Source organism: Malus sylvestris, chromosome 17 (assembly GCF_916048215.2).
Source record: "Malus sylvestris chromosome 17, drMalSylv7.2, whole genome shotgun sequence".
NCBI classification, from domain to species: Eukaryota; Viridiplantae; Streptophyta; class Magnoliopsida; order Rosales; family Rosaceae; genus Malus; species Malus sylvestris.
Window position 1 is genome coordinate 15,986,469 of NC_062276.1, and position 71,359 is coordinate 16,057,827.

Consider the following 71,359-nt stretch of genomic DNA (forward strand, 5'->3'; position numbering starts at 1 on the left):
CCATCGCACCAAGTGCGACCTCTTATGATTCTAATTCATGTGTGTCAAAAAAAAAATGAAAAACAAAAGTGGATCCAAATTGTTTCTGGTATCCATGGTATTGTTTATCCCATATCCAATCCTTCGTATCTTCATTCCTTCTCATGATGAGTAAACATGCCTCAATTCCTAACTGTTCATGTGTTTATTGACACATACAATTAGGAAAAGTGTGAGTTTCTCCTTAAACATCGTATTCCAATACCTGATAATCATGATCATCTAAGTTCTGGGAGATCAGTCGATCTGATTCCCTTTTCTTACTTTTCTATTCCAATATTTCTTGAGTCTTTACATTCACATTCCTGTTAAGTAAACATGAACAATACAAAATTAGTCAATGCCCAAAGTAACAAGTACAAACGAGAAGACCTAGTAAGAAAAGTAAACCAGCTTACTAAATTGGCATGTGATTATGTGCATGAAACAAGGAATGAGCAGCTGAGGAGTGCCCATGACAGTTAGGTTATACCTAAGATTCAAACAAAAATAAAACTCCCGGGAAAGTCATGACTTTGCCTCAGAGGGACATATTGTCCTAATTACATACTTCCAAGGCCAAGAAAGAGAGAGGGAGAGAGAACATTGATAAGTGAATTTTATATTATATATTATTCCCTATTTTTAGTATATTTTGGATATTATTTTGGAAGAATTTTGATACTTTGAATTGTATTTTCAATATAGGACTTTCGACGTCTTCTGGAGCAAAACGTGGTCAAACGGATGAATTTTGGAGTAAATCTAGTTGGAGGACGTTCGTGAGTCACTTGGCTTGATCATATCAAAATATCAGATTTTTATACCAAGCGATGATTTTCTGGCGATAGAATAAAGGAGCAGCGTGCAGTGCTGTTAAACTGACGTATTGGGTTTCTTTGGGCTTTTTGGCGTCTAAGATGATGTCTTTTGAGTTCAAAGCCTTCTGCAATTATGTTCAGGACATCTCAAGCTTTATTTCTAGCCTTTTTGGACCTGTTTCGGAGCCCTGAAGATCCAGAAACGTGGCTGTTTTGAGGCTGTGCAGATTTTGGGCGAATTTATGTAGTTAATTTAGAATTATGTTTCCTATTTTATTTCAATTTATTTGATTTCCTAGTTTTATTCTAAGACCTTTTAGGGTTTTATTTTGCAGTAGTATAAATAAGACTTTTAGCCATTAGGGTTGAGGAAGAGAGGCAACATAGGAGAGAACGCACGCACTAATTTAGAGAGACTTTGAAGTTTATTTTCAAGGTGTTCTCTATCCTTATTTTTAATAATATTTCGTTGTATGATTGTTAGTAACTAATTTTCGTTTGCTAGGGCGAAGCCTTGAGCCTTAGCATGAATATGTAGTCTTTATTCAATTGCTTATGATATTATGCATGTATACTTTGAATTATTAATCATTGTGCTTGAACTATCTCTATGTCTTAATGCTTAGCTACCATTAGGATGTTTAGATAAGTAATCGGATGCAATTTGGTCGGAATATCACTGGAGGATTGAGTATTGCTTCTTGTGGTTAATAATTGTAATTTCACCTAAGGCGAATATCACGCTCTTAGGGGTAGCATGGTTTTTCAAAAGGTTTTCATAAAACTTAATGAGTCTTGCATGTTTATATTTGATCTAAATATCACAGGCAGATTGCGTGTTAGATTTACGTTCTTGCTTGAATATCACGAGGAGAATATGCATAAGGAAAACCTAACCTTCAAAGTTGCATGTGTAATTCATAAGTAATTGGTAAAACTACATAGGATTGTTAAGGGGACGGCGCAACCCTAGGTTTTTAGCTTTATTTTCAAAACTATTTTCTTTAGTTTTTCTTTGTTAACTTCTTTAATTGTTTTATTTTAAAATTCGTTTTTATTATTTTAAATTCCCAAATCAACCTTATAGAAATTTTGTTCTAAATAATTAGCTAAGGATTAGTTTAAATATAAATTATTCAATCAATTTCTGTGGAAAACGACCTTGCTTGAGCTGCTACACTACGACAACCTTATGCTCTTGCAAGTATTTGTGTATATATCTTTTTTCTTTACTGGTTGATTTTATCTTTATTTTTGTAGGTTTTAGTTTGTTGATTTTAAGAGCTGTGCAAAGATGAGATTCATGCATCCTAGATTTGCACCACCACAAGGACTGCCTTTGCGAGAGTCATTAACATCAAGGGAATTTGAGCAGAATTATATCACTACAAGGAACTCTCAAAGGCCTAGGTGGGATTCCTCTGCAGAATTTTACAAACCAAGATGGGCAGAGCAGCCTACTTCTATGTGGATGGGTAATCAAACATTAATCTGCATGTTGTGCAAAATATTTCAATGGAGGACGATGATGAGAAAAAAGCCTACGCTTCTCCAACATCATCTCCTCCAACACCATCTCCTCCAACACCTCCCTCTCCACTTCCAATTAGTGTAGGACCCGGCAACCAAAGGTACACATTCTCGCCGTCTCCCTCCCCTTCGCTGCCTTTCTCTCAGCCTCCCTCGAGCCACGCGTCCGCGGAGAACCTCCCTCTTCTGCCTCATGGTCAGAAGCTCCCTAGTAGTCCTGCAGCACCATCACCATTCTCGTTGGATTATCGGAGACCACCCGAGGATTCGGATTCCAAAAGCTCATGCCTTGTAGACTTGTAAGTGCTTTCTATCTCATTACAAACTTAGATAACAACAGCATTAATTAGCATTTAGGGGAACCGTTCTTAGTCAAATTTTTGCTTACCATATTGGATGAAATATAGATTAGTTAGTTAATCAAAACATGTATTTTTGCATTAGAATTTCAGAGTTTTGAATCGGTGTAGTTTTTGCAGTAGTGATCAATTACAGAAACATAATTAGTTTTTAAACACTGATTTTTCCAACATTTAAATGGGAAATGATTTATACTTCCTTATTTGAGAATCATGGCAATGCAATTCAAGCTACTGTATGCAGCAGATGATCCTGGTTGAGGATTTTGACTGGTATAGGCTTTTACTTTTTTACTTCCTTTTATTTGAGAACCATGGTAAATCCACACTGATGTACTTTCTTTGATCCAATCATCCAAAAGCCTAGACCTACCAATCAGAGCTGAGCAAACGTAGAAACACACAGGTAAAAAACAACCACTGCAGACAGTTAACAGTGAAAAATGTAGATTGTTAAAAACAGTTTGAAGACCCTCAGAAGGAAATTAACCTATCTATGAGTTGACTGGTAGTTAAGAAAGTCAACCCATTCAAGTGTTTCACTTGCGAGGGTAAACGCTCTTTTATAATGAGTTACAAGCACCTTGCAACTATTGCGCAAAGTTAACCATATAGCATTTTGCGTTCAATTTATTCAGTTAATTTGAGTAATACTGCTATCTATTTCCTTTTGTGAAAACAGGTTAGCGTGGTTCATAGAAAAATGCTGCAACTGTGGTGCTAAGTCTCAGTAGATTTTTCTCATTACAAATACAAAATGGAAACGCGAAAAACAAAGAGAAAATCAGGAGCAGTCAAACTGTAAAGCTGTAATATATGTTTGCTTGCATTTGGGTTTTACTTTTACCTCCAGGGATTTGGATTTACCAGAGATTTGAAGCTGCAAGTGATTACTTCTAACACATCCTTGATTTCTGCTAACTGACCATTACGATTCATCTCTCATCACATGGGTTTTTTTTTACCCCTCAACTAGTTGAAGACCTGCATGCAGTGAAAGTGAATGAGTATGTTGATCTTATTTTGTAACAATTTATATTCTTTGTGACAATTAATTTTCTGATTGAAAATCGGAGAGATGAGATTCTTGTCACTGTAAATATTTGCTTTGTCATTATTGAGAACGCAGAAAAAATTTGAATTACTTCACGCTGTTTGGTTAATTTGTTTTAACTTTTAATACAGCCCATGTACTTTCTAATATTACTCTCACTCACCACGCTCTATATGTAGACCTCACACTCACCACTTAAATCCCATATCAAACTCTTCGTTCGTTAAAAAAAAAAAAAAAACCTTGTGCATTCGTCTTCTCGACCATGAACCAAAATTAGTTACGAAACGACAATTTCTTCATATTATTAAGACATTGAAAAGCTTGACCCAATTTTGATAACAAAGAGTGAATACATCTATCACTTTGTTTATCATGGATTGAAGTTTTTGCATTTTTTGAATGTGTTATGATCTCGGGTGCATTCAGAAAAAATATATTTTTCAAAAAATCTTATACGGCCTAAATGGTCATTCAATAGTAAAAAAATAATAATTGTGGTATGTATTAAATAATACGTGGGTTGCCAATAAAAAAACACTTAGAATAATTACATTAAATTCATCTAAACTACGTAGAATGAGATTCAGACTAAGGTGGAAATGGTTAGTTAACTTGACTTAACCCGTGTTTGCTTTCCAAGTGCATTTTAACAAAACTTCATGGAGATTTATTTTTGGACAAACATTATATAGATGGGTTAGTTTGTGGTCTATAATTTAATTTCCGCATGTATTAATAGTATTCATATGGTTTGGCCTGGCTGGCATCATGTGGTTTGGTTTTCCAGCGTATAATTTATTTCCTTATGCTGATTACTCTATGATGCAAAGTTATATTAAAAAAAAAAAGAAAAAATATGTTAGATAAGGCTGGCCCATAAACACATTATTGGTGAATGAGTGTTTTTTCTTTTCACCATGCTCACGTAATAGTAATGTGCACTATTTTATTTATTATTGTTGAATGTATTTAAATTTTAAGATTGATTTGATTTATTATATAAATTTCGAAATTAATCTCATCTAATTATGATGAAAAAGATGATAAGTATCACCATCACTTAAAAGTGATGAATAAAAATATTTTTCTTAATAACGAACACACAAAAATAACAATAAAAAAAAGGGAGATATTTATTATAATATGATATGAGCGGCCTCTATGTGCAACAAAAACATGAACACGCGTCCTACATATATGATATCGTTTCACCTATTTTATTTGTCATTACATGGCAAAAAGATAAAAACTTTGGAATCGTTTTCCAAATTGAGTACATCTATATCTACCTCTATCGATCCATAAAGTCAATACCACAGAATGGTGAAGCTTTTGAAATACTTAAAATTGCCATTCTCCTTTTTTTTTTCTTTTTTTTTTTTTTTTGACAAACAATTATCTAAGGAATACCAGTAGCTACTAAGTGGCGCCATTTTCTAGTTTAAAGTACATATTAATATAATCTTATTTGTCAATTAAAATAAGATGAAAAAATTATTTAGTGTTGTATTATAATAAAAAAGTTAAAGGTAGTAACGTAATTTTACAAAATAACATTTTATAGTTTTTTGTATAAGCATCTCCTATACATAATTTTAACATCTCTAATTTCAAAATTTTAAATAAATAAATGAATAAATTAAACCTCTCTCCCTCCCTCCTCACCAAGGTATTAAATATCGGTAATATCGGAAATATCGGTAATCCGAAATCATGGAAATATCGATGGAAATATCGGGATAATATCGATATCGATAAAAATTACATGGAAACTACGGAAATTGCAAGAAAAACTTGGAAATTTTTATTGAAACTTTGCAGGATGTTTATTTAGTCAATTATCTATTAGTTTATCACAAAAAATTGAAAGGAAATGCATTGCATGATGGATTTAACATTATCAAGTTGATTATATAGCGAGCTGACAAACATTGTGAGTGTAGAAAATATGTAGTAATTAATAAAAGAAATTTAAACACACCGTAATCATTTATATATAATGAATTAATACAATATGTAGACAACAAAATCCTTTTATATAGTAAAAAATTTAAGTGTCGTTCGTAATGTATTAATACAAACAAGTTACAATGTTCATAATGTATTAATAAAAACAAGTCTACACGTGATGTCACACCCCACTCCTAATTAAAAATAGTTTTTGGGTCTTGTACTCCCTCTCTCATCTCTCTTCCTTTCTCCCTTCACTCCCTCTTCTGCTCTTCGAAGCTCCCCGAGCTCTCTTTCCCTCAAGTCGCCCTCACCCTCTCCCTCTCTACCCGTGAGCAACATCCATACCCTCTCCCTCTCCGACGACACACGCAGACCACACAGACCACACACACACACGAAGACACGAAGCCCTCGCCGGAGCCACCGGCATCGATCCCCTCCATCAGATCCGACCTCCAGGGCTACACCGAACAGATCCAGGCCTCCGACGAGGACGATCTGTACAGCCGCCTCAAGAATCTGAAGCCGACGTTCTGCCTCCGGAAGCCCTCGTCGACGTTCTGCCTCCGGAAGCCGACTTCTCCTTGTTTCTTCTTCGGTTCTCCCCCCCCCCCATTTCTTCTTCGGCTGTTGTTGCGACGACGACGACGGAGGATCCTCGACGATATTATGGCTAATATCGCGATAATATCGCTAATATCGCGATATTATCGATATTAGCAATATTTGGCCGAAAACCACTCGGATACCACTTAGAATATCCATACCCCGAAAAACCGATAATATCGGCGATATTTCGCCGATATTATCGGCATTTTCTTCCATGCTCCTCACTCCCACTCCCATGTTATCTCTCCCTCTTTTCATCTCTCTTCAATTTAAAAATATATATATATATATATATATTCACACACACTTTGTGTGTAGACATGTACTAATCTCTACTAATTAATGAAACCCTCTTTGTCAACCAAAAGAGGATGAAAAGACAATTTAGTCTTCTATCACACAAAAAAAAAATGATGGGCAATAATGTGATTTCACAAGTCCAAATTTTATTATTTTTTATTGAACCCTCACCTGCAGGCAAGGTATTAAATATCGATGATATCGGAAATATTGGTAGTCCAAAAACACGGAAATATCGATGGAAATATCGGGATATTATCGATATCGATAAAAATAGTATGGAAACCACGGAAATTGTAAGAAAAACTTGGAAATTTTTATTGAAACTTTGCAGGATGTTTATTTAGTCAATTATCTATTAGTTTATCACAAAAAATTGGAAGGAAATGCATTGCATGATGGATTTAACTGATTTAAGTTGATTATATAGCGAGCTGGCAAACATTGTGAGTGTAGAAAATATGTAGTAATTAATGAAAAAAGTTTAAATACACCATAATCATTTTTATATAATGAATTAGTACAATATTTTACACTTTATACATTGCATGGTAAGATACATGAGTGACTTAGTACCACATAGAGTTCCTATGAGGTTCAAAATTTTCACTATCTTCGTCATCTCTATGTGTAGAGTAAGTGTATTTTAGCATATTTTCACAAAAACATAAGTGATATGGTGGTCAAGGTGTTGAAGGAGTAAAATGGGAGGGGTTCAAATCCCCTTGTTGTTGTTTTAAATATAGAAAATTTTCCTAGATAATAAATATTAGCTTGCAAGCTTTGCAGACATCTTAACAACTATATAAATATTACAGGCTGAATATGTAATTACAAACACATGTATAGCGAGTTGGATAAGGTCTAGGTGTGTGGTTGACAAATGGAGGGATTTAAATCCCCTTGGTGTTTTTTTTTCTTTCTTATTTTCTTTTCCTTTTCCTTTTTTTCTTTTGTTTTCTCCTGCCTTTCAACTAAATAATTCATAATTTATATTTATATAACCTTTATATATATATATATATATATATATATATATAATATATCTCAAACTTTTAAAATTATAAAACACCCACGTAGTGTGGGTGGATCTCAAACTTGGACAACTTTTTAAAATACAAAGAACCCACTACGTGGGTCTCTCCCCTACCCCGAGACCCCATTTCCTTCTCACTCACTTCGACTCTCTCTCTCTCTTCTCTGCACTGTCTCTCTCTCTCGAAACCCTCTTACCTCTCTCCCTCTCTTGCCGTGACCACACACACACACACAGCAGCACCATCTGCTCGACTCGAGCAGATCGAGGAACACATCATCAGTCTTCTCTCTCCCGCCTCTACGAGAATGGCGGAGCCCATAACTTTTCGACGAGTATTCTTTGATTTTCCGGTTAGGTAAGTCTCAGATCTCTCTCTCCGTGTTAGTGTGAAGCTCAAATTAGTTCGATCTGCTGCACTGCCCTTCGTTCACCACCGCAGAAAGAACAGACAGGGAGCGAGCGAGCTGGGGGAGACACACCACACCCACCCCACCGTGATCTCCACCACAGTGGCGCACACTTCGGCGAGCACCATCACTACCTGTGAGAGGCGCAGATCTTGGCAGAGAGAGGCGCAGATCTTGGCAGCTGCAACGATGAAGCTCGGCTGCCGTTCTGACGACGGAGAAAGAGCGATATTATCGATAATATTGATAATATCGCGATATTTTGACGAAAACTAATTAGATACCTATTAAAATATTAGTAACACGAAAAACCGATAATATCGACGATATTTTGCCGATATTATCGGCATTTAAGACCTTGCCTGCAGGTAATGTTAAAATATCTCTAATATTTAAAATTTAAAAAAAAAAAAACCAAAAACCTACCACTTCCCTCCCCCACCCCAAGTTCTCTCTCTCTCTCTCTCTCTCTCTCTTCTGTTCTCATTCTCATTTTCTAAAGAAACGTGTTCATACACATAAAGTGTGTAGGTAAATGCTAGTTAAGACATTAAGGTCTCGTTTGGCAGCTCGGACTGTACTGATTATTTCTGTTGGGTAGGATAAATAGTCATCTGATAGTACTGATTAAATTAGTCGAACGTTTGGTACAGTATCAGACTAATGATCATATTATTTATACTATATTTGATATTATACCAATAGAAGAATCAAACTTAAAATAAAATTAAACTGAAATCATCTCTTTTGTTCCCTAGATCTCTCCGCCGCACCCTCTGTTTGGGTTAAAACTTGAACTTTGGGCTCAAGAAGGAGTTGGCCCAAAAGGAGATCTAGAAGGGGAAAAAGTCCAAAGCCCAGCCAAAGCCCAGAAGACAGGAGAGGCCCTTTTCTAACTAGGTGCAGGCCATTTGAACCACTTGCTCACCTGCCTAGAGACCAAGTGGTGTAGACCAGCCAGCTAATCAGCCCAAAAGTACTTTACAGTGGCAGTACAAGTAAAAAGTTGATGAGTCACTACCCTTCAAGCTGCATTCGGGCAAGATTAATGCTACAGGAGGCTAAGCCGAAATGTCTATAAAAGAAGAAAGAGAAATCAGAGATAAGGACACTTAATCAAACAAACAAATACAAGCACAAACTCTGCTCAAACCAGATTTGCCTTCAACGAAGCTGTAGTCAGCCCAAGCCTTCATCCCTTTCGGGATCAACCCTCACCAAAAGCCTTTGTAATAACTCTGCTACCTTGTCTAAATCTTGCTGTAGTATCGATTTCCTTTTGTAAACTCATTTCCCTACCCCTCTTTCTAAGCTTTCACACCCATTGATAAATCACAAAGATAAGAAGTTGTAAGACGATCAGCCTTACCCGATCCTCTTTGTTTTTGTCTTTTCATTCATTAGTCTAGCAATATGTTGTATACTTTCAGTTGTATCCAAGTTATTTCTAGCAAGTTGGTGATTAAAAGACTCATCAGTTCTTAAATTCAATTGAAATATGTCTTCATAGTTTAAATCAGATCTAAGTTCTAAGCTCTCGGGCATGTAAGATTGATCATTCAAAAGTTCTTGGTCTCAAGGTATAAAAAAGAACCTTATGTGGACTTAACCCATCCACGATAGTCCTTGATAAACAAGAAGTCCGAAGTTACTTGGGGCGCAAGTAATTGACCTATCCCTTAGTTTTACTTCTATTATATTATGATTATCATAGAACGTTTGAGTATAGAAGGAATTCTGATGGGAAGCCTCAAGGCCTATATCTAAGGCCCTACAAAAGCACCTATTTAGATTCATTCTGCTCTTCGGGCTCGGGTAATTAGAAGTATAATGGTTATAACACTTCTGCAATCAATGAAACAAACATTATATGTTCGAGTACTGGGTTAGTTATTGACTGAGAGCCTTAAGGCCTACACCTAAGGCCCTACAAAGGCACCTGTCATAACTAACACGGCATCTCGGGTATATATACAACTAAAACTCAACATCTGTTTTACATCTGTCATGCTAAAGATGGCAGTGGCACGCCTGAGCACCTAAAAGTTAATCTTGATTGTGAGCCTCAAGGCCTACACTTAAGGCCCTACAAAGGCACATTTCAAAGTTAACTCTGTCATTCTTTTTCAGCCTTGCCCGACAAGCCCTGCCCGACAGGTTTTGCCCGACAAGCCCGCCAATAAGCAGAAGCCCGACAGAAAGCATCAACCGGCGCCAACCTCTCGGAGAGCTGTGTGCTCGTCGGCTAGGAAACATCCCCAACGGAAATTCTAGCCACGAACACCCTCTAAATCCTTCCCTCTCTCTCCTTTCTTCTTCTTTGTCTGCTCCCCTGAACCAAACCCACCACAAAAGGCAGCAAAAAGAAACCCAGCAAAATGATGACACTGAAGCAGAAATTCCATGCTTTAGAGGGGAATCAGTGCAGCCAAAAACCCATATGAAACAAAAACCTCGATTTTGAGTTTCTAATCCATTGAAATCAAAGACCCAGATGAAATCTCGCCCAATTTTGAGCTTACCCACCACACATCAACAAAGTTAGGGAACAATTAAGCTAAAGACTCAGAAAATGTCTCTTGAATAGGACCGGCGAAACTTGGGTTTGATCTGCCACCTCTGGATTTCGTTCAAAATCTTCTTAATGTTGATCGAAGGTGGGGATGGAGAAAGAGGGAGAGAAATGAGTTCGCGATCTACAGAGTAGATGGCGAATGGGTTGAAGAAGAGCGATCGTGCTTTCGTTTTAGGTGTGAACGGTGAACCTGACTAAATAATACCAAGGTTTTGCTTGGGATAAATAAGCAGGCGTATGGGGTATTAAATAGGCGGGCTAGACTAATAATCCGATGCTTGTTTAGTACGACACTCACCAAACACCTGTTTCGTATTATATGGTACTATCTGATGTCTTATACAGTGCGTCAAACGAGGCCTAACGAAGAGAATTTTGTTTTAGAAGGGTAAAATAGTAATTTAACTTTCATGATGATAATTGAAGAATCCCTACGTTTTGTGGCGGTTTTTATTGGTTTTCTTTCACATTTTTAAAACAAAAATTTAATAAAAATGCAAAATGCCAATTGCACACACGTAATGCAATAGGCCGGTCATAAGTCTATTTAAGAACAAAGTTTCCAACTTCACACCTCTAAGTACTTTCCTTTATTTTTTACAACTTGAGCTAACTTGAGCTAAACCACACAAAGAGCTCGACGCTCGTCATAATAGTGTAGTATGAAACGTGACATTAACGAAAATCAAAATTAAGATATCTTACTTTTAAGTGAAGAGAAATAAAACATAGTACTAGTAATAACTATTTACGCCTTTACATTCTTTTGCATCTGTTTCTAACACTATAATTCAATGGTATTATTATTTTTAACTTAGGGACAACTAAAATGCAACCCCATAAATACATAATATTACAACAATCGTAGTATATGGCTTAATCAAATTTGAAGTATAGAAATACACTTAAACAATATGCATATGCAATTTTTTTCTCCTATAAAAAAAGTATTTGCATTTTGTACTTTTGAATTCATAGTGCACTACATTTCAACTATTCATAAAAATGTAATAATTACCTAAAAACATATGATGTGTTGTAGGCATAATTTATTGAACAATTATGGAGGCCATAAAGAGAGAGAAAGGTGTGGCAATGGAGAAGAAGAAAAGAGAGATGTGTAATTGTGGGTGTCTGTTATTCCACCCCATTGTGCCTTTATTTATAGTAATAGGAAATGTTAATTCCTTACCCTTAAGGATTACAACATTTAATAGGTAATCTACTCCTAATAGGAATATAAGATATATTCCCATATCTACTAGGATTTACACAATCACATTCCTAATCTAATAGGACTGCAACACTCCCCCTTGAGTGTGTAAATACTCAAGTAAATGGCACATCAGGTCTTCAGTGATAAAGCAAGTACAGTTGATGAAGTCGTCAACACAATAAGCGAATGCGAGTCTCAAATCAATGGAAAAATGCATAAAAAATAAAACTCACAAAACCTCGCTATGGTAAAACCCAAGGTGGGAGAAAAACTCATAGTCTAAGGAGAAAATTGAGAAGTTGCATTAAGTCAAAACTATACGTCTTTTGGATGTAAGTAGAATAGCTCACAAGGGTATGATCAGCCCAAGATGGGTGCCTCGTTAAAACCTAGTTAGGTAGCAAAAACTTAGTGGGAAAAATGCTTCTAATCGTAAGGAAAAATAGTACATTAAGATCAAATGAGTATACTTTTGGATACTCCCCTTAAGTTTGACACAACTTCCAAATGAGAACTACAAGCATTGCATATGAATAGTTAGGCATACCAATTCCTCGGACAAGCTTCTGGAAGGTTGACTTCGGTATTGATATCGTGTAGAGGTCGGCAAGGTTGTCTGGGATCGGCTTGCATGACTTCAATCTCCTGATTCTTTGTTAATGTAGATGTGGATGCAATATGTCTTGGTGTTAACTTCGTTGATGTATCATGGCTTGGTTGGGTTGATACATGCAGCATAATCTTCATGGATCGTCGTTGGGACTTAACGATGGATGAAAACACAATAAGTACTTTGAATATGCTCAACAAGAACTCTTAATCATGTCTCACTTGTGGCGTAGTGAAGTAAGGTGAGTCTTGGAACAGTTCGAAGATTTCGCAACTAAGGTCATATCATGGACCTCCAAGATATTACGATATCCTTAACGGTAAAGACATAACCATTTTGGGATTTTACCTTGTGCGGGTTTGATAAGTAACCTACGTCAGCATAACAAACAAGGCAAGCATCATTTCGAGGATCATAGGGGTTGAATCCGCTCGAGATGCGTTGAGATTTGCCTATGTAGTACCCTCAGGGTACGTTTTTAATACCAATTCAATGGATGCGTGTAGGCGCGGTGCTGCATCTTTACCAAGATCAACAACGAAGGAGATGTCTTGTCTAAATACAATGAGCTAAGTACAACGAAGCGCAAAGTTGAACTTAGATATGGAATTTCATATTCCATAACCTCTTCAAGGGTCTCATTTGCATATAACGAATGGACGATCATAGGTATACTAAAAGGTAACATATTCAGGATGTAGTTCTACTGATAGACCAAAATACCGTCAGAACAATGCTTCAACTTTGCGTTAAGGCATAAACGAGTTTTCCCAAGATCCTTCATCTCAAATTCCGTCTTCAGGTGCGAGGCAGTTTTCTCAAGCTCTTCCGGAGTCTTAGTGAGATTCGTGTCAACGATATAAATTGTAACTCTAGCAATTTGGAATAAAACTTCATAATTTAACACGCAAGGGCATAATTCATATCCCTGACTGATCAAATAATCACTTAGACGGGTATACCACATCAGTCGGATTGTAAGTGAACGCCTCAAACAAGTTAAGAGGGTGTTTCATGGTTTTGGAACTATTTGAACCAGTTCATGTAATTCTTTAGGAATTTACATGAAAATCTCTGCATCTATATCCCCATGGAAAAAACACTAACCACATTTCATAATGCTGCTATCAATCACATGACGTTTGAGAGAGGCCTTGCGCCGTAAGGCATGCATCATATTGCACTACTTCATTCATCTCATAACGATTCCTTTCCCATTTGTAACACAATAGGGTTACCTTGGGCAGTGTAGGAACTACAGGTCTAAAACACACTTTGGTAAGGAATTTGACCTGGATTGTAACTTTAGTTGTCCAATTAGTTCTACGTTGTCATTAATCAACGGAACACGATTTGATATCGTCGCTTTTCATTTATGTCGGTAGCTACCATATAAGTGAAAACATCATCAATGATAATCTCATTTCAATTCCATTTTCTCATCCAAACTAGTTTACTGGACTAAGAACTTCAAGTCTCGGGAGTAATTTGGATTAATCTCATAAGATGGAAATGATTTGAGACATCGATCAAGTTTAGATTCATTGTTGTGCCGTATCTTCCTCTTCTAGGGAAATGAATCCTATGAATCGAATGATCTGTCGTGCTCCAGGCTAAGACAGATTGATTTTCTATCCGCCGGTGTATCGGACTGTCCAACAAGGGCGTCCAGACCTTCCAACATAGGCGGCACACCCTCCAAGGATGTTGACTCGACACCCGTTAAGTACGTCTATCCTTGTAAGCATGTTTGCAGCTGGTATATGATCTCGTCACTTTAGCTAGATCGGAGGAATATGTCTGAAGAAACATTCTGAAAACTAGTATTCATCGCACTTGTTTATCACACTTGTGTGGTATGGGGATCGAGATGAGATATAATGGGCAACGTCCACGTAAATTCATGTCATTTTTCAGGAATGTTGACGTTCTTATCTCCCCCTAACGGCGGGAAGACTGTCTTATTAAAGTGACAACCCATAAATGAGTGGTAAAGAGATTGCGTGCAAGGGCTCAAAGAGAGCTTGTGAAGGAGAATCATGATCGACAAAAGATACACATCCTTCTTTGAGGACCCATGGTGGTATGTTGTGGCGGCGCAACTTGGCACATGGAATGCGCACCTAAATGCGTAAATACAAAAATCGTCAGGTTCGTACCCAGTAACCAAATGTAACGTCATATAGGTTGGGTGGCAATGAGCCTCAATGCGGACCAACATAGCTGCGTACAAGATTGCATAGCCCTAGGAAAAAACCAAAAAACTTGGTATGTTTACCAAAATTCGGGCAATCATTTAAATTGCGCTTTATGATCGCTAGGCGAGGCTATTTAGGGTGAACATGGGAATTTAATGTTCAATTATAAACCCAAAATACATGCAATATTTTATCGAAAACCGTCGATGTAAACTCTTCGGCATTATCCAATCTGCCGGACTTTAAGGGATAAGTAGGGTGGTGAACCCTTAATCGGCCAGGAGGTTTAGCAGCAATGTGTGTGGACAAACATGTGACCAGTTTTTCGATTCATCAACCAAAACCATAAGTATTTATATGATCCGCATTTTGGTTGGATTAGTCTACATATATTCCTTTGAATCCACTGTAAAAAAAAAGGGTGGTTTCGTATCTTTGCGAGGGATGATATAGAAAATTGATTTCTCTAATGAGCAGGCTTGGCAAAGTGTGCTTGTAGGCATAAGATCCTTACTTCGGGTAAGGAGATGCGTCATAACATCATTGTTCGACCTAAGTGTCGCAAATGGTCGTGCCAAAACAAGTAAACTGTTCAATCACCCAACTCCAGGCCGGCCACATGTGGTGTGTTCCTAGTTGGGAGACAACCCATTTGCCCCAAATCAAAACTTCAGGCTCATTTTTGGAGATGGTGCAAATATATTTCACTCTATTTTCTTTAGTGGTTTCATTTATGATCACTGTCATCTCGAATATCCTTAAAAACTCAACGTCAGGGAAAATTTAAGGTCCCTTAAAAGGTGATTCAATATCATTCATACAATGAGGAGCGAGCCATTGCTTTTAATCAGGTTGGATAGACCTGAAGTCATTGTTAGAGATGTGATTTAGGTGTAAAGTTAGTGTGCGTCGTATGCATTCATGTGTGCGTAGTACGCATTCATCCAGATAACTAACTTTCCCACATTCTTACTTAATCACGTGTTTAATTGAATCGGTCACATGTATTAAGAAACATGATTCAATTAACTCATATTCGAGGACAATATCAATAAGATTATTCATAAGTAAAACATACACCAAATTTGAATCCAAGAACATGGAAAAATGTTCATAAAGTAAATTGTTTACTAAGGGGATACGGCCAACAAGGTTATCCATGTCAAAATTCTGCTCTTCCAACGGTCTTTGGTGGAGCAAAATTAGTCTTGCATATTGACTACTAGAATGGTACTTCCTTAACAACATTGGTAGGGGCACGAACATGTGCATAACCAATGGTTTATTCCATTGAAACGAAAATAGATTATGCAGGGTTAAGGTTCGGGAATATTTTCCCTTATTCTTGAAGTTTTAGGTCTTAGGTACCAAGGATCATGCTTCGGGCATGATACCACACCTTGGCAGGCCCTGATTCTACCATATGTTTGTGGTAGTAATCAGATTCGAGACTTTGGTAACCTTCCGCTATCTACACTGCTGCTTCAGGGGCGAGTTAGAAACAAGGAAGGACGAGAAAAGTATTCTCTAGTCAAAATTCGACCAAATTTATAAACTTCAGAATTGTACTCATTCATGGATGTAATCATGGTGTGCTTCAGGAAATGTCTTTCATGATTAGACAATCCGTAAAAGTAAGCCAAAGAGCCATGGAATCCTTGATTGGGAGGTATTTCCATTTGTAATGCTTTGAGCATAAGTCTTCGAATGAAAATCATGGCGGAGGCTTATTCAACTCTTCCATGCCGTTGTTGGCTTCAATGGTTTCTTAGCTTCTTGATAGTTAAGTGGAGATTCACGTCTTGTACCCCACGGTTTCTATTAGAAACTTCCAAATCAGGAAAATCAAACTTGTGATGGTTCGACAATTCACTGAATTGGGGGAAACAATATTGTGATTGGTGCTAAGGGAATGAATCATCCATAAGCATCAAAGTTAGAACATTTGAGTTCTAAGACATGGTTTTCATGAAAAACGTCGGGTTTTCATGGGTGTTTTGTTTTATGAAAACTTCGGGTTTCAAAGGCACTAAATTTGAAACTACAGGTTCAATTTAGTTTATGAACGTTTAATTCATAAAAGAGAGGTTCCTGCAAGAACACAGAATGCAATATACAACTAAGTGTAGTGGATTTTGGTTGCTTCAGGAACTTAAGTGTGAGTGCTTCGGGACTACGAAAGTATGTTAACGGTTCAAAGTATAAAAATAAATTATTGAATCGTTAATGTCCAAAAGTAATCTTCAGGTCAATAATTTTGAATTCATTATCAGATTAATGGACTGCAGGTCACTTTTAATTAATTCAATAAATCGGGCCATACATGGTCGATTGTAGAAGCGAAATAAAATTAAAATAATATTATTTGATTGAAAGTATAGCCCTAAAATAATTTGGGCTAGGTGCCGTGGGTAAGGGGCACAAGTTTGGTGCCTTAAGTAGAAAAGGCAGGGCCCAAAAAGGGCCTCGGGTGCGAACTTCAGGTCATGAGGATGAGGTGAAATCCTAGCTATAACTGGGTTTCAAATTTGGGCCGAAAGGGGGGGCACAGGTGATAACCAGCGCAAGTTGGCCGTGGGTTCTGGGCACGTAGGAGCTAATCCCAGCTGTATGGGCTGGTTGCAGGGACCAAGCCTAACCATGTGGGCTGCATGAAGTACACAGGTCGTGGCAGAAAACTCAGCTAATTTAGCTGAATTGGATGAAGGCTGCAGGCCTGGGCTGCATGGAACCCAAGCCGAGGCTTGGTTCGGTTCGAGAAAAAGCAGCAGGCCATGGGTCAAGGTACAAACAAGCTGAGGGCTTTAGGCCAATCAAATTGACCCCAGGCTGAAGCTTGGTTTCTGTTTGCACAGTGATGGTGTGGTGGGTGTGCCGCACCATGCCCAATTCCCTTTTTTTTCGAAAATCCCTTAGGGTTTAGGAAACCCATATTTGCTTCTAATTTAATTTGATACTTTGACTCACATATTCCACATAACACTTTAATTATGCGATGCATGAAGCAAATATATATATATATATATATATATATATATATATTGACAAATATATGAACATATATAATATATATATCGGAAGGAAAATATAAACATAGGGGAGTTCATGCATCATGAGGAATGTTTTCATGCTTCAAGGTCGTTTCAAATATCTTACTTTATTTTAAGCGTATCTGATTGGCAAAAAACAACAAAAACCTTTGAATTTGTAGAAGATCCTTCTCGGAAAGCTGGAATTGCATCTCCAATGCGTTGTATCACGTTCAACAAAGAAAAATTAAATTGAATCAATAGCATGTAGATCAATTCAAAACAATAAATTGAACACAAAAAGAATGATTAAAACATAATACTCCCCTGATTGAAGAATAAACTCTCTTTAGTGTCAAGAGCGTGCTGATAACGTGTTGTAGGCATAATTTACTGAACAATTATAGAAGCCATAGAGAGAGAGAAAGGTGCGGCAATGGAGAAGAAGAAGAGAGAGATGTGTAATTGTATGTGTATGTTATTCCACCTCATTGTGCCTTTATTTATAGTAGTAGGAAATGTTAATTCCTTACCCTTTATGATTACAACATTTAATAGGTAATCTACTCCTAATAGGAATATAAGATACATTTCCATATCTACTAGGATTTACACAATCACATTCCTAATCTAATAGGACTGTAACGTGATGATCAAACACAACCTTGTTTATTTTTATTTTTTTAAGAAATTATGGATAATTTACATTAAATATATTTCAATTATAGAGGGAAAAGAATTGGAATCCGAACACGACATTATTTATTGACTTGATTATTTTATGCATCCAAAATCATTTTTTGTTTGCTATGGTTTTGTTTTTAAGTAAAAAAAAAAAATATTCATTTTGTTCCAAATATGATGAATTTATTAGATTAAAAAGCTGACAGAGTTCGAATTCATACCATACAAAGACAACACTGTAGTAAAGGGTGATTTGCAAAAATTTTATTCATTTTGATTGTTAGCAAACAAGTGCCTCTTTACTTTTCAAGGCCTGCCTCCAAATACGAATACAATTTAAAATTAAAAAAAGAAAAAACCAAAAATCCCAAATTTTGTCAATCATCGTCGAACTCTTCAAAGTCCACCGTTTCGCTTCAATTCATAAGAACCCTAGAATTGGATTCTCAAATTCCCCATCCAATCGATGCCTGCATTGTTTCAGTACCATGGCGATTGTCCCCTACTGCTAAGTTTCAGGTCAGCCCCCCTAATTGATCTCATAAAAGTTCAATCTTCGCTCGCAATTTTGTTAATTTGTTGATTGACTCTCGTTCCTTTTGGTGAAAAGTTTGTATACGTTAATCACATTTTTAGGGTTTTGATTATGTATATAATTTATTAATTGCATGCTTGATTATTTATTTAGTGATTTATTTTTCTGGGAAGAAATGAAGCTTTTTTGTATGGACTCCAAGTTATATAATTAGGGAAGTTAAAAGCCGGAGCTGAAGTTGATGCTATACAGACCAGATTAATAAAGTTGGAAATTTTATGCAAATTATATATAATTATCACGGATTATCCATTTAAGAAAATTCAAATGGTCTTCTTTTTCGATAAATAAAAACAGAGAACGATAATTTTTTTTTATCATAAGTCAAGTAATTAGGCCATGTTACACGTTAGGTTGGTTGCAAGAGCTTGGAATCATACGATGAACGTAATCAGTAATAATCGTTTGTTATGCTCCTTTTGTTCTTCATCGGTATTTGGTATCTCCATAGTTAGCATTTTGCTTCTTTTGAATTCTCGAAATTTCTGCCGATGTTGTTACATGGATATTGGTAGTCTAAACACTATGTATCTATTTCATACTTGTGCATATGGATGTTTTATGGAAAGTTCTTAGAGCAGTTTGGAATGTCAAATTATTATTTTTAGTACAGGAACGTGATTTTAATTTCCATAGAACTAGTAGCAACAATTTGACATGTAGTGCAAGTTCCTAACCATTGTACTTTTCATCTATTTTTTTATAGGTTTTTTCTTAGTTCCGATTGAAATGGTCTATAGGAGCTATAGCACTGGCAATGATTTTTTCTTTGTATTCCTGACTCGACATTCTTCGCAATGCAATTAGTACCAAATGATAGTCATAAGGAAGATATTACAGAATGTGAACCCATCTTATGTCAGTCTGACATTTCACAGAGACCTGCAGAATCTTCATCCTCATGTGAAATTACAGCTGTGCTAGGTGATTTTCCTGCTGTTGATGAAGAGGCACAAATTTTTGACGTCAATGAAAATTCTAAGTTGGTCAACGCAGAGCAACCACAGTGTCGTATTTGCCTTGATACTGAAGAAGGTCCTATATGTTTTGCATTTCTCTGTGTATCTTCAGTTTACTGTCACCATTAATTTTTTAATTTAGATGATGTAGAGGATATACATGTAACTTGCTGGTTAAAGTAATTATAGTTCAATACCTTTTCAATCTATAATTATTTGGCGGCTAGGAAATTCAAATATCTTAGCGTTCTTTATTTGTCTTTCAGGGGAAGACTTAATTGCTCCATGCCATTGCAGAGGTACTCAGAAGTATGTCCATAGATCATGTCTTGATAATTGGAGGTCAACAAAGGTGAAGATTTTCTTCATCCCTGCTCTTTCCTTGTGATCTGCAGATGCTTTTTTTATTTTTTATTTTATTTTTAATATTCATTTTAGAATAATGAAATTGCACATAATTGAGGTGAAATTCTTGTTATGTTTATCTATTTTATCTATTTCTTCAAAGGCTGTTTCTTTTGTAGAAGCTTGGTATTAATTATTCATATATTTATTTCTTCAGGAGGGCTTTGCTTTTGCTCATTGTACAGAATGCAGGGCAGTGTTCATATTAAGAGCGAATGTCCCTCCCGATCGCTGGTGGTTGAGATTGAAATTTCAGTTCCTTGTTGCTAGAGATCATGCATTAATTTTCATCATCGTGCAGCTGGTATGTTTACAACAAATTAATGTGATTCATGAATCATATCATTTTATCAAATAGGTAGTTCTTCCCAAATAAAAGAAGTTAGGCATTTTCCGTTAAGTTTTATTCAGCTTGCACAGGCCACAGAAGAATTAATTAGAAACTGAAAGTGTTGTTTGATAGGTTAGCAAGAGTCAGTTGTAGCACATATTTGCAAGGTTCTGTTATGTTTCATAATTAATATATAAGGGTACTGTTAGAACTCATCCTAATCGTGTTACCAATTTAAATGTTTGTACTATTGGTTACTCTAAACATAACTGTTAGTTGTTCAGTTAGTTCTATCAAGTGCTATGGAAGCAGAAGAGATAAGACTTCCCCGTTAGTTTGTCATTCCTAAAATTTTGCGAATATTTTTTTTTCTTCATCAGATTGTGGCATTCTTGGGAGTGATGGTATACAAATTTTATGGAGACGAACTAAGGGAGATGTTTGGTTATGAGGAGCACCCGTATGGGTTTTATACTATGGCTGGTATGCAAACTTCTCGCTGCCCTCTGAACTCCCTATAAAATATTTATGTTCTCGGTGTAAGACATGCTGATTACACTAATTGCATGCATTATTTTGTTCACTTGTTGCAGTTTTAGCTATTGTTTTGGTGGGTTTGCTTTATGGCTTCTTCATAGCCATAATATGTGGACAGAGAATCAACGAACGGCATTATCATGTTCTTGCCAAACAAGAATTAACAAAGGTCTAGTTTCTGATACTTGGAACTTAATATGAACTAAAACCGTTCGTACTGAATTTTATTGGCATTTAACTAAACTATATCGTTGAGTATTTTCTACACGTAACATGATGTTTCATAGACATAATATGTGGACAGAGGATTACTGTAATTTTTCCAACTGAAAGTTAACTGGTACCTTTGTCCATTTTGGACTCAAGTTTCCTTGATCGTTTTCTTGAAATTCTTGCTTTATATTCATCTTTCCCTTGTCACTTCTAAACGCCAAGACTACCAAAGACAGCTTAGTTTTATTATTAAATTTTATGTTACCCTTCTGGATTCCAAGATTTGTAAACTAGGTGTAATAGTTATTTTGAAGCATTTGTTATATTTCTCCAACTGAATCAAGAATCTTATGATGCCAGGAATATGTTGTAGAAGACCGAGAAGATAATAAGAATGCCCCCGAGCTAGACCCCAGCCATGTGACAGAACTGAGAATGTTGGGCCTTTATTAGTTGGAAGTCTTCTTTCTCTAGATTGCCTCGTCTTGTAAGCAATTTTACATTCTGCAACTGCCTTTTCATATTATCTTTTTACTTTAAAAAATTTGCTTTCTCCTGCTTTCCATCTCACAATGAACCTGCCACCTGGATATGGGATATGGTCCTATTCTGATTGTTTTGTAATTTTATCATTTTGCCTAGGTTAATCTTTTGTGCTTATGTGCACGTGCATATTTGTTTGTATTAACCGGTCTTTAAAAATGACCCAAAATAATGAAAAACTAATAAACCCAGGTTTATCTATCTGCGGACTTGTCTACTTATTAGTTCGGCCTTGCTAGCTCTCAGTTGTATGTTTGTTCCCTTGCATGCCTTGCATGCTCGTTACGTAGAATCTGGGACTTAAAAGTATTTGATAGATGCATTTTCTGAATTTATGGTTGGCAAGTTTTTTTTGTTTCTATAGTCTCTCAGTTTTCACTTTCATTCTCTTCAGGTTTTTGTATGGCTTGTAATTTTCCAAGTGGAAGAATGTAAAACGACATTTTCCTGTTCAGATTCTTGATTAGCCGAATACCACCTTCTCGATTCCTGCAAGTTGTGCTTGCACTACTTTATACTTACTTAAATCCGTGCACTACATATCCCACATGCTTCTTCATGGTCCTGCTTCGCTCTGGCTTTCTCTTTCAGATATGGGATTTGGGGTTCTTACTCAGCAATGAACCTGAAAATGTCTTTTCTCCTCACCAGGTACATGGAACTGGTCAACGAGCATTGTCCTCAATGTCAAACGGAGCTGAAATTACACAATTGGTTTTTTTTTTTTAAATTTGATATACGTGTATCTTCATTTACTTGTGAATTATTCTTAGTCATCAGTATATTTTTACAAATAAAATACTTAGGATTGTCGAGCAGAAAACCGCAGTTTATACTTTTTCTGCTTTCATTGTGCATCCCTTTGTTTTCATTTCATCTTGTTCATCCTGGTTGGACAGTTGTAATTCAATCTCCAGTGTTATGTTAAATTATTTTCTCTTTGCATTTTCCAGGTTTCCTATGATACAAATTGTGAATCATGATTCGTTAATGCGGTGCTGGGATTATCTGCTGGATTTTGAAATGTGAATGAAATGTTCTAACTGTTCTTGTGAATTCTTGCTCGCATTTAACAATTTAAATGCGTATGCATTAGGATCTGGATTCATGGATCACTGGGGTCGATAGATCAAAATAAGATCGAACAATTTCTTTGAGATAGAGGGGGAGAGTTGTTTTAATGAGATCATAAGCTGTTATTGTCTTACTTTAGTGAGATCCAAGTCTCCAAAACCCAAGGAAAATGGCACCCAAGGTAAAAACCAAAAGGCCTAAACCCTGCATGTCTCTGACTAATTGAAAACAAGATCAACTGCCTACTAATTTGAACCAGATGCATTAGGAGGAGCAGCATTCACTTGAGCACAGTTGTTCTTAAGCAACGCGGAGATGGAAGGAAACAACGGGAACAACTTCAGCAAGCATTTCTCGTCAACCTCGACGAAGGCCTTGCAACAAGCAGGGCCTAGTGAAAATTTACTGGTAAAGATTGTGGTAATAATTTCTTGTGCACACCCTGGAATGCTCTGAAGTGAAGACCGACACTTTGCTATCTCAGTCGGGTCCACTGGCGGCCGTAGCCCTGGAATCCCGGGCGGAAATATGCCTGGGATCCCCGGCGGAAATACTCCAGGAGTTCTGGGTGGAAATAGGCCTGGGATCCCAGGTGGCAGTAGGCCTGGGATATTGGGAAAGTTCGGGAGAGGGGGTGGGTGGAATATGCGCAAATCCGGTTGCACCGCAAGTTGCCATTATTAGTAGTAGCGAAAACATTGCCTGAACTTGTCTGGACATGTGCCGGAAAACTTGGCACTCACGTTTGTGCCATATCAGTATCAGAAAACAGGTTAACTATATCAGCTGTGTTGCTGTTGGAGAAGAGATCCAAGGATTTATATGGTGCAGCAAATTTGCTAGATAAATGCTTCATCGATCGTAATAAATAATAATCATTTAATCTTATCTGGCAATGAGAATTTTCGAAAGTATTTCATATACTTCATCGATTTGTAATAATCTGTTCTTCGCTTTTCCTTTCAGTTTTTTGTTGGGTCTGGTGAAAACATTTTTCTTCAACATAGTAACTTGACACGGATTCACCTCTCCCAGACCGTGCGTAAAGCGGGAGCCTTGTGCACTGGGTACGACCTTTTATAGTAACTTGACACGGGTGGTGGAAAATTACTTAGAGTAAAATAAAAATTACAAGAAACAGTATAATCATAAATCTAATATGTTCTGTATCAAGGGCTACGAAAACTCTACCATACTCAGGGCAAATGGAGGGTCGAGATCTTTTGGTTTCATATATAGTACAATTAAACCAGAAGAAAATTTTCAGAAGTAGAAGTTTTCTGTGGTTAAGCTGACATTTTCAATAGATGAAAGCAGCTTGTGCTTTCTGAGGCTTTCTGAGGCTTTCTGGGGCTTTCTGGGAAGGCCTCAGCTAGATTATTATTACTAAGCAATTTCAAATGAAAGCAGCTTGTGCTTTCGGAGGCTTTGTGGGAAAGCAGCTTTTGCTTTGACTTTCTGATCCCAAAATAGTCACAATCAAATGAAATCACCCGGTAGTTGCTGATGAGATGAGATTGGATGGCTGCAGAAGCAACCAAACCTAGCAGCATCTTAAAATACAAAATAGTCACTTTCATATATATATATATATATATATATATATATAATAAATTATTTTTCTTGTTTAGAAGATTCGGTTTTATGTACTGTCGGAAAACTTGTGGGCCTGCTATCCTTTACTTGCAAATGCACGCTAGTGCTAAGCGTCTAGTCGGAAAAATGGTCTTGATTCTTGTGGTTTGAGTCATTTTCTAGGAAATTTCGTGGATTTTATTGTTAACGGACAATTTGACTCTTGGATTGGTTCGTCACAGATAATTCATAACCCTGTCGCTGTTACTTGTTCAATTCAGTTACTTGCAGTATAGGCATCTGCAAATTTTTGTGAATATTTATATGTTGCCCCTGACTTATATAACTCCATAGATTTTGGAACTGGGAAAATCAGTTAGATGATGAAAGGGTAATAAAAACAGTAGAGAGCTAATGGCAGAGAGTGCAGTACAGTTTCTGCTCGACAAGGTTGCACCTCTTTTCGAAAATGATCTGCAACTTTTGGGAGGGGTTAGGGAAGAAATTGTGTATCTGAGAGGGGAACTGGAGCGCATGACCGCGTTTCTGAGGGTTGCTGATGCATTTGAAGAGAGTGATGAGGAAGTCAAAGTATGGGTTAATCAAGTAAGAGACATTGCTCACGATAGTGAAGACGTGCTGGATGAATTTACACTTATCCAGGCACATGATCATGGGACGGGGTTATATGGTTCCATCCATCGGTTTTCGTGTTGTATTAAGAACATGAAAGCTCAATACCGAGTTGCTGCTGAGTTACAAGACATCAACAAGAGAATCAGAAAAATCTCGGAGGTTCATAGGAGGCTCCGTCACAAGTTTATGGCTGAACAAGGGTCAGGCTCTTCAACTGCAGGTCAAATGTGGGATGACCATCGTGGTGATGCTCTACTTTTAGAGAAAACTGATATAGTTGGCATTGACGAGCCTATAAAACAGATGGTAGGGTGGCTTGTTAACGGTGGTTCTGGACGAGAAGTAGTTTCTGTGGCTGGCATGGGAGGACTAGGGAAGACAACCCTGGCGAAGCAAGTCTATGATGCAGCAGAAGTGAAGAAGCATTTCAAAGTAAGTGCTTGGATCACGGTTACTCAGTCGTTCAAGCTTGGGGATCTCCTCGAAGACATGATTCAACAACTCCACAAAGCCATCCGAAGGCCAGCTCCGCAAGGAACCAACAACATGAACAACAATCAGCTGAAAACAATAATCAAGGACTTCCTGCAGAAAAGGAGGTACCTAATTGTTCTCGATGATGTGTGGCACTTGTACGTATGGGACTCTCTGAAGTATGCGTTGCCTAACAATACTTGTGGCGGCCGAGTCATACTAACTACTCGAAAAGCTGATGTAGCCTCAACAACCAGCAAAGAATCTGGAGGTAGAGTCTTTAATTTGAAGCCCTTGCCGCTGTTGGAGTCATGGGAGCTTCTATGCAAGAAGACATTCCAAGGGAACTCATGCCCTCCTTATTTAGAGGATATCGGTAATTCTATCTTAAGAAAGTGCGAGGGGCTGCCCCTCGCGATTGTGGCAGTCAGCGGTGTTTTGGCCACCAAAGACAAGCGGAGGATCGACCAGTGGGATATGGTTGGCCATAGCCTTGGTGCTGAAATGGAGGGCAATGACAAACTCAAGGACTTGAAAAAAGTACTTTCACTCAGCTTTAATGACTTGCCTTACCATCTCAAGTCATGCTTCTTGTACCTGAGCATCTTTCCCGAGGATCATCTAATCGAGCATATGAGACTTGTTCGGCTATGGATGGCAGAGGGTTTTATTGAAGCAAAACAAGGCAAAACACTAGAAGATGTTGCAGAGGACTACCTCAATGAACTGTTGAATAGAAGCATGATTCAAGCAGCAGAGACAACATCCGATGGAAGGGTCAAAAGCTTTCGTGTCCATGATCTTCTCCGAGAGATTATCACCTCTAAGATAAGAGATCAGAACTTTGCCACAATAGCTAAAGAGCAAAACATACCATGGCCTGATAAAGTCCGACGCCTGTCAATGCATAATTCTTTGCAATACGTACAGAAAAACAGGTGCGCTTCTCAACTACGTTCTCTGTTTATGTTTGGAGTTACCGAGAAGCCAGTGCTGCATACAATTTTTCCTGGAGGTTTTAGGCTTCTTAACGTGTTAGATTTGCAAGGTGCACCTCTAAATGCTTTTCCAGTTGAAGTAGTCAACCTTTTCTTTTTGAAGTATCTAAGCTTGAAAGGTACGAGGGTGAAAACCATTCCGAGATTTATAGGGAAGCTTCAGAACCTGGAGACTTTGGATCTGAAGCATTCTCTGGTCACTGAACTCCCGGTTGAAATTTTAAAGCTTCAACATCTACGTCATCTTTTAGTATATCGTTATGAATTTGTACCATATGGAGATTTTCACTCAAAATATGGCTTTAAGGTGCTTGCAAAAATAGGGGCTCTAACTTGCCTTCAAAAGCTTTGTTTCATCAAGGCAAACCAAGATGGAGGTGCCATATTAAGAGAGCTGGGGAAACTAATTCAGTTGAGACGGTTAGGCATTGTACATATGAGGAAGCAAGACGGAAAGTCTCTTTGTTCATCCCTCGAAAAGCTGACCAAACTTTGCGCGTTGTCCATAACTTCGGTAGAAGAGGATGAGATCATTGACCTGCAGCACATTTCTTCTCCTCCTCTACTACTTCAGCGCCTATACTTGCGTGGACGATTGGAAACATTGCCTCACTGGATACCTTCTCTGCACAGCCTTGTTAGATTATATCTGAAATGGAGTAGGTTAAGGGACAATCCGCTTGTATTCATTCAGTATCTGCCGAACCTGGTACATCTCGAATTATCTCAGGTGTTTGAAGGAGACACATTGTGTTTCGGAGCTGGAGGATTTAAGAAGCTAAAACATTTAGGCATTGATGAATTTGATGAACTTAGATGTATAGAGGTGCAGGTGGGAGCAATGCCGTCCCTGCAAAAGCTAAGTATCCAGCGATGTATATCGTTAGAGAAGGTGCCATCCGGGATTGAACACCTGAAGAAGCTGAAGGTGCTTGAGTTCTTTGATATGCCGGAAAAGTTAATCAAGACGCTGAGTCCACATGAACAAGGCAACGATTATGGGAAGGTTGCGCATATCCCAGAAGTTTATTTCACCTACTTGAGAGAGTCAGGGTGGGAGGTCTACCCTTTGGAGGGTCTGAATGAAGGAGAAAATTTTCATCAAACCACTTCTCTCATGAAGAGCCACGAACTCGAAACTCGTTGGAAGTAATGTTTTTACTTCACTTGATCCGTTTGATATTATTAAGGAGATGCTGTGTATTGTAAATTACTGTAAAAACTCTTGTAAATAGTTGTAAATTGTAATAATAATCTTGATCAGTTTGATATTTATGTATGTTTGTAAACTGTCAAGTGAAATACAGAAGCGTTCGTATCTTCTTCTTCAAGCTTTCGTTTCTTTCGAGCTTTTCTCATCTTCTTTGAGTTTGATTTTCTGGGAATCTTACTGATTGAGTAGAACAAGTAATTTGGTAGTTTTATAGAACACACGAATACTCTCCCGCGATCATCTCATCGTTTCAACAACGCATAACGGGGTATCAGGTATGAGATATGAAAGGGGAACCCCGATTCCTTAGGTGTTCCCACTATTCATAAGATATGTTTTACCTGATGGCTGTGAGATCGCACTTGGTACAAACTTGACAACAAGGTTCTCACTTAAAAACTGATCAAGCAGAGGCCATTTCCACAAATTATCTCACATAATGATCAGTTCACTATTGAATTTATATACCGAGAAATTGTAATTTTTCCATCGTAACTTAAAAGAGAGAAACTTGCAGCTTAGTTGGTAATTAACATTCACTTTTGCACCTGATGTGGAGTTTTATTACACCCTTTCCCACCATAAGAGAGTTATTTTGATGAGACCATAAGCTGGTTATTCTCTTATGAATAATAATTGGCTACTCAAAGGATGAGTAGGAGTTACTACTTAAAATTGCTCGTTGCCTATTCATAGAAGTTCGAGTTTATGATCATAACATTTCATAATATAAATCACAAATATCGCCTCTGCAAAAAAAAAATCAATTAAAGTTAAGGTCATTAGTTATCGAACTGCATAAAAACAAATGAACTGAATTGGTAAAAGCATCACTGACCGTCTATGCATTTGCTACAATAGATTGATTAAACCACCTTAGTTTTAATTCTTTTTTTATTTTTTCTTTTGCAGAGATGATATTTTGATTCATAATATGAATGGTTCTGCTCATAAGCACAAAACTCTGATTCGAACACAAAGATTTTTAGTAGTAGTTCCTACTCATCTTTGAGTAACCAAACATCTTCTCTTATTATAATATCCATCACAATCCTGAAGCCTCCAAAACGTACCAACTTAATGGCAACCAAAGTAAACAAAAGAAAAACCCTTCATGACTATGCTTAACTGAAGCAAGATCTACTTATTTCCTGCAAAAATTATCATCTCAACCGCCTACTACTGCTTTGATCTAGCTGCTTTAGGAGCAGCAGCAGTAGTACAGCTGCTCTTGAGCACTGCAGGAATGGATGGAAACAACGGGAACAACTTCCGCAAGCAATTCTTATCAACTTCGACCAAGGCCTTGCAACAAGCAGGGCCTAGAGCAAATTTACCAGTCAAGATTGTGGGATAAATTTCCGATGCACACCCTGGAACGTTCTGAAGTGAAGACCAGCACTTGGCTATCTCACCTGGGCTTATAGGCGAAGATAGCCCTGGAATCCCAGGAGGGAATAGGCCTGGGATGGTCGAGAAGGGCGGTGGTGGCGCATCTGCCAGCCCGGTTGCTGCACATGTTGCCAATAGGAGAAGTGAAAGTAATGCTTGAGCTTGTCTAGACATGGCTATATGGAAGCTTGGAACTTCTCTTTTCTGCTATATCAGAAAAAGGGTTTGTTAGATTGGTGTGTTGATACTGGAGTAGAGTCTGGTAAGGATTTATATAGAAATGCTGGGGCAGTAGGTTACAGATGGAATGGAGTTTTCTATAGTTTTAATGCAGTTTTATGTTTCTGGACCATATAGTAGTACGTACCATGAAGGAGAAACTCTACATCATAGCTTTCGTTCACATAAAACCCTTACTTCGATGTGGGACGGGAACTTGGTCATGAGAAATGGCATCCTAAAAAATGTTAGGGCTGCAGTCTCAGCTGATGGGCAACACTAGAATTCCATCATTATATAGAAATTATATAATATTGGACACATCGACTCAAAGTATTAAGTATATGGTACACATTGGTGTGCCCTCAAAATATAAAAATGTGTATTACGCACACCAACTATGTTTCCTATGTATTGGGCAGGCCATTGAATTAAAATATGTCAATTTGGAAACAGCCTACCAACTACTAACAAGCAATCTACGCAGTCACAAACATAAGCTAAGCCCCCTTTTTGAATGGAATACGAGTATACGACCACATCAAACATTAAACAATTGAAACAAAACTTTGTCAAAACACCTACCTGTATTCCTTCTTAAACCCTTTTCCTCCGTTGGAGAGAGCGACGACGGTCACAAAAAAGAAAAGAAAAATGTAATTCACAACTCAAAACACGTAGTAACTTGGAAAAAGAGAGGGTTGAAAAATATCGATGAACAAAAGGTTGATGTACCTCTTAAGTATATTTACATGGACATCCTGATAAAACTTGAATTGAGCAAATTAACCATGCGGGCATAGGTACAAATAACACACAATTCAACTGAAAACAAACTACAATGATCAACTATACATACTTGATGAATAATTACATGCAACTCCTTTTCAGTTGTAATCTTGAACTTGGATAGAAGTCACTCTACCTCGCTAACCAGTTTGCATCTGTAGAGCTCTTGACCTTGACGAAATGCCTTTCATCAATGTATCTATTGCAGTCCTACATAACAATTTACATGACTAGATGAGCCTGCGTATCCCAGCAACCAAGGCATAATTAGCTTGCAAGCAATAGTAGAATTCATGGAACCGATCTGCTTATCAGGAAAGCAAAAGCAATACTACAACATAGAAAGCAGTAATCATTCGAAACCAGATTGAAGTCTTTTATCAGCCCCCATGGCATCAACTCATTTCAGGTTAAAATCACCATTATACCAAAAGATCAAGTTTGGAACTCCCCAAATCCAACTTTTGTCACATATAGGCATATGAATTCAACTATTAATGATTTATTAGAATCCACATTAAGAGCCTATACAAACCTCTCCTAAAATTTTAACAAAGGCCGGTGAATTAACCACAGCCCTCAACGCCAGCTTTTAAGCAGGATGAACAAGGTCAAAACAGATGTTACCAGCACACACTGTAATCCATTATGCTCCATAGATCAACCTAATTAGTATTCAGAACCATATTTTCAACTTTGGGAAAGATGAAAGCATTTCTCTTCGGTCTTTGAATATGAAGCAGCTAAACTTCAGTAATCTTGAACTTCCACAAAAAGCCTATGTTAGTCCAGTTTACCCCCAAATTAGTTTGATTATTTGTTGGTAAAACCATTAAATTCCAACGGATGAAACCCAACATAAGAGCATTGAGTTTTACTAATTAAGTAAACAAATTTCTTGTCATCAATACAGAACTCAGCCAACTGTTATTAAAGCTTACCTCAGATGCCACTGATGAGAACTACATGGTTCATCCCTCCTCATCCTCGGACTTGGACACATTGTTAGAAATTTGATCCGCGGTCTCCATCGGTTGGGGATTGGACACATCATCAGAACTCTGAAACACAACCACAGGCTCCATCAGTTGTGGAGATGTACCTACAAAGAAAAGGAAGGCATAGAATAAGCAACAATTGTAAGAAAACCATCCATTATACACAAGATTTCAATACTTTCTATCACAAAGGTTTTTAATCCCTCCAATGCCCCCAAAAAAAATACATTTTTTTTTAAAAAAAAGCCAGACTAATTCCTTTATCTTAATCATTCCAGCAACTTTTCATCATAGAACAAAAAAAGATCAATGCCTCAAAATATGATCGATCCGTTAACGTTTTCAATTTTCGATTTTTGATTTTCGATATTCCAATTCTCACCTAAAGAGAGAAAATTACACAATTCAGAAACAAACCCAGATGCAGAAACGAATTAGATGATCCAATTAAATCAACCACAATACACAATTCAATCCAATCTCAATTGATTGAAGGATAAAAACCCAATTTTGAACAAAACCCAATTTTGAACAGAACCCAATTAATAAAATCGAAAAAAGGAAGCAAACCTTCGATAAAATAAGCAGAAGAAGGCCACCCTCTAACGGTGCTCATAGACATGGTCTCCTCCTCACTCAAAGGGTTGGCCAACTTATCGACCAGCTGAGCCAGGCCGTGCGATCTCGACCGTGGAGGAGGGACCCAGTAGGAGGCGCCGGGCAAAAAGGGGAGCCAATCGGGCGCGGATCGGCGGACGATGATCCGGTGGATGGCGTCCTCGAGCTTGCGCAGAAGGGGATCAGAAGGCGAGTCGGCGGAGGAGTCGGTTGGTGGATCATGGTGAAAAGGGAGGGTGGATTGGGCGCGCAGGGTTATGAGGCGGGAGGAGGACGGCGATGATTTGGGCGAGAGGTGGCGGGTTAGGGTAAGGGTTTGAGAAATTGACGACCTTGCCATTGATGATGGAATTGCTAGAGAGAGAGAGAGAGATGGGAGATTTTGAGGGGGTGTTTGGATAAGAGGAAAATAAAGAGAGAAAATTTAGGTGCGTTTGTGTTTGTGTTTGTGTGTAAATGCGAGAAAGAGAGAGTGGTAGTGTAGATGGTGCGAGAGAGTGGAGGTGAATTCTTTGTCATTTTATTTTTTTGTTTATTTTATTGACGAGTTGGTCAACCTAGAACACCCAAGACTTCATTATTATTATTATTGTTTTTTTTTGTTCACGCATTCAGATGAAACCGGATTCCTTCCGGATCCAATAAATCTGAGCCTGCTGAGCAAGTGATTCGGACCGTTGAAATTTGATCCAATGGCTACAAACAGGGACCTCTCTAAAAGTTATAATAATTGTAACTGTTGGATCAAATTTCAACGGCCTAAATTGTTTGCTCAGTAGGCTGAGTATATATGGATCCGGAGGGGATTCGGTTCCCATTCAGATAGCAAAAAATAATGGAACTTTAGATTTGAATGAAATTTTTTAATGATGTTTGGAGTAAAATAATACACGGATATTCTATTCTATACAATTTGAAGGAAAAAATAAAATAAAGAGTAGTGTTTGAAAATCAATATGCTTCTTCTATCCCTCACTCCTTCACTGTCACATTTAGGTGTAGATGTTTTCGATCAGATTTTTGCCATATGGTGTTGATTTTAGTCCAACACAACCATTTTACTCGTCTATGCAATTGTCTCAAATCTCAATTGTCTTATGGTATTCGTGCGTCTTCCACTTTAGGCTAGCGTTTTACGACGGTGTCTTGCTCAATATGATTGACGGTGGTACTACAATGTTAAAGAATAGGCTTTGAAGATCTATGTGAATCTAAAGACTTGTGAGTTTTAACAAGTTTAGCTTTCATATAAACTCCAGTTTAATTTGTTGTGCGTTTTGAAGTCTTTCTATGAGAGTTTTTGGTTTGCTTTCGGCACGATGCCATTGTATGTCATTAGAGGTAATCAAATTGTATTGGATGTTCGAGTAGGTGGAGTTTTAGTGGTTGACTCAAATTGTATCATATTTGCTCTTTTTTGCTATTGTATTCTTAAGCATTGTAGGATCACTAAGATTTTAAGCATTTTGACAACAAAAATAGACTAATTGAAACTAATCCATCCGAATGTAGCCCTCTCCAATTGGAGTTGGATGGTTTCAGTTCTTTACCCTCAACTTTATATTCAACTAATCAAGATGCAAGAAAACACAAAATCAAAGATGGAACTATCATGTCAAATCTAAGATCTTACCATGAAAACAAAAATCAATCATAGATCGGAGCATGATGCATTGTTAAATCAGCATCTTACAATAACCTAAGGACTTCGTTAACCAAAAAAAAAAAACAACGTAAGGACTTTTATTCCCACACCCGCACCTGCTTGCACGTATACTAAATTAGTACTTGTTTGTATCATACTTGACCAATCCCGAAATTACTAAGTACCGGACAACTTCATACCTTCAAGGACCCACTGAGGGGTTCATGCTAAGGCACCCCTACCGAAACACAAGTGTTTCCTTCTAACTAGAGGGCCAGTCATAGAACGACACATGCCAACGTCAAAATAAAGCTCCTAGAGTCCCATATCGATCGCAGATGAAAGCTAGAGACTCTTCTCAACTATAAAAGTAGATCATTCTCCTGCAATTAATCCCTAATGTCATTATTGTCCTTAAACGTGTCATTAGAACCCACTAACGATGATTATGTTTGAACCTATGTATTGTGTAACCTCTTCACGATTAATGAGAACTCATCTACCCCTTGGACGTAACCAAACTTAGTGTGAACCACGCAAATCTTGTGTTTGTTTCCCTACCTCTATCTGTTTACGTATTATTATTAATAGGTGACAGGAGCAACCGAGCGAAGATCACAAACTCGACCCTTTACATTAGTCCAAAGTCTTGCTGACTTTGTGCCTCAACAATACTCAATCACAATATTATAACCAATATTGGCTACAAATGCAACACATAGTACCTGAAAAGCATATGTAAAACCTTTGCAACCCCTTCTCGCTCTCTGCCCCCTCTTGTTTGCCTTCCCTTCTTCTTCCTCTTCATCATCTCCGTTCACATATATATCCCTCATCCATTCTTCATCTCCTAAAAGAGCTAAAGAGAGGATATCTTGAAGTTGTTCAAACGTTATTGCACCACAAGAATAATCGTTGAACCTATTCATGTCCTCAACAAGGTGGAAGTAGTCTAGATTCACAACTATATTGCTCTTTGCCCCTATCAAGACAACATTGATAGAGTATACCAACCTTATCTTCAACGCATCATCTTTAACTTTGCCTTTCTCCTTCATACCCTTGCTACCCTTGCTGCTCTCTCCATCAAACCTAACCTTCTCAAGAAAATGCTACCTCAATAGCCTAATTTCGGAAGGGTTAACCTCTATTTCTTAGGGTTTGTCACACCGAAGTTTAGTAATGAGGCAAAAGTCCTTCATGGTGAACCATGTAACTTCACGGCCGATTAAATAGCTTAGTCCCTCTAGGTATTTCACCCCGGATTTGCCACTCTGCGGAGCGACAAGCTATGGACCAATTGACCACTGAAGGTCAAATTATCAACGTGCTCTAAGTGCCCGAAGCATGATGCCCTAAACTTTGGACGCATCACCCATAACACATGACAAGCTTGGGATAAGTTGTTAACCCTTCCCCTATAGGTGAAAAAAGTTAGGGTTCCACCATAAAACCAATTAGCAATATGGGGAGTAGCCCAACTTACTTATAAGCTCATGCAAGGTCCTTCATCTCATCAATGTGGGATTCATTCTCAACACGCCCTCTTACGTGTGGCGAATTTTCAAGATTTACAAGCTTAACACGTGGACAACACAACAAGGTGACGTGAAGTATATGTGGCCGTTTGACTTCACATATGGGACAACCTGGCTCTGATACCATGAAGAAAGTTGGGATTCCACCATAAAACCAATTGGCAATATGGGGAGTAACCCAACTTACTTATAAGCCCATGCAAGGTCCCTCATCTCATCAATGTGAGATTCATTCTCAACACGCCCCCTTACAAGTGACGAATTTTCAAGATTTACAAGCCTAACATGTGGACAACACAACGAGATGACGTGAAGCATATGTTGTTATGTTCCTTCCGAGTGCAATATATGGTTATTATAATGGCACAAATAAAGGTGTCGAACCACAGAGACTGATTAGACCTCTATAAATTACTAGCCTTGAAAGAACCCTAACTAAACAATGAAAATGACAAATTGAATGTAAGTTTTGTGCTGTTAATGAGAATAACTGAAAATGGAAGAAAAATGTAACAACGAATGATATGTTGATTGAGAAACGATGAGGATGGGTCCAGGGATTTCGAGTTCACCATTACAAAACCAATTCCATGTTTATAAAGTTAAACCGTATTCAATTATCAATCTATTTCCAGAGTTCGTTTTACATATATATGATGTGTGGTTTTGATCAAATTCTCCAAATCTACAACCTAATTGGGATGTTCAACTTCGGTTCCAAATTAAGAGTCTTTAGCATGCAAGAAAACGTTAAAGAGCCAAAGAAAATACATGGCAGAATGTTTGCATAGTATTTTCTTCATTCATTCACATGTCTACCAAGATTAAGCACGATGTTTACTATAATCTTGATCAAATGATCTGTAAGAAATCCTAATGGTGATCAATCATTAAAATAAAACAAAAACAAAGAACACACAAATAAAACAAAAACAAAAACAAAGAACACACAAATAAAAGGAAAGAACACAAACCCAACTAGGTTGCCTCCTAGCAAGTGCTTTATTTAATGTCTAGGCAAGACATGATAACATGTTTAACTTGTAAACTCAAGAGAATCCACAACTAGATAGACCTACTCTTGTGCCACATTCTCCAAATAAGCCTTCAAACGTCGCACATTGACCTTAAAATAAGTGTCATTCTTAATGTTTTCTATCTCCACAACTCAATGGGGTAATACTTGAATCACTTTGAAAGGTCCAACCCATCTAGACTTCAATTTACCTGGAAAAAATCGCAAATGTGAGTCATACAAAAGTACTTTCATACCTGGTTGAAACTCTTTCTTAAGAATTTCTTTGTCATGGTAGAGCTTGGTTCATTCTTTGTAGATCTTAGCATTCTCATATGATTCATTTTTGAGCTTGTCCAACTTATTAAGTTGAAGCTTCCTCTTTATACCAGCTTCTTTGAGATCAAAATTGAACTTCTTTATGGCCCAATATGCACGGTGCTCGAGCTCCATTGGCAAATGACATGCCTTTTCGAACACAAGTCGATAAAGGCTCATTCCAATTGGGGTCTTGTATGTTGTTCGATAAGCCCAAAATGCATCATTCAACCTAAGTGACCAATCCTTCCTTGTAGGGCTGACAGTCTTCATCAAAATGTTCTTTATTTCCCTATTGCTGATCTCCACTTGGCCCGAGGTTTGAGGATGATATGGAGTTGCCACCTTATGTGTGATGTTGTACTTCTTCATCAATGCCTCGAAGGGTTTGTTGCAAAAGTGGCTGCCACCATCACTAATGATAGCTCTCAGAGTTCCAGACCTACAAAAAATCATATCCTTAAGAAAATTCAAAAGAACCTTGTAATCTTTAGTTTGTGTTGCTACTGCTTCGACCCATTTGGATACATAATCTACTGCCACTTGAGAACAAAAATAAAAAACATCTTTAAATAATGTAGGCCAAAAGAAACCAGATTATAAAACCTTTAAAGTTGTCTTTTTGGCACCAAAATGTCCTCCACATGCCAATGCATGACTGAACGTTAATATGCTTTGTTGTTCACTCTCCAGGACACATCTTTGGATGATTTGGTCAAGGCAATACTTGAACAAATATGGCTCATCCCATACATAGTGTTTCACCATTGAAAGGAACTTTTTTTTTCCTGAAAAGTGAAATCATCTCTAATTACACCGCAAACAAGATAGTTAACAAAATTAGCATACCATGGCTCTTTTTATTGAACGACAAAGAGCTGTTCATCTGGGAATGATTCGTTGTGAGGCAAAATTTGTCCGTCTCCATGGTTTTCATCAACAATGCGTGAAAAGTGGTCAACAACATTTTCACTCCCCTTCTTGTCTCGAATTTCCAAGTCAAACTCTTGTAACAAGAGTACCCAACTAGTCAAGCGTGGTTTGGTATCCTTCTTTGTCAACAAGTACCTCAGAGTTGCATGATTAGAGTAAACAATCACTTTAGAGCCAACAAGATATGAACGAAATTTCTCTAAAGCAAAAACAACAGCAAGCAATTTTTTTCGGTTGTAAAGTAATTGAGTTGAGCATCATTTCATGTCCAACTTACATAGTAGATCACATGTGGGAGTTTATTCACTCTTTGACCTAAAACAGCACCAATAGCATAATCAGAAGCATCACACATTAATTTAAAAGGTAAAGACCAATCTGGTGCCATAATAATAGGAGCAGAGGTTAGTTCATGTTTCAAGGTGTTAAACACATTCATACAATCTTTATCAAAGTGAATTACAACATTTTTAGCCAAAAGATTGCATAATGGACGAGTGATCGTGGAAAAATCTTTAATGAAACGACGATAAAAACCAGCATGTCCTAGAAAGTTTCTCACTTCCTTCACTGATGTAGGGGCAGCCATATTTGAGATAATGTCAATTTTGGCTTTATCAACTTCAATTCCCTTACTAGATATTACATGACCCAACACAACACCTTGTTTCACCATGAATTGACACTTTTCCCAATTGAGAACCAAATTTGTTTCCTGACATTTTTGAAGCACTAAAGACAGATGGTTAAGGCAATCATTTAAAGAAGAACCAAAAACTGAAAAGTCGTCCATGAATACCTCAATGAATCTATCAATCATGTCTAAAAATATCGCCAACATACATCTTTGGAATGTTACTGGGGCATTACAAAGACCAAAAGGCATCCTCCTATATGCAAAAGTGCCAAAGGGACAAGTGAATGTAGTATTTTCTTGATCTTCCAGAGTTCGTTTTACATATATATGATTAACCATATAATATGTGGTTTCGAACAAATTCTCCTAATCTACAACCTAATTGGGATGTTTAACTTCGGTTCCAAATTAAGAGTCTTTAGCATGCAAGAAAACGTTAAAGAACCAAAGAAAATACATGGCAAGATGTTTGCATAGCATTCTCTTCATTCATTCACATGTCTACCAAGATTAAGCATGATGTTTACTATAATCTTGATCAAATGATCTATAAGAAATCCTAATGGTGATCAATCATTAAAATTAACAAACAAATTTAACAAAAGATTCAGTGAATGAAACAAGAGATAGATTGATGAATTGAATATTTTAACATAAAAACATGGATCAATTGTGCAAGGCTACATCGAAATCCCTAACTATGAATTTAGTTACACATCATGTTCACATAGATGAAATTGGAAATACACAATATGAGTGAAAATAAATCAAAGAGAGAGGAAACCCTTGAAGCAATTCTGATGTTGAACTTCTCCAAGAAAAGTCTGTCGGGATGAGTCTTCGGTGATGTTGGAGTATATAGAATGGGTAGAGTTTTGAGTGTGGATGAAAAGAGAGAAAAATAATGACTAAAGTTATGAAATTCGCTCAAAATGAAAGGTGTATGTGAAAATGGCTGAAAGAATAGGGTTTATAATGTTAAAGAGCTGTTACAGATTGCCAATACATCACAGTAATTGGCATTTAATTCTCATGTGTTTTTTGCTGTTATTGGTCTTATAAAGAGCCATATTCATCACCATATTCAGTTTCCACTTTTAATTTTTTTTGTCTACATCAGCATCCTTATTCAATTCTCCAGTTTTAGCACCATTTTGCCTTATCTGTCCTCAACTGAGCCATTTTGCCTTATCTGTCCTCAACTGAGTTCCAAAATATAATTAGCTGCACACTAACACAAAAGAGGGTAAAATGCAACAATTTTAACTCAAAACATATCACAAAGAGACTAGGAATGGATGATATAAATGTATGAAATATATGAGTTATCATATGTGGCCATTTGACTTCAAACATGGGACAACTTGGCTCTGATACCATGAAGAAAGTTGGGGTTCCACCATAAAACCAATTGGCAATATGGGGAGTATCCCAACTTACTTATAAGCCCATGCAAGGTCCCTCATCTCATCAATGTGGGATTCATTCTCAACATACCTCCTCACGTGTGGCGAATGTTCAATATTTACAAACCTAACATGTGGACAACACAACGAGGTGACGTGGAGCATGTGTGGCCGTTTGGCTTCATACATGGAGCAACCTAGCTCTGATACCATGAAGAAAGTTGGGGTTCCACCATAAAACCAATTGGCAATATCATTAGTAGCCCAATTTACTTATAAGTCCATGCAAGATCCCTCATCTCATCAATGTGAGATTCATTCTCAACAGTAGGAGTCTTCTTCTCTTGTTGCTAGTTGAATCCCCTGATTTGTTGCCTCCTTTACACAAACAATACAAGCATTCAACACAACCAAATTCAACAATTTATACCATTAGCACAACCTGTCAACCAATTTTCATAACAATACATCAACCGTGAACAAAGCATCGTGAATTTAGCAAACTTAAGTTAATTCATAAAATAAAACAAGCTTTCATCAACACAAATCAACTCCTAGTCAACAATATAACTTCAACACAATCAAGTTCAACAATATAAGGCCTAATACAACATGTCAACAAAAGAGCATAATTAACTATGTACAATAAATTAATATAACAAATTTAACATAAATAACAAAATTTACTTCTAGAGTTCAAAATTTTCACACTCAACAAATTTCAAAGTGACTTGGGGGGAAAAGAAGTATGGCGTCGAGTATTTATGGAAGCAATGATCTCAACCTCCACTTGGAAGAAGCAAGTACAATGTCCTTTCTGTCGAACTGACTGGATAACTTTGAAACCAATTTCAAAGAAGGTGTGGAAGTCGATTGAGTTTTAGACACCCCACCGGAGACAACAAACACTAGAGAAGTTCGACTGAGTTTTGAATAGTGTAGAAATTGATTGAAATTTTTTTTGAAATCCTTTGTGAGAAACTTTTAGGTGAAGGAGATGATAAGATTAATGAATAACTGTTGTCGGGGAGGGGGAGAGTTTTAGTTGGAAAAAAAAACTTGTTGTCAGGTTCACTGGATTTTAATGACGGGTCATTTATGACTCGATTTTACCGTAAACTTGCTTTGATTGATTTTTATAGCGTCAAGATCAAATCCAACGACCTACATTTGTCTGTGCATACTACAAAACTCGCTTCACATAGTAAAAAATTTGAATCAAGTAAAGATCATATGACAACATAGAGGAGTCGTACACATTGAATATCAATTAGGCTTGCCGTTCCTTCTTATCATTACAATAAAATATGGAATATGCGACGAAATTAGTGATGGTGCCTAGAAAATCGTCATATATTACGAAAATAAGTGAGAAGATTTTAGAAAGAGTCACATAAAAACTTTCACTTCATCTATCATTTTTCACCCCACCCCATTTGTCTCCCTCTTTTGCACAGAATCCGATGGTTGCATCGGCAACCACCACCTCCCATTGATCTCCCTCTCTTGCCTATACACTCAATCTCGAATCACACTTTTTTTCCCCACTACACTTTGATTCTTTCTACCTCAACACCCAAATATTTGCATCTTCGGGTAACTTGGTGGGCACAGTCGCGTAAGGTCTTGTCTCATCTTAATTTTGTTTTATATTATGTACATAAACTTTTGATTGAATGAACTATGACAATTTCCGAACTTATAACCCTAAAATCCAATATTTTCTTCACCCAAATCCCAAATTTACCAAATCAGAAATCAGATAGCATTAGCTTTTTTTGGTTAAAAGATAGTGCTAGCCTTTGGTTATTGCCTTAAAGTTTTATTATTTATTCATGACTTATTAGTCACTTTAAACATGTTTGACATTTGGCTGATCAACCAGCAAGTGTATGCAAGTCGACTTGCAGTGCAAAAATCATTAATTACCAGCAAGTGCAATTAACCATAGTAGAGAAAAGTTGTAATGTTTTACAGGCAAAAAAGATCTCGATATACCCGACTAATTTTTTTAATGGCTAAATACTTGCATAAAAAATCATTCATTTTTCCTACAACTTTACCACAAAGGAACTTGATTCTTAATTGTATCGTTAAATTTCAAGTGAGAAATTCTTGTGTGCATTCAACCATTGTGAGAGGCTTCGGCAAAGTATTCATCAAATACTGTGACTTTAAGAGCAAATTTTTTTACTACAACAACGTCCTCCAACTAAAATTGTAATACTATTTTAGAAATCTACAAAATTTAAGGTTCGCATATCCATTTAAATTGAATTACACTAAATTTTGTTAAAGTTTTCAATGTGCAGAAGTGTGTAGTTTTGGATATTTGTTTTTTAGCATCATAGTATTTTAATTCTCTCTCATTAGCAACAAAACAAACCCTTGACCTATATGTGGTGTGTTTTGCTGTGTGTTTTCGAGAATTAACCTGGATAAAATACATCTCAAACAAAAGCTCTTATCATACTTTGGAGAATATAATGATCATGTAACAATTTATATGTTTTGTTCTTATTTATTGATGCATACAATATTTGGAGTTTTTCAATAAATTTTTTCTTGATTATGTCACTTTAATAGTATCATATGGCTTTTATGTATGCACATACGCATCCTACGAAAGAAATGTATCTTATCTTGTTGAAGTATATATTTCCCTCATTTATGTAAATTTCATATCTAGCTACTCAAAATTATTTTAGTCTAAAACAAATGGTGTTTAAAAAAGAAGTCTTAGTAAGTTAATATTGTGTGAAAATACAGTTGGACATCATGGACAAACAATGGATTCTTAATCAGAATCTCCTTACTTTGTAATATAGAGAAGGGGTCAAGTCATTCATTGACGTTACTCGTCACCATTTGAACTAGAATAATCAGATATCATGTCCTTGTAAAGTTTGTCATAACAAATTTTTTCATTCTGTTAAAGACGTTAATCTTCTTCTTTTAAATTATGGTATAGATATGAATTATGATATATGGATATATCATGGGGAGAGAATCCATCAAGTGAAAGGACAAACTTTAGGATTTACGAATGACTAGCCGACTAGTAATCCTAATGGCAACATGGTCAATATGATTGAGGATGCATTTCAAATATTGGATGATAATGATGATGATCTAGATACAATGGGTTACCAAGAAACAATGTGGGGTGGTGAGGTGACTAATGCTCATAGGGTAGATTTTAATAATTATGAGAAGTTGCTTCGTGAAGCTCCAAGGGAACTATACCCTAGATGCAATGAATATATAATTTTGACATACATTGTGGAATTGATTCACAACAAAGTTGACAACCATATGACTAACAAGGTAGTTAATAAGGTGTTAGTAATGATGAAGATGTATCTAACTTAACCACCTTCTTGAATCATTCTACGAGTGCAAGAAGATATTGAGAAGTCTTGAATTGGGGTATCAAAATATCCATGCTTGTTACTACGACTGTGCATTGTTTTATAAATAACATGAAAAGAAAGATAGATGTGCAGTGTATTCGAGAACCTAACCAAAAGTGTGATGTTATGATAAATACTTTAGAAGCATTCATGCATTCAAGGTATTTCATTTTCCCCTTATGTATAATGTTGCTACAAGTAGTTCTCATAATGACATTCTAATGTAAGATGTTTCCAAGAAAAATACCAATAATTGAAAGAAACAAAAGTATCATCACAAGGGAGGGGCAAGGCCATTCATCCAACATACTAGGAATGCTCACAAGGTAATGAAATTAAATTACATATAAAATTTAGTATGTAATTTCGATATGCTCATGTTTCTTATATTTTGTTATGAATATGAGGAGTAGAATGGAGAACCATTTTCTGTGATTGACAATTGGGGGGCTCTCCAGAAAGACAAAAACGGCCAATGAATCAATGATATTGCTCAAGAGAAATATGTAAGTCACTTTTGTGTATGAATTAGTAATTGATCAATATTGAATTCACTTTTGTGTATGATGTTCATTGCTATAAAAATGATGAAAAGTATGATATAAATTGACATTATTATTGTTAATTATAAAGGATATTACTACTCTAAGAACTAAAGGGAGGGGATAGGTTTTGAACCCAAAACATAGTGTGTTGAAAAAAAAAAAAAGATGCATTACTTACTGAATACCTATATATGTACAAATAAAATATGAAAATTGGAAATATGAGTGTTTTCTACAACCTGAATATTTATATAAACAAAAAAACTTGTATAACATGTTTCAAAAGTTTGGTGTTTTTGACAAGTCTCTCTTTTGAACAAAATAAAGGCCACCATTGTTTGCATTAGAATACAAAATCAAAGCTAAAGGTAAATTAAATCAATACTTTAAGCCCTGCTAGATTGCGAATCCTCCCTCAAGATTTAGGTCAAAAGAAGCAAATCACCTTCTTTCTCACATTTGGGAAGAATTCAAGACCAAAACAACATTTGTAAGGCTTTGATCTTTGCAAGTTATAGCAGACAACATTAACATATGGTTTAGTTGTGGTTTATTGAAGTTTTAAAATGGGTAATAAAAAGGTATAACAAATTTGACTTGATCAATGTTTACAATTTGGTTTCTTTTCAGCCACTAAGAAATTAACGCTCCATCATTTCCCCCATAAAGCAAAACCACCAATAGAAGCTGAATTCTTTACATATTTCTATTGTTTATTTATTTAGCAATTGATGAATAATGAATTCACTATTTTAGTATTCTTGGAGCTTATTTTTTATGTAAGGATAAGATGAAAAAAAAGGATGAAGTTATGGAGAAATTGAGATTCTCTACGGAACTTTGATGATGAGTTTGGCATCATGTCTAAGAACCTTGGCAGGAAGGGAACATTTGTTAATGGTGTAGGTGTTTTTCCTTGTATGGATACATCTAGTTATATTTCTTCAATGCCTTCAAGTTCTGAGTTAACAGAGATGAAAGCTCAAATAAAGCTTCTATCAACTAGTTTCGTCAACTTGGAAAAGGAGAATAAAGAGTTGTAAAAGAAGAATGATATTCTCGTATTACAAGTGAAGGCTCTTTTGGTAAAGAAGGGGCAAGGTATCAACAAGTCTAGAGGTACTAATTATGATCTTTCAGATGTAGAGGGTGCATATGTTAAAATGGAAGACCTAGGTACAGAAGAAGACTGATTTATATTACAAAGTCTTTTACTCTTAGTTTTATTCATGCACATGGTAGAAGTTTTTGGTTAGCTCCTTAGTGTCTTAAATTTCTCTTTTGTTAGCATCTCAACATGTATAAAAGAGTGGGTACCTTCATAATGAACTGCCATGAGCTGAGATGGGACACCAAGATTTAGATTTTTTTAGGGATTTTTATGTATGTGAAACGTAGAAGCTACTTGATGTATGTGCCTAAGTAGTTTATTAATGAAAATACAATTAACCTAAGCATCTAACTCCCTTCGTGATGAACTGCCATGAGTTGAGATGGGACACCAAGATTTAGATTTTTTTGGAATTTTTATGTGAGTATGTGAAACATGCAAGTACTTGATGTATGTGCCTAAGTAGTTTATTAATGAAAATGTAATTAACCCAAGCATTACCTTATATTTGACATGAATTGTAATTCCATATAATAAACAAGGAATTTTAATTTTAGATTATAAACAGTGAATATGTATTGGTCTGTCACATATATTTCCAAAATAGGTATTTCATTGACATAAGTGACCTAGCCTGCGCTACAAATGAAAGAAAAATGTGACGCTTTTAGCGTCACTTTTCTATTTTGTAAGTGACAAACTATATAGGTCACATAATTTACTTTTTTGTGATGCCTTCTCCATCACAATCTCCTATTTTCGTTAATTTAAACCAGTATTAAGTGACAAGGCAGTGTCACATGTACTAAAAATATGTGGCACTAGTAGTGACAAACTAGTAGTGATGCCTCGTCACTTAATACTTGACGCTAGTAGAAATGCATCATGTACTGAAAATATGTGGCGCTAGTAGTGATAAACTAGTAGTGATGCCTCGTCACTTCCCTATTTCGTAAGTAACAAACTAAATAGGTCACATAATTTACTTTTTGTGATGCCTTCTTCATCACAATCACCTATTTTCGTTAATTTAAACCAGTATTGCGTGACGAGGCAGTGTCACATGTACTGAAAATAATGATGTTGCCTCGTCACAATCTCCTATTTTAAAATTCGTCACATATACTCCATGATGCCTCACATGTGACACTAGTAGTGATGTTGTAAAAGCGTCACATATTATCAACTGTGACGCATTTCTACTTTATGTGACAAACATTTGTCGTCACATAAGCCATGTTTTCTTGTAGAGTAATAAAAGGATGACATTAGGCCTCCCTTACTAATACCTCACAACTAATACAGCCTTTACATTGATTGAAACTATTTTCTACAAGTATTACACATATGTATAAAATCAATTAGCTTGATTCATTTAGTTCGTGTAATGCTAAAGAGAATTTATTTGAAATATATTTTACAGACCATATTATGTAGCAATTGATGGTTGAATTTGTTTAAATCATAGTAATATTTAATATCGACCGCCACATCATATGACTTACAAAATATAATCTACAAATATAGTCTCTCTCTAGCATTTTCCATTTAGTTCTAATGGTTTTCATTAATTAGTGTAAGATTGTAGATACATCCACCGTGTACAAATTAAAGTTCATCTTTGGTTTTTCTCTCAAAGGCTTTCATGTTCTTCACTATATATACTCTTCTTTGGTTCTACGAGTTAGCACTTTCATGTTCACTCCCCTAGTGTGCTCGACCTTTCTGTATTTGCTCCCCCTCTTTTACAAACCTATCTCTAGGTTAGCATGCACTCCTCACAATCGCACCCGCACCATATGCAATAGCAACTTGATCTTTCGAGTGTGTTTGTGATATCTTTTCAATAGATCAATCTGTAATATCAACAATCAATCAACAAATAAAGTAATTATCCACTACCTTTTTTAGTCCAAAGAAACTCATTTGTACGAGACAAGTATAGTCTATATCACGAGAAGTTAAACGTATACTGTTTGAACACATGACAATATGATTTGTCGAATCTGCAACACCCACCAGAAATCATATAGATAGAACAATATATTGATAAAGAGTTTGTTTCATAAAAATTATGCTACTTATTTGTAAAAAAAGGTACGTGTAGAATTACACAACTTTTCCAATCACCACCACATTGAAAACTACCAAACTCCAGTTACCGTAACAATTTATACTCATACAAATAGCATACAAATGAACACCTTAGAAAATAAGAAAACCCAAAACTTATGTTCTACTCTTTTACTTGGCTATAGCAAATAGCTAGAGCTCAAATTGAGGTTCTTTACTTTCTGTGTTTTTATCATTGCTAGAAAAGCTCCTCTTCACTTTCTCCTTTCTCTTTTGCACCGTCTCCCCAACTATTTTGGCTACTGATTTCGCCGAGTCCTCCATCGTCTCTTTGCTCTTCCCAAAACTTTTCCCAACCACCTCCGTCACCTTCCTTCCAGCACTATCGCCGACACTGCTACCAGGCTCAACTTCAATATTTCCCATATTGCCCCTAAAACTTCCACCCAAAAAACACAAAATCAATTTCAAAAATTAAAAAAAAACTACCACAAACTCCTAACAAATAATTTCAATTCCTCCTACCTTTACAAGAAAAAAAAATTGATGAACTGACAAATTTCGAGTGCATCTGTGAACACAAATAACTTTTGAGCATCAGATTAAATAAATCAAACAAAAATAACCGACAGAAAAACACATGCATGTGTAGGGGGAGAATTTCCCAACAAAATAATCTCATAATTAGCACAAAATCCTAATCAACTATTTTTCCTCAAAAATACTTCCACAAAAAAATACAAATAATAAATTGAAATTTTGAAGAAGTACATCACTTCCTCTAAATTAGGGGGGAAGAAATAAGCTCGAACTTGATTAAATAGGGTTTTGGACTTGTCCAAGTATGTTGGAACCATCGAAGGGGAAGATGTGTACAAAGAAAAAGCAGTCTTAGTCATCTCTCACAAAGATGGCTTTTTGGGTTGTTCATTAACTCTCTCTTCCTCCATCTTATACCGATGCTACTGCTACTATCTTTCTCCCAACACTCATGCGGGCGGACGAGTATTGATAAAAAAGAATATGCAGAGAATCACCAAAATACCAAAAGAACAAATTATGGGTTTAAACTCCATTGTTGCTACTGCAAATGGTTGAATAGATAATCAGAGATATTCAGAGAATCAGAGAAATAAGTGCCTCAAGGTTAAGTATAACTTCTTGATTTGTCACGGGTGTGTGGAAGCAACGACGCGTGTCTAGCCAGCGTCGTTGAGGAAGATGGATGAAAGTGGTGAAAGCCTAGAAGACGTGGCGCATACATGTCGCTTGTTTGTTCGTTGGTCTACATGTAGGTTGTCAAAATCGATCAGACTCGGTCAAACTTACAAGAGATTTTTTAGTGTGACGGGAATACGAGGTGGTACACCACGTGTCATTATACAAATGGTGAGATGTGTGTTAGAAAGTTAATAACTTAAAAAATATTATTTCCCACCACTTGTATAAAAACACGTGGTGTACTATCCATATTCCAGTCACAAGGAAAAAAATTTCCAAACTTACAAAAACATGAAGAGTTTTTTTTTTTTTTTTTGTTATTCATTTGTTCGATACTCAATTGTTGGGATGTGGAGTGGGCTAAGCTTGTAATGAATTAGTCATAATAATGTCGTTTGATTTCGTTTTTAGCATCGAACATAAGACTTCTCACTTATAGGTGAAGATAAATATTATTAGACCGTAATTTTTTTTAAAGTACATTGATATTTTTTACACTTAGGGAAGAAAGAGTTTTGTTGAGCTAGACAATGGGCAACCTAATTTGGTATCAAATTCGCCATCTATAAGGTTCGAACCTAAGACCTCTTACATTGAAATGAATAAGTACTACCATACCGCAGTATTAAGTTGCAAGTTTTTTCTTCTTTGAAACTAGTTTTTTCATCACATTACATTTTTTGATGTTGTAAACACGAAAATTTTATAACGAATGAAACGAGAACACATGTACAAAGTAGATTTTGTATTAATGAATTTATAAGGTTACAATCTCTGTTTACAATTTTCCTTTGATTCAGTCTTCCAATTTGATGTAGATGCGTAGGTTGTTGATCCAAGGGTCACGATGACTTGATCTCAGAAGAACGATTGAACGATTGCTTCAAGTTTTGAGCTTGAAACAATGCGTGGATAGTCTTCACCTCAGGTTTAGGGCTTCGGCAAATGGAGTGTTGATGTAGAATTTCATTGATTAAAGGGTCTTGGCGACTTGATCTTGAAACAAACGTTGTTACAAGTTTTGAGCTTGCAACAAAGTCTTGAAGGAATCGGCACAAGTGCTTGTTGATTCTTCAAGGGAATGCTTCGGCTTTAGTCAAAAGAAAGCTTCGGCTTTGGTTGTGAGTTCTTCGAATAGAGCTTTGGTAGCGTATTAGTCTTCAAAGATTTGTGCATAGGTTCTTCTGAATGTAGGATTTTCGGCCTCTTTGTGTGTCTTGGATCCTTGTATTTATAGACTTCCAAAGCCATGCCTTTGGATGGATTTGGCCTTGATTTGTGTCTTGATTTGTCCATGGGAGAATTTAGACATGTTTTATGTCTTAATTTCAGTCACCTTCCTCATATTAGCCGAAATTTATGGGCCTTGTTGCCTATTTATGAGCAATCTTCAATTCTGGCTTATTTTGTGAAGATGCTTTGGCTTTCTTTCTGATTTGTAGAGATTTTGGGCCCCATGCCGATTTTAAGGGGGATTTTCTCCCTTTTGTCGAATTTTGGGAATGTTTTACACTTCCTTTGCTTGATTTGTGTCACATGTCATTGATGACTTGTCCATTTGTGATGAGCCATATGCCACATGGAGCTTTGTGATGCATCATTTGTATGCAACGAAATTTACATGTCTACAAATGCCCCCACTTCGAGGCGTACAATCCCGGTGTCAAAGCACTCCCGCATTAGCATCTTCGAGTCTTCTTGGTGTAAGTCCCATCTTTTTGTTCATTCAATTTTATATTTTTTTTTTTAGTATTCTAGATTAGTTGTATGCTATGAACACATTCCTTAAATGCGTATTCATTATATTTAAATTTCTATAATTTTATTCATATTCATTGTTCTCATGCATGTTAGTATGGCTTCGTCACTTTCGGCTGTCAGCTAGCACGTACCTACCCTAGTGTTTGGAGAATATCAGGATTAGGCGTGTCATATAATGTCTACAAAGTAATTTTTTAAGTCTTTTATAATGTAATTGTTCCAACATAAGTACGAATTTTTGTGGATTGCCTACAAAGAGTTTGTAGTTAAAGTTCTTAAAAAAATTTCAGTGGCCAATATTGTTCTATTTTAACATTGAGATTGAGTCAATTAACATTTTATGCCTTTATATATGAGACAAATATCTTTATATACAATATTTTTAATAAATGGTATGATCTACACTAAAGAGTGTAGGCTTGACTTCACAATGAGCAAATAATAATGTAGTTCAAATTCGCATTTGACGAAAATTAAACCTAATATCTCTCACTTACAAATAAAAAGAAATACCACCGTAATACTAAGTAGCTTATATAAAGCTTAATAAAGAGAAATTATAGCGAGTGATATCAACCTTAGTTTGAAATGAAAGGAAAATAATTTTTTAATGAATTATGTTAAAAACTGAAGTGACCATATACCTAAGAGAAAATTGTTCTATCGGTCCCTGGACTTTGACCTAGCTGAAGTTTAGGTTCAAAAATTAAAAAAAAAAATTCGTGAGTATTGATTAAATGTGGAGCATCGGCTCCTTTTTTTTTTTTTTTTGTTTTTTTGGTAAACTGAAAATAGTATTTCGGGGCAAAGGGCAGCAAAGTACAAAGAGTAAAATACCCGAGAGGGCCCAGTTACAAGATAATCACGAAGAAAAAATGGACCATAATCCAAAGCCCAAAACAACAGTTTTGAACCTAGAAACAGACAAACCAAACAAAAAACTCTAAATTCCTGGAACCATCGCGTCGCTGAGAAACCGCCGCAGACCAAAACTCCAACCCGACGCCAAAGGTCCAGCCAACCAAATCCGCAAGAGTGATGGAGAAGACGACTCCAACAACATCCAAAGACCACCACAAAGATCGGCACAGCAACCAGAAACCGAAGGAACCAGCAACCAGAAACCGAAGGAAGCTAGTGAGTGATAAAAGAAAGAAGAACTCATCATCTTTCATTCTACCTTCCTCACATATATATATATATATATATATATATATATATATATATAGACAGAATCCATTCAATTTCTAAAAAAGATTACTATTCCTTAACTTTTCAGGGAATCCTTGATCAGTGGTTGTGAATGACTTATCTTTTCGACCTGGGTTTGGTGAGAGCAAGTAAAAAAGATTGAGATATTTTCGACCAGGTTGAAATCTACGGACCAGGATCCTCACCAGATCTATTTCCTAGGGATCCTAGGATCCACAATCCTGTCCGTTCATCGTATATCGTGTGGTCAGAAATTATTTAAATTTTAAATTTTAAAATTCAAAAATAAATAATACCTAACGAAAACTGACCGTACGATATATAATAAATGGATAGGATTGCGGGATCCCTAAGATCCCTAGGAATGGAACCGGCGAGGATCCTGGTGCGAAATCTCCATCAAAATTTTTGCCAGGACCTATTTAAATGCACTCTATTCTTTTATTTGAACTTCTTCGAAACGTCATATCAATGAATGTCGGTACTTGATCTAAATAAATAAAACAATATTTTTTTGTTAATATGCAATTAGTGTTTCGCTGATCTGTACGGTCTAAAAGCAAAGCAGCCGTATATACCCCAGACAAGAGTAATCGAGTGTTTGTCTACTTTCCTTCTTTCACCGCAACAGAATCCCCAATCAAACCATGGCATCAGTCATGGCGTCTCAAGCTATCTTCTTCCCCACCTCAACCCCCATCAAACCAAACCCTATATTCAAACCCTTCTTCTCTCCCACTCCCATTCTCAGATTCAATCCCAAATCCAACACCAACCCAATCCCCAAACTCTCCCTCAGACCTCTCTTCGCCACTCTCACCACAAATCCCCAAACCCTATTCCCCCAAAACCCATCTCACCCCCCATCGCCCCTAGCCCACCTCCCAACTCGCACCCTCACCACCCTCTTCGCCCTAACCCTAGCCGCCGTCCGCAGCCTCTCAATTTCGCTCGTCAAGTTTGGCTCCCAATTCGGACCCTCCATCGGATCCGCCGCCGGGCCCCTCTTCTTTGCGGCGCTCAGTGACCGCCCGAGCGGTTATTTGAATACCCCTTTGACTGTGGTCGCTGCCGGACTCTCCAAATGGCTCGATATCTACAGTGGGGTTTTGATGGTTAGGGTTTTGCTCAGCTGGTTCCCTAATATTCCTTGGGACCGTCAACCACTTTCGGCGATTCGGGACCTCTGCGATCCTTATTTGAACCTCTTCCGCAATATAATTCCGCCGATTTTCGATACCTTGGATGTTAGTCCTCTCTTGGCTTTCGCAGTTTTGGGCACGCTCGGGTCGATTCTCAACAACAGTAGAGGAACTTACTGATTCCAAGAGGAAAATTGGCGGGTTTTGTTGGTGAACCGGTTTTGATCAATTGGGTAAGGAAAGTTATTTGTTGTTTAGCTCAAGGTTTAGATTTCTATGGTTGCTCATCATGTGTTGGGTTATAACACTGTAATAACCTTAAATTCAGTATGAAATATATAAATTTTGACAGGTTTTGTGGAATAGATTTTCGATACACCTTTGGTATGTGTTTTTGCAGTTTGGTATGAATCGCAGGCGCTAAGCATTGTTTATTTGTCCAGCTTTTACATGGCAAATTTGTTTAGAAACTCTGGAGATTATATCATGTGTGAATGTTGCCAAAGAGGATAGGGAAGAAATTATAAAGCTTGGCACTTTGTTGTTCATTCTAGATTAATGATGAATTTTGATGAAGCAACAACGTTTGTGACAACAACTAATGTGCTTTCTCATGCCGAAAGAGAGAAGGAAAGGAAAGAAAATGGAGAAGGGTGAAAGTATGTTATAGTTACAAACTGATGAGGAAAGTGATTTGAGCGGCTCAGTTTGCTTAATAGGTCATACTGCTGGCAGTACGAGGTTTTCTAATTACAAAACGTAATTAACCTGCTTCCATCAGTATAATTGTAAGGCTTACTTTCTATGAATTATTTTTAACATAGGTTATTTTCTGATGTGTTTTGCAATGAGTTAGCTGGGTGAGGTAGTTTACTTATTTATGTTTCTTCTATAATGATTTTGTTAGCAGTACTTTATTTTGCAGAATAGGTATAGTTTGCATGATAGTTTTGTGATTTGGTGTTATTTCAAATTGATTTCGTTCAAATTTAAGTGGAATTAAGTGATGTATAGCTTTTGCGTTGGCTGATTTCAAGAACCCTTTGTTCCCTAGTATGTTGTCTCTAAACGACCATAGAAAGATTGATAGGTCTTTGAAGGAGCAATCTGACTAAGAATTGTGATTATGATTTGCTTTGTATCTTCTCATTGATGAAGATTGGGCATGCAGCGGTCCTGTTTAAGTTTTTCATTTCCAGAACTGGGGATTAGTGCGGAAAAGTGGATTTGCGTCTCTCTATGTTATGACAAAAGGTATTGTTTGAAACGTCTAGGAGTGTTGTGTTAAAGTTATTGGCATTTAGGCTATTACCAATCTTCATGGACCTTTATTTTTCAACTCCTCCTGTTTTGGTTGATGGTCTAATTCATTTTAGGGGAACTATTGAATGTTTATGCTAATTGATATGTTTTAAGTGTCCATATCGATGTTGAGGCAGCATCCGTCTGCACCTCCTTGGCGCATCTTAGGATCGGTAAATAAAGAAGAGACGTCCCTGAGAGATGAATCTTTTAATTTGAACGTGTTAGTTCATATCTGAGTGCAGAAGCATGATATGGATTCTACAACCTCCACCTCATTGAGAATGTCCAAAATTTAGATATATAAGCATTGCTGTTTCTCAAATGATGGTGTTTTATGTTGCTTGTGTTATAAGGAAGCTAAGCTTCTGGTGTTTCTCAAACAATAGTTTCTCTCCGTTTGGTGAGAGTTCTGCTCTCTCCGTGAGATCGTTTCTCCCTGCTGTGTGAGACTTAACCTTCCAATTTCAGTTTCTCTCCCGTTTGGTTCATAAGTTTTTTTGCACTCTAGCTGCCGTCGACCCAAGCTGCGGCCTGGGTCGGTGGCAGCCCCTATCCCTCCTCGTTTTTCCTTTGGCATGTTTCCTATACCCCTTCTGGATGGTTCTTGCTTCGCTGATGCATCCCTGTGTAGATCAATCCGATCTTCCCTCTTGGACTCCCAGTTCTATCCAGGCTTTCGACATCTAGTTCAAAAGTGAGCCTTCCATAAACGATGGTTCATTCATGCGCGGGAAGGTGCAGATAACTTTGGTTTGGGTCCTTGACACCTTGTACCGTCACCTTCCACCGTAACTGCTCCGATAGGATCGAATTCTCGGTGTTGGAGTTTCGATCAGGAAGCTCCTCGAGTGACAGTGTTTGGAGTAGGAGTACGGATATCATCAGGATGGCTCGGATTGTACGCGAAATGGGGCAATTTGGTGACTGGGGTTGGCCGGCTGAATTACATGGGGTTACAGGGGCGGCTGGGGTAGTGTATGGGCCATGGTTTTGTTAGAGAAGTGTATTAACAGGCATTCAGATTTATCCGGTCCATGTAATAGATTTATGGTGTGGCAAATACTAGTCTAGGACTAATTATGGTATGGGCCATCCATTAGCATTTGAGATGTATAAACTTTTCGGTTAAACTGTAATTAGGGTTCTTGAATTTTTGTGACCTTTTTCTTCTCTCATACGCTTATACATCGCACACAGAGAATTACACTTGGGAGAAAAGCAAGAATCAAATTCTTGTCACGGATATGAAGGAATGAATGTTCTATTGTTGGAATTGGAACCCCACACGGCACGAGGACGGAACTTGATTAAAAGCAATAAAACTAGCTAATTAAAAAGACACAACAAAAAGGCGAATTTGAATCATATTATTACTAACTCATTAAGAAGCTAAGCCGACCCCTTCTCTTTTAGTGTAGATAATATCATTTCTTTAAAAAAAAAAACAAAAGAAAAAGAATGATATAGTATTGTCCTTTATGAAATATGGATAATAACCTCGACCAAGTGGAAGATTGAAGTTAGAGAACTGGTTATGGGCATCGTCTCCCATCTATTTGAAATGCATGAGCCAACATATGTAAATAATATGTAACTATTGAACTTAGAAATCACAAAGTCTACGTGGCGCGCAATTGAGTAATTATGAACTAATTACGTCATATTCGTGAATGAGGGCATGCCAATTTGCAATTGAACTCGGTCAAGCGAGCGGAATAGGTGTGGTGGTGGTGGTGTTGAATGCATTTTTTACTGCTATAATTGAGCAATTACGACCGAGTAATGAACACGTCTCAGCCTTGGGTTCTAGAACCTGAAGACAAAGCTACTAGATCATTGCCAAGTTTAATAACTGTTTCGACTTTCATTATACTGTACAAGGGTAACTTGGTAACACCTCAATTTGCCAAGAAGCTACTGAGATGAACTCTTTAGGTGAAAAAGTTAAAAACCTTCATCGACTGAGACTTGGATAGATAACCAACTAACTAGAAGCAGTTTCGTTCACCGATCCGAATTAAAGGTGCTTCTGAATCACCTGGTTCTACGGCTTCAGTGCTGTTCTTTTATCCGAACTAAAGGTGTGTTGGCGGGAAGGTTAGGATAGTTAGTGTTTTTCTCATGGATGTGAGAAGAGTTTCGCATAGAGCAAGAGTTTTCACATATAACGTTTTGAGTTGTTTGTTGATTTGAGGGGCTTCTCAAGTTGTAGAGCCACTTCTATTTATAGGGATAAATTTCTTAGTGGTAAGAACTGCCGAGTTGTATAATTTTGAAAATATTCTAATTCCTAGGCAGGTTCTCTAAATATACTCTGAATATTTCTCAGCCAAAACTCTATCACCATCCTCTCTCGGCCCCTTCCACCTGAACTACGACTATGAACCTAGTCCTCCTCTACGTTTAATTTATTCCTTATCCCATCAACCACAATATTCGATCCTTAGAATATTCTGATCCTCATCAGTAAACATCTCAATCCTAGCTAGCTTATCTGCAACTTGGCTACGCTATCAGCATCGCACCATTAGGCCGAGACTCATAGCTCCCTTTTTGGATTGACTTCAATTTAGAGAAAATGTGAATTTCAGGCCCAAACAGTAATTGAATTTACCTTTTTATCTCAAAGTTGATGACATTTTTCAAATTTTTTTTTGCTGTATGTACATTTTTAATTTTTAAATTTCAAATAGTTGGTTATCAAACCATTTTGGACGAATCTGAATAATTAAATTACTAGTCTCTTACTACACACGCAAGTTTATGACAATTCACTCTTTTTTATTTTAATATTTATTATCTTTTCAAAATAATGAGTTTACTAACCATCCACAATCCGACTAGTGGGTTTTTTTTTTGAGAATTTTTTTTTTTTTTAAATCTCTAATAGATTTGGATATTATAAAAGCATCACAATTTTTTATTTCTTCCTTTATGTTTAGAGTTATATATAGATATATAGATCCAGATTATGGTGGGAATTGAGTTTTTATTAATTATTTTTATTTATATACTTGAAACAATTTAGTATAATGGTTCATTAACTTTAACTCAATTGGAGCAAGGTCCTTCAACTAGAAACTTCAACTAGAAATTCATTACCACTGGTCCCTCAACTCATCAAAACGTGTAGCTATGGTCGCTCAATTAAAAATTCATTACCATTGGTCCCTCAACTTTAATCTAACTGGAGAAATTGTCCATCAGTTTTAACTCAATTGGAGTAATGGTCCCTCAACTTGAATCCAATTGTAGCAATGGTCCTTGCAACATAACTCATTTTGACAAAATTTTGACGAAGTTGAGGAAAATGACCATAGCTACACATTTTGATGAGTTGAGAGACCTCAATTGTAGCCATGGTCCTTCCAACATAACTTATTTTGACAAAATTCTGACAAATTTGACAAAAAAGATCGTAGCTACACATTTTGATGAGTTGAGAGACCAATTGTAATGAGTTTTTAGTTGAGGAACCATAGCTCCAATTTAATTAAAGTTGAAGGACCATTGTTACAATTTACTCTTAATTTGATGCTAGTTGCTAGAGTTGGAGGTAAGTGGATTATAATAATTTTTTGGTTGATTTGTTTAAAAATTTTCGCAACTGATAGAGATATCACACCCCATGCATATTGCACCAATCCAATTAACATTTCATTAAATTTTAATCAAATCAATCTATTTCAAGTAATATCTTTTTAGCATTTTAGCCATAGAATTGATCCAAGAGACCATTAGCCAAGAAGATGAAATTCAAAAGAAAAATTGAAACCACTTAAAGAAATATAATTAACAAAGTGAGATTAGTCAAGAAATGTTGAATTTTTCTTTATAAATGATATTTTGCATAATTATGGAACCATTGGCCTAAAAATAGTCGAGAGGTCATTAATTCGAAAATTACAAGTTTGAATAATTTTGTGACGTATGATGTTGCACAAGAAAGTTTTGTTTTTAAAATTAAAAATTGAGAATGAAATGTATTAATATGGTGAAATGAAACTGTCACGATAATAATGATGATGTTTTGGAGTTCATAAATTTTCTGTAACAAAGAATTGACATGCAAACCGACTTTTCATTAGGTTGTCACCTAGGAGGATCCTCGCCAGATCCTCTTTGTGAGGATTCTGGGAATTCTTTAATCACATTCGTTCATCGTCAAAGTTCTAAAAAACGTTAGGCGCTAGTCGGGCGGCGGGCAGAGGCCTAATGCCTAGGCAAATTATGTAAATTTATTATATATCTTGTAAATAAATGTCTATTTACACTTAAAAAAAACTATACTTGTATGGATAATAAAATAATGACAAAATGCAAAAATAGAAGTAGAATAATACACAAAGTACATCCATCTAACAAGTTCAATATTTAAAAAACAGTAAGCATATAATCATAATGAAGAGTATTCTTAGATTGTAGACTAGATTCTTCTTGTTCATGATCCTTGCATTGGATTGGACATAGACTAAACTATTTAACGTTGTTGTATCTAATTTATTTCTTTTTTTATTGTATGTATCCCCTCAAAAGTTCTACAATTCATTTCACAATCGGATGAACTTGTAGTCAATCCATCATTTGCAAATTAAGTACACCATTTCCATAAGTATACCATCATGAAACTAAAAAATAAAAAAGCACACAATTAATAATAAATAAAAAATCCTCCTAGGACCGCCTAGCCCACCTAGGCGCCGCCTAGGACTGCCTAGCTCTAGACCAATTTTTCGAAACGATTTGCCCTAAATCGAGGCGAGTCTCCACCGCCTAGCACCTAGGTGCCGTCAAAGCCGATTTAACATTGTTCATCGTACATCGTGCGGTCAGAAATCATTGTAAATTTTTTTATTTAAAATTAAATATAAACAGTACCTGACAAAAATTGGTCGCACGATATACAATAAACGGATGTGATTGAAGGATTCTCAGGATCCTCTATCGGTTGTCACCTTCTACAACCCTGTAGATGCCCCACACATTCAATCATAAATGGGCAAAATACTTGTCGGTATAGATAACCGCAATTATTCAACTAATAAAACTTAACAATTATGATTATGATTATGAATAACCATTTAAACAAATCACAGTTCTGTAACAAGGAATTGACTTGGAAACCAACTCTTCATTAAGTTGTCACCTCGTACAACCCCATACCCCACACACTGCCTAACCCAGACATATCATTTAGTTATTTAATGGTATCTTAGTAATCAAGAAATGATTTTTATACATTTTAGTTCTCATGAAATGATTTTTGCACTTTTTTTTATGTTTTTTTTTAATTTTTAGTCATTGAAGTGAACAAATTAAAGAAAATCAAAGTATAAAATTAATAAAAAGGGGGGTTGGGGGGGGGGGGAGAATGTGCAAAAATCACTACACAAGGCTGTGTTTGTTAGACAAAAAGGAATTATGAAAAATGATTTCTCATGTTTACTCATGACTCATGAGGAAGGGAAAGATAGCAATTTAAGGGGAAGCAAAGTGAATACGAGGAGATGGAGGGCTTCACTTTCCTCTCTATTTTCTTAAAGCATCTTCAAATGAAATGTTAAATTTTAGGTGGAGATGCCAGTATACATATTTGACATAAAAAATCTTCAAACCGAAGTATTATTTGAAGATTGTTAAAGCCCTAGTGATTAGTAGTCAAATTTGACATCAACATCAACATCAAATTTATTTTTAATTGATTTTAATAGAGGGTTCCTTATTCCACTAACATTTCAACTAATAAAAATTTTGTTTCAATATTTTTTTATAAATACAACTATTTAGACTTACTCCAACCCTTGGAGTAAAACTGAAATTTTAGATTCTAAATTTACCCCAACTTGCTCAAACCTTGGGGAAAATATGAGTTAAAACTCAAAACTCATTTTTGAGCCAAATTTAGCTCAGGATTCCCCATGGGTTAGTGTGGCTGATCCATCATATATGTATATTTTTTTTTAATTTTATGTTTATAAATTCATTGAATTCAACGGTTAAAATCTAATTTGATGAAATCCAAAGATAAAAAATATATATATAACGGTTCAAATTTAAATCCAAAGGCTAAAGTAATTAAAAAAAATAATTCTTTTATGTGTTTCATATTCTTTTATAGTGTTTCACGAGTTTTATGGCGTCGGTTAGTGATTTTTCAATATTTGTCGGTATCTAAATATTTTTAGGTTAAAATGTTCATAAAATTAAATTAGAATAATATACATAATTTTTTCTTTTAAAAAAGTTACTTTAAGAAAAAAAAACTTAGCCTAAATTCATTCTTTAATGATCTGAGGCTAAAATTTTAACCCAAAAGGGTAGGAGCAAAAAAGTTGTTTCTGGGCTAAAAATTTAAGGTTTTAGCTCAAGGGTTGGAGATGATCTTAAAGCTCTATATTAATAAGAAAATAACATTTGACAATTCGAAAAGTACAAAAATTGACATAATACTTCAAATTGCCACATCAACTATTAATTGTAATTTGACTTTTCCTTTGGAGACTTATAAGCTTGGAAATATTCCCAACTCTGAATCTACCAAATATGAAAAAGACAACTATTCCCAAACTCTCTTTTCCACGTACTAAACACAACCTTACTGTAAGTAATATTCATGGAACAAGTCAGCACAAAAAGGAAACCAGAACACTTGATATAACCACTGACTCTAATAGAGTCATATTCTTGATCAATTAGCAAATTCCATATTTCGTAATACCGTCTCTAAGCAATCACTTAAACTGTGGAAGGTTATATTCCATCTCTATTTATTCGTAAACTATACAACATGGTTTAGCTTGCATTTGATTTGTGGGTAACTGCACTTGGAATTGGATTCTTGTCTTGATCAAGTTAGTTTGAAAATGAGAGAGTAATAGGGTAAATCACCAAAATGGTCCCTGAGATTTTGCATAACTCATCACTTTGGTCCCTGAGATTTCCAAATCGATAAAAGTGGTCCCTGAGATTGTCCACCATCCACCATTTTGGACATTCCGTTTAAAATTCCGTTAAGTGTCCCGGAGCTCTTGGCTGGAAGTTTGGGCAATTTTCAAAGCTTCGTAACTCAATCGTTTATTAACCAAATTCGACTCATAATACATCAAAATGAAGATAGGAAAGTGTAAAATAAGATTATACCTATTTCAAAGCCCAGTGGTTGCCGGCGATGGCCAGAAAATAGCCTCAAAGTTGACTGGTCCGAGTGAAAACTTGAAAACTCGCTGGAAATTGGGTAAACTTTAAATGTTCATAACTTCTTCAATACTCAACGAAATCAAGTGATTCAAACATGAAAATCATACTTCTCGATGAGGCGAAGAGAATGGTACCTTTTTTAGATGGCTAACTCGCCATGTTTTGGCTGGAAAACGGCTCGAAAGTGGTTGTCTTGATCTTGAGTTAGCCACTTTCGAGCCATTTTCCGGCCAAACCACGGCGAGTTAGCCTTTGAAAAAGGTACCATTCTCTTTGTCTCATCTAGAAGTATGATTTTTGTTTTTGAATCACTTGATTTTGTTGAGTATTGAAGAAGTTATGAACGTTTAAAGTTTACCCAATTTCCGGCGAGTTTTCAAGTTTTCACTCGAACCAGTCAACTTTGAGGTTATTTTCCGGTAATCTCCGGCAACCATTGGGCTTCGAAATAGGTATAATCTTATTCTACACTTTCCTATCTTCATTTTGATATATTGTGGGTCGAATTTGATTAAGAAACGATTGAGTTACGAAGCTTTGAAAATTGCCCAAACTTCTGGCCAAGAGCTGCGGGACACTTAACGGAGTTTTTAACAGAAGAACCAAAATGATGGATGGTGGACAATCTCAGGGACCACTTTTATCGATTTGGAATCTCAGGGACCAAAATGATGAGTTATGCAAATCTCATGGACCATTTTGACGATTTACCCGAGAGTAATATTAACCCACATTTTTAATTTTATATATGCACACCTTTGTTTATTTTATACTAGCAAAGGCCACACATTTTATGTGTGAGAAATATTATATTATTTTTCACAAATATTGTTTTCAATAGAGAGAGAGAGAGTAGTGATATGATGACGTGGCTATGAGGTTAAACAAAAAACAAAAACTTGTTTGTGTGAAATTATTTTGATGCTCACATTTTTTCAGTTTCTAATATTTTTTATTTCCAATTATGTATTAAAGGTTATAATAGTATTTCCATTGGTTTGTGTGTATGAACATATTTTTTTAGAAAATGATAAGGAGAAAGGGAGAGAGAGAGAGAGAGAGAGAGAAAGAGAGAGAGAGAACATGGGAGGAGTGAGAGGTTTTTGTTTTTGGATTTTTTTTTTAATATTGAAGGTATTTTAACATGACTTGTAGGTGAGGCTTCAATGAAAAACAATAAAATTTGGACCTGTGAAATTACATTATTGCCCATCATTTTTATGTGATAAAAGACTAATTTATTTTTTCATCATCTTTTGGTTGACAAAGAGGATTTCATTAATTAGTAGAGATTTAAATTAAATAAATTAAAAATAAATCAAGAGACACAACACAAATGTGCACAGGAAAAATAGGTGTGCAATCATTTTCTCTTGTGAAATGACATCTTGACCCATGAAAAAATAATGAAAAAAGTAAAACCCTTCATTCACCATTGGTTTTATTTTCCTTTCCTATGGGGAACAATAACACCATTGATTACTGTTAACTTAACTTTTATTACGCTCCTTAGAATTTGATTTTGATCTCATTTTTTAGGTTTAAGGGGCCGGTAAAGTTAGCATTGCCAATAATCCTCATCGCCACAAGAGCATCACTACTAAGTCCTAAATGGGCGAAAAAGAAAGGTGAGTGGGCCAAAAAACAAATTTTTGTAAAAAATCGTTGTTTTCGTGAAGTTATAACCCCTTACTGTAAAACAAGTAGAGTCTCCCAAAATAACATACTATTCATAAGTACACTATACAGTACCCAACAAATGTAGTAACAAAAAGATACGGGTACAGAATGGTAAAAGTAATAGTGATAACAAATAGTCATTGCTCATTAGATTATGTAAGTACACAAGTCATGCAGAAAGTCACTACATGAACATCTGGGTGTATAATTTACATTCTAGTCTACAATCACGTGAAGTTGGTGCTAAGCTCTCACATACAAGTCCTAGTTGCCGAATGCAAAACTAGGGACAAGCTAGCACTTACTATGAATCCAAAGTAAACATAAACGATGCATGTGAACATACACGTGAAGCTGGTCCTTGGCTCGGACAGTACAACTAAAGCTAACACTGTGCATACATTTAAAAATTAGCATATAGAATCAAAAGTGTGTACATGCCATAGTTATACTCACAAAACATTAATAAAATAACCAAGTGTAGATAGTTATTATTTTCTAAGTTAAACATGGCATTTCACACAAATAAAAAAAAGTACAACTATGGAAACTATAATATAATACTACTTTTAAAGGAGAAGACCCATTCACAATTACATTGTGAGGTTGTAGCCACCTTACTTAGCTTGTCCTCGGGGTAAGTTTCACCTAAATGAGGAATTACCATACTAATTAATACTCTAATAAACATTAATGTCAAGAATGTAAAATTTTCCCTTTGTTTGCTTGTTTTGGGAACTAAAAATGGTTGGAATGGGTTTCATATGATGTCACGTGATGACACGTGTCACCATGCATCGCCACGCACCGACATGTAGTCACGCGCAAGATGTTCCACCTATAGTTCGTTAAGGAATAATGAAACCACCTATAGTTCGTGAAGGGTTTTGAATGCTTGAGGACGTTCCACCTCATGGTCGCCGGAGTTCCTTTCCTATGTACAAGGCTGAAAGCCTTTTTTCCTTCAAGCGCCTTATGTCCTCTATAGATGCAATTAATATTGAAGGTAAGTTTTTCGTTTGGAGTCAATCTTCCTCTTCATCTGTGAGCTCATATTGATCGGACTTACCTTGGTTCATCTTTTCTGCAGGCTCCTACTTCTTGGCTTTGTTCTTGACAAACTTTCAGCATGCCCTTGATTGAGTAACTACTCAATAGGATCCCAGATCATGCGATAGCTTCGAGTGGTGTGACCATTTCACTAGTGGAAAGAGTAGTACTCATTAGGCTTTTTCTTGGCCAGATGGTCAGGAAGAGGTTCGGGCCTTTTGAGGACAGGTTTATCCTTGGTACTGTGAATGATGTTGGTGATAGTAGTGTTTAAAGCAGTGTATTGCTTTGTCTTGGGCTGAGCTGGCTTGTCTTTGCATCATCTTCTGTCATTCCAATGGGAAGATAGAGGCAGTGTGTCTCAGTTATCTCTTATCAGACCGCCTTTCATCATCTGTGTCGAATCTCTTTTTCTAGGTTCTATCATCCTAACCGATGATATCATCAACGATATCAAAGCACTTCGCCAAGTGGCGTAGTCATACTTTTTCTTATTCAACTTTTGGGAGAAAGGTGAATTAACATAGAGTCCTTAGAGTCCTTAGAGTCCTTGCTTGAAGTCCATCGTGGCGAGCCTGCCATTTGGCTTTTTGATCTCAGCCAATTCTGCACGGAATCGCTTTAAGTAGCTATACAATACTCATTCTTAGTCTCAGTGGTCATGTTGAAAATAGTTCATGATGTTTATGTACATCACGAAACACAAAATAGGTATTTGTGAATATGTCAGCATGTATTTCAAAATAGGTATTTGGAAAACCATCTCATAGCAAGTCCCTTCATGGTAGATGGGAACATCTTGCACATCCATGCATCGTCATTGTTGTACAGAGTCATTGCATTTAAATAAAGGAAAACTAATGAAAATGGCTTGAAAACTTTGAGTTTTAATGATAAGGACAAAATAAAGGGTAAAGTGAATAGTACCAGGATTGACTTTTTAGTGTAAAAATGTGGTTTTTCGTTAAAGTGAACAGTACCGGGTGCTTTTCGTTAAAGTTCCCTTTAAATAAATGCATGATGTAATAATCTGGATTAGAATCTCCACGGAAGTACTTAAAACTAGGTTAAAATAACTTTTGTAGAGGCGGTGTGATTCAATTATTAAAGAAATAGGGTCTTTACTTTAGTGACAACCTTGCTAGGGAGGTAAGTTTGAATATCTCTTCGTAGATCCCCAAGGTTGTCATGATTCAGCGGTCTGCATTGCTCTCATTCTTCAGATGACTCTAATTCATCGAAGTCAAGATATTGAGGTTCTATGCAGGGAGCTGGTGTAGTGTCCAAGGGATTTGAATTTCGTCAAACTCAGATTCCTCCTGCAAAGGTGTGATTGACAATTTGGCCATCGCGTTGCTCTACCCACACGTTCGTATCAACAATCTCAGCTGGTGTCAGAACGAACGTTGACGTAATTGGTTGTCCATCTGAAGTTATGGTACTCAAGTTCCCAAAACCAAAGACAGGGACCTCAGTTTGCGGAGTAGCTCCGCTAGAGAAAAGAAAAAGAAATTGGTGTTTGAGGAGTGGGAATGAGTTGTTGCGAATTTTGGAAATGAAGCATGAGGATGGAAATGTTGGGAATGTGGCATGAGGTTTGGTCGTGGGATTCGAAAGAGGGAGGGATGGGGGTGCGTTGAGCGTTTGGAAAGAAAGAAATAGAGTTGCAATCGGCTAGAGATATGAGAAATGACTAGATTCTAGAATTCTAGCTGGAGTAAAAATCAGAAGGGGAGCCTTGGCAGTGAGTGGAGATTTAGCTGGGCTTATCAGCACTCTAATATTTATTTTTCTGAAGAATAAAAAAAATTGGATTTGTATTAGAAGGTTATTTTAAGAATAATCATGGGTGGGGAAATATCGTTTCGATTTTTTAACCTTTTGTTGTGGGTGAGAATATACAATGCGGCTGAGGATATGGGATAATGAGGTGGGCTTAGTGCTACCATGAGACGTAGACAAACGACAAAAACCCGCAAAGATAAATTCAACATTGACAAGAGTTACACTTACATCTAAAAAAGCCAAATTACAAACCATTGTTTGGACGTTTTATTTTTTGAGTAATCATTTTCCGCCATTGCGGTAAAACACCACTTGCACTATTGTTTGGAATTTAATACATAGCATAGGGAGTTCCATACCCAAGTATCTACTTCAGAATTTTTTTTCCAATCACTTGGGAAAACATTTAATGTATTTGTCAGTTTAATGCAATTAATGCTAGCATATAATTGAAAATTTGAACACTAATGATTTTGATTACTTAACCAAACATGACAATAGAAAACAAATGATATTTCCTTAACACGATTTTCTGGCATTTTCGAACATGAGAGATGACATCTGTCATTCCCATTTCATGAACATTGCATTTGGTACGCTTGTGAAGAAAATGGTACAGTGTGCGTATTTTTTTTGAAGAAAACTTGATATAACATTATTGGAGCAACTAAAACAATCCATAAGATGAGCCACTGGAAACTGATTAAAAAAAAAGTTAAAAGGAATTGAAACTCTGATAAAGAGGGTGTGACTGTGTGAGCATCTCTAATAATGCTAGCTAAATTTTTGTTATTATAGCTAGCCAAATGATCCAAATGTTAATAACAATATTAGCTATTGTAGGTTATGTTAAAATATTTTCATATTATTTTTTCTTAAACTTAACAACTCAAGCTCTATTTCTTCTCTTGAAACTCACAAACAACAATGTAATTTTGTAACTTTTATTGTTTAGCAAAAATTTAAGAGGTCGCACTTGGTGCGATGACAAGTGCCTTCGCCCATGAGCGGTAGGTCTCGGGTTCGAGACTTGGGAGCAGCCTCTCCATAAATGGGGGTAAGGCTAGCCGACATTCACCTCTCTCAGACCCTGCGTAAAGCGGGAGCCTTGTGCACTGGGTACGACCTTTTTTATTGTTTAGCAAAAATTTGATTTTCTCTCCTCCTAGCTAAAATTGAGCTAGTTTGCATAAAGTTACTTAAGATCGCTAGTCATTTAACTAACCTGTTGGAGTTTGATTTTTTTTGCAGTTTTTGTCAAAGTAACCAAAAACCCTCTTTTAGCTAACTAACTTCATCATGTTTGTTTAGTTTATTTTTTTATTAGAAAATAAATACATTAAAGGGAAAAATCTCGAGAACAACCCGTACCAAAACGATGTAAGCTTAAAAGCAAAGACAGCACAAACATAAATTATGCGGTCCCAAATATAAAAATCAGAACTACCAACGCCTACACTAATGACAGCATCAACAAGGAAATTGGCCTCTTTTAGTTTGGTTTTGTTTTGCTTGAGTGGTAGGATTTGAGCTGACGTTATTTACTCCATAATGATTAATAAGTTTTAATTAAAAAAGACTACTGTATTTCTCACGGATGGTAGATTCTTATCTTATGTTAAAAAGTACTCCTAGGACTAAATAGTGACCTTCAAAATTCATGATATCAAAGATATTAATTGAATATAAATTAAGAGGAAAAAAGCCGCAAATATATATATATATATATATATGAATCAGGATCTTTTCTTGAGCAGTTCCCTAGGGATCCCGCAATCTTGTTCATTCATTTTATATCGTGCGGTCAGTTTTCGTTAAGTACTATTCATATTTGAATTTTAAAATTTAAATTTTAAATAATTTCTGACTGCACGATATACAATGAACAGACATGATTACGGGATCCATAGGATCACTAGGAAACTGCTCAGGAGAGGATCCTGGTCCATATATATATAGCACAAAAAAAAGAGAGGAAAAAATGGGACAAATACAAAAGATATAGGGAGAGGGTGGGAGGTTGAAGGTGACTTTTGAGATGATTTTGAAACAATATGGTTTGTTTATCCAAAGTCATTTTTACACAGTTTGGTGGGTTTTGCCGGATGAGACAACCTACCAGTTGTTGCGGCTCTTTCAAGAGTGAGAAAGAGAGAGACTTTTTTTAGAGAGAGAGAGAGAGAGAAAGAAACAAAGCATTTGAGAGAGAGACAGGTTGTGACTGCTCTAGAGATGGGATCTCACTCTCACCAGCAGAATCATTACTACTATTATCACCACTTCAACCACTGTGTTTGATCCATTTCAGCAACTAAAATCTTTTCTTTCTTCTTCCTTTTCAGGTATCTCTTACCCTTTGCCCCATTTTTTTCCCATTTTGCCCCTTCCCCATTGCCCCCAATCTGCTCTGAAGATTGAAGAACCCATATCAAACTTGTGCTCATTTCTGTAGATCTTCCACATTGCCATGGTTATAGTTCAAAATGGTGATCTGGGTATGCTTTGTTTCTCTGATTTGGGCTCTGAAAGTTGTCCCTTCCATTTATTTTTATATTTGGGAATGTCATGGTTTTCGTTGTAGCTTGCTAAAACTGGAGGATTTTGTGTTTTTTTTCTTGTTTTATTGAATATCTGTTATCGATTTAGTTCCTTTTTTTTGTACTCTGATTGGTTGATGAGAAAATGTGGAAAGGAAACAACTTCTGAATGGGTTTTGTCAGTTCTTGTTAAAAAAGATGACAGAAAGCTTATGGGAGCAAAGCTATCTAGGGTTTTTTTAGGAGTTTTGTTTGGCTACGTATCAATTATTTTTGGGATCCAGAAAGAACCAGAAGTCCTACAATCCCTACTTGTTGCTTCAGATCTTTCATTAATGAAATTTGTTCTAAAGATGACCGATTTCTGAGTCTCTGACCGGAATCTTAGTAATTAGTAAATGATTTGTTTTACTTGCAACACTGTTGTAGTTTTAAGCATTGTTGTCTAACTTTTTAGGTTGCAAAAATTAAGAACAGGACTCTGTGCCACCCCAGAACAAAATTTTGCTCTCAAGACTTGATCTTGGAGACATGTTCGTATGTTCGCAATTTAGTAATGCCGTGCCTCAGTTTGAAGGTTTAGATGATAATCATTATATCAAGATTGCTAGCTTTTCCGTTGCTGTATCCTGGTGTGGTTGATTGGGTCACATTATTATACTTTTCTCATTTATTCCTTGATTGCTCAAGTATTCATGCTAGTTAACAATTATATGAACGAGAACTGATTACCTCTCTTTCTTTCTCACAGTAGGACATTGAGTATCTCTGAGTCATCCATTCTCGTGCCTTTATTCTGTGCCTCTGAAAGAAGCTTGATGGGTTCCAGATTCCCATCTCATCAGCTCAGCAATGGTCTCTATGTATCAGGTAGGCCTGAGCAGCCAAAAGAAAGGGCCCCTACGATGGGCTCAACTGCTATGCCCTATACTGGTGGTGACATCAAGAAGTCAGGAGAGCTGGGGAAAATGTTTGACATCCCTATGGATGGGTCCAAGTCTAGGAAATCCGGGCAATTGACCAGTGCTCCTTCAAGGACCGGATCATTTGGAGGTGCAGCTTCACATTCAGGTCCTATCATGCCTAATGCTGCAGCTCGGGCAAGCTATACAACATCAGGTCCTGTATCATCTGGAGGCATGACAGGTTCTGTTTCAATAAAGAAGACTAATTCCGGGCCACTCAACAAGCATGGTGAACCATTGAAGAAGTCTTCTGGCCCTCAATCTGGTGGAGTGACACGTCAAAACTCTGGCCATATTCCACCTGTTCTTCCCACAACAGGACTTATCACATCTGGTCCCATTTCTTCAGGTCCTCTAAATTCCTCGGGAGCCCCTAGAAAGGTATCTGGACCTTTAGAGTCTATGGGATCAATGAAATTACAAGGTTCCTCAGTTAACAATCCAGCAGTGACTACTCTTGGCCAAGATGAGTTTTCTTTCAGGAGGAACTTCCCAAAGACAATATTATGGTCTGTGGTACTGATATTTGTGATGGGGTTCATAGCTGGTTGTTTTATTCTTGGAGCAGTCCACAATGCCATACTCCTTGCTGTTGTGGGGATTCTTTTCGCTGGAGTTGCTGCTTTGTTCACATGGAATTCTTGTTGGGGAAGAAACGCTATCGTAAATTTCATTTCTCGGTATCCTGATGCTGAGCTCAGAACTGCAAAGAATGGGCAATACATGAAAGTCTCTGGGGTATGTAACATAGCTAATGCTGATATCTTATATTTCTATCTCCTCTAAACTGTTTATTTTCCAATTGATATTTATATTTAGTCGGTACTTTTGTTCCCTGCATTAGATCTCAAATACCATCACCAAGTTGTTTTTCACTTTGTGTGTGTGTGTCTTTTCCACCATACTTAGAACTTAACATATATAATATTTACTTCTTTTTACTTTGATTTCACATTATTAAATTGCACTTTTCACAACTACCCATCTGTGTTTCTCCACTGATTTGTATACGAGAGATGACATCTTTTGTCGAGAACTGAAATGGTGTGAGTAAAGGAAGAATAGATGAGTTAATCTGTTTACGTAAAAGTGGGAAATGACGAAGTACACAATCAGGTTGGACTTTTTTAACATTTTAATGTGGCATAGTGCAACTGTGTAAATAAGCTTTAAATGTTTGAAAATTTTCTACCTTTGACATGTAAATGCATATATAAAAATGTCTTTCTGTATGCTAATCTGAAGATATAAAGAAAGTGGGTGAGTTTCTTTCTTCTTTTTCAAAGGAAAAAAGTCTTTGTACCTTTACATATGTCATACAGTATTTCCAAGAAAAATATATGTGGTTTCTTTCCCTAGATTGGGATATTTATTGTTCAAAGTTGATGTCAAATGGGAAGTCCTTTATCAGCTACCTAGCCTGAAGATGGTAAATATAGTCAGGGTCCATTCGTTAGAGAGTAAGGCTGACCTATTTGTAACAAAACTTTACATGTATTAAGTCATAAACTTTCAAATTTTAACGAATTATGACCTTTTACTCTTACTCTAATAAAACAAAGCCAAAACCTAGAATATTCTTTAGAATAAAGCAGTAGCGTGTAGGTGCAACATGAACATTACCAAGCTAAAACCTTGGTATTTCCTAAGTTGAAAATAAAAAGAAGTAGACACTTCAACTGCAAAAGAATGCTGAAATCAAAAGATGGTAATCAAAACTACCAAGGAGGCACTTCAGCAGGCCAAACGATTTTATGAGTCATGCTTAGCCTTGTGCAGCTTCTCTTGCAAGTTAGCGGCTGCTGCGTCTGTATTTGCATTCATTAGCATGTGTTTTAATGATGTTGTAAATTTTCCTCATTGCTAGAATTTTATACGAATATAAGCATATGTGGAGTAGAAGATATTGAGAAATACCTTGAAATGAGAAAAACTTCTAGTAAGCGCTCTCAAATAGTGATATGGATGTGATGCAACTGTGAACATATCCTGGCTGGCACTTATTGCTGAGTGGTTCACCATCCGTTGTCATTTATCTATTTCTGCATAAATAGTATGCTGGAGTTTTGATGTTATATTTTTGGTAATTCTTGAAGGTGGTTACCTGTGGTAACGTTCCCCTTGAGTCATCCTTCCACAGAGTTCCCAGATGTGTTTACACATCTACGAGTTTATATGAGTACCGAGGATGGGGTTCCAAACCAGCAAACCCTACACATCGTCGATTTACATGGGGACTTAGATCATCAGAGGTTAGTAACTGAATCCTTTAGCATTATGTAGCATGAATACTCTATTGGAGAACCATACCCACTATGGAATATGGATATGTTAACTTTTGAATACTTGGCAACATGTATCTGATTGTAATTAGATACATTTAGACTTCTCGTAGTTACATATTTTTGAAATTATATTTAGGCACTTCTTGAGAGTTTGATGGCATTAAACGTGTATAAGTTTAACTGAATAACAAAAGACAGCACACAAATATAATTAATATATCCTTGCCACATTTTTCTCATGAGAACTGTTATTTCGTACGTATTGCTTAAAATTTGTGTTCATAACTTCATGTTAATGCTTAAGGGCCTTTTAATTTTATTAGCCTTGTAGTATGTTTCCTCTTGGGCTCATTTTCTACTGATTTTTTAATTCAATTCAGTGCCTTGCACGAGTGAAATTATACACTCTTTCCGTTTTTGAGTAAAACAATTGCAACGAGAGATTTTATTCCTTTTTTTTAAAATCAAATCAGGGACCTTGTTCTTTTTACAAATAAGAAAAGAAGGAAAAAATTACAAAAGATTTTGCGTGAGGTGAAGTGGTTGATTGTCTTTGTGATGTATGTACATTTGAGTTACCGCTTTCTGTCTACAAAGTTTCTTCTGCTAAT

The 71,359-nt window shown here is 36.5% G+C and overlaps 7 protein-coding genes and 1 pseudogene across 13 annotated transcripts in view; 5 read left to right on the forward strand and 3 right to left on the reverse strand.

Moving 5' to 3' along the window:
- The first annotated feature begins 2,111 nt into the window (after positions 1-2,111).
- On the forward strand, positions 2,112-3,872 carry LOC126611996 (vegetative cell wall protein gp1-like). The gene is made up of 2 exons (XM_050280282.1): positions 2,112-2,668; positions 3,411-3,872. Exons 1-2 carry the CDS (start codon positions 2,355-2,357, stop codon positions 3,460-3,462), a joined length of 366 nt encoding a protein of 121 aa, XP_050136239.1. The 5' UTR covers positions 2,112-2,354; the 3' UTR covers positions 3,463-3,872.
- Positions 3,873-18,779: 14,907 nt separating this feature from the next.
- LOC126612486 (uncharacterized) lies at positions 18,780-23,200 on the forward strand. 3 transcript variants are annotated; one of them, XR_007619134.1, is made up of 9 exons: positions 18,780-18,924; positions 19,707-20,035; positions 20,226-20,311; positions 20,522-20,668; positions 21,076-21,178; positions 21,289-21,401; positions 21,806-21,932; positions 22,383-22,639; positions 22,942-23,200. XR_007619134.1 is itself a non-coding variant. In XM_050280912.1 (8 exons), exons 2-7 carry the CDS (start codon positions 19,798-19,800, stop codon positions 21,896-21,898), a joined length of 780 nt encoding a protein of 259 aa, XP_050136869.1. In that variant the 5' UTR covers positions 18,780-18,924; positions 19,707-19,797; the 3' UTR covers positions 21,899-21,932; positions 22,383-22,933. The 3 variants fall into 3 exon arrangements, 2 of the variants coding, with proteins under 2 accessions (XP_050136869.1, XP_050136870.1); XM_050280912.1 differs by lacking the exon at positions 22,942-23,200 and having other exon boundaries at positions 22,383-22,933; XM_050280913.1 differs by lacking the exons at positions 22,383-22,639; positions 22,942-23,200 and adding an exon at positions 22,640-22,933.
- A 107-nt stretch (positions 23,201-23,307) lies between these two features.
- Positions 23,308-23,782, reverse strand: LOC126612487 (uncharacterized; annotated as a pseudogene).
- Positions 23,783-24,942: 1,160 nt separating this feature from the next.
- On the forward strand, positions 24,943-28,076 carry LOC126610982 (disease resistance protein RPM1-like). Its single transcript, XM_050279164.1, has one exon. It carries the CDS (start codon positions 25,052-25,054, stop codon positions 27,896-27,898), a length of 2,847 nt encoding a protein of 948 aa, XP_050135121.1. The 5' UTR covers positions 24,943-25,051; the 3' UTR covers positions 27,899-28,076.
- A 758-nt stretch (positions 28,077-28,834) lies between these two features.
- Positions 28,835-30,118, reverse strand: LOC126610984 (uncharacterized). Of its 3 annotated transcripts, none has more exons than XM_050279168.1 (2): positions 29,718-30,118; positions 28,835-29,554 (listed from the first exon to the last, which is right to left on the reverse strand). In XM_050279168.1, exons 1-2 carry the CDS (start codon positions 29,718-29,720, stop codon positions 29,138-29,140), a joined length of 420 nt encoding a protein of 139 aa, XP_050135125.1. In that variant the 5' UTR covers positions 29,721-30,118; the 3' UTR covers positions 28,835-29,137. The 3 variants fall into 3 exon arrangements, with proteins under 3 accessions (XP_050135125.1, XP_050135124.1, XP_050135126.1); XM_050279167.1 differs by having other exon boundaries at positions 28,835-29,557; XM_050279169.1 differs by having other exon boundaries at positions 28,835-30,118.
- Positions 30,119-30,254: 136 nt separating this feature from the next.
- Positions 30,255-32,477, reverse strand: LOC126610983 (uncharacterized). Of its 2 annotated transcripts, none has more exons than XM_050279166.1 (3): positions 31,927-32,477; positions 31,300-31,460; positions 30,255-30,598 (listed from the first exon to the last, which is right to left on the reverse strand). In XM_050279166.1, the coding sequence occupies exons 1-2, from the start codon at positions 32,312-32,314 to the stop codon at positions 31,330-31,332; spliced, it is 519 nt and encodes a 172-aa protein (XP_050135123.1). In that variant the 5' UTR covers positions 32,315-32,477; the 3' UTR covers positions 30,255-30,598; positions 31,300-31,329. The 2 variants fall into 2 exon arrangements, with proteins under 2 accessions (XP_050135123.1, XP_050135122.1); XM_050279165.1 differs by having other exon boundaries at positions 30,255-30,568; positions 31,927-32,476.
- Positions 32,478-51,338: 18,861 nt separating this feature from the next.
- LOC126612140 (ylmG homolog protein 1-2, chloroplastic-like) lies at positions 51,339-52,307 on the forward strand. Its single transcript, XM_050280457.1, has one exon. The coding sequence runs from the start codon at positions 51,450-51,452 to the stop codon at positions 52,122-52,124; it is 675 nt and encodes a 224-aa protein (XP_050136414.1). The 5' UTR covers positions 51,339-51,449; the 3' UTR covers positions 52,125-52,307.
- Positions 52,308-66,996: 14,689 nt separating this feature from the next.
- The window catches only part of LOC126612025 (uncharacterized membrane protein At1g16860-like), a 5,361-nt gene continuing 998 nt past the window's right edge, over positions 66,997-71,359 (forward strand). The window contains exons 1-3 of one of the 2 annotated variants that reach the window (XM_050280319.1): positions 66,997-67,303; positions 68,250-69,201; positions 70,560-70,715. In XM_050280319.1, the coding sequence (XP_050136276.1) occupies positions 68,317-69,201; positions 70,560-70,715 (1,041 nt within the window). In that variant the 5' untranslated portion in view covers positions 66,997-67,303; positions 68,250-68,316. Of the gene's footprint in view, positions 67,457-68,249; positions 69,202-70,559; positions 70,716-71,359 lie in introns of both variants that reach the window. The other variant, XM_050280318.1, reaches the window with a different exon arrangement.

Excerpts from the sequence above, each read along its gene's own strand:
- LOC126611996 (XM_050280282.1), top strand. The coding sequence starts at position 2,355 with ATGGAGGACGATGATGAGAAAAAAGCCTACGCTTCTCCAACATCATCT. Across the intron at positions 2,669-3,410 it reads AGCTCATGCCTTGTAGACTT|GTTAGCGTGGTTCATAGAAA; the intron begins GTAAGTGCTTTC and ends TTGTGAAAACAG.
- LOC126612486 (XM_050280912.1), top strand. The coding sequence starts at position 19,798 with ATGCAATTAGTACCAAATGATAGTCATAAGGAAGATATTACAGAATGT. Across the intron at positions 21,179-21,288 it reads TGGGTTTTATACTATGGCTG|TTTTAGCTATTGTTTTGGTG; the intron begins GTATGCAAACTT and ends CACTTGTTGCAG. Across the intron at positions 21,402-21,805 it reads CCAAACAAGAATTAACAAAG|GAATATGTTGTAGAAGACCG; the intron begins GTCTAGTTTCTG and ends TTATGATGCCAG.
- LOC126610982 (XM_050279164.1), top strand. The coding sequence starts at position 25,052 with ATGGCAGAGAGTGCAGTACAGTTTCTGCTCGACAAGGTTGCACCTCTT.
- LOC126610983 (XM_050279166.1), bottom strand. The coding sequence starts at position 32,314 with ATGGCAAGGTCGTCAATTTCTCAAACCCTTACCCTAACCCGCCACCTC. Across the intron at positions 31,461-31,926 it reads TTCTGCTTATTTTATCGAAG|GTACATCTCCACAACTGATG; the intron begins GTTTGCTTCCTT and ends TTTTCTTTGTAG.
- LOC126612140 (XM_050280457.1), top strand. The coding sequence starts at position 51,450 with ATGGCATCAGTCATGGCGTCTCAAGCTATCTTCTTCCCCACCTCAACC.